The sequence below is a fragment of the Vigna unguiculata genome, chromosome 10 (genome assembly GCF_004118075.2).
Source record: "Vigna unguiculata cultivar IT97K-499-35 chromosome 10, ASM411807v1, whole genome shotgun sequence".
Lineage (NCBI taxonomy): Eukaryota > Viridiplantae > Streptophyta > Magnoliopsida > Fabales > Fabaceae > Vigna > Vigna unguiculata.
This window is the reverse complement of record NC_040288.1, coordinates 14,500,568-14,572,656: the sequence shown is the minus strand read 5'-3', so window position 1 is coordinate 14,572,656 and position 72,089 is coordinate 14,500,568. Positions and strand designations below refer to the sequence as shown.

General features: G+C 34.7%; 3 protein-coding genes and 1 non-coding gene across 4 annotated transcripts; 3 read left to right on the top strand and 1 right to left on the bottom strand.

The window, feature by feature from the left end:
* Positions 1–23,202: 23,202 nt before the first annotated feature.
* LOC114166243 (7-deoxyloganetic acid glucosyltransferase-like) lies at positions 23,203–33,394 on the top strand. The gene is made up of 2 exons (XM_028050951.1): positions 23,203–23,770; positions 32,344–33,394. The coding sequence occupies exons 1-2, from the start codon at positions 23,269–23,271 to the stop codon at positions 33,258–33,260; spliced, it is 1,419 nt and encodes a 472-aa protein (XP_027906752.1). The 5' UTR covers positions 23,203–23,268; the 3' UTR covers positions 33,261–33,394.
* Positions 33,395–36,204: 2,810 nt separating this feature from the next.
* LOC114167637 lies at positions 36,205–37,264 on the top strand. The gene is made up of 2 exons (XM_028052752.1): positions 36,205–36,669; positions 36,768–37,264. The coding sequence occupies exons 1-2, from the start codon at positions 36,508–36,510 to the stop codon at positions 37,245–37,247; spliced, it is 642 nt and encodes a 213-aa protein (XP_027908553.1). The 5' UTR covers positions 36,205–36,507; the 3' UTR covers positions 37,248–37,264.
* A 236-nt stretch (positions 37,265–37,500) lies between these two features.
* Positions 37,501–39,081, top strand: LOC114167638. Its single transcript, XM_028052753.1, has 2 exons — positions 37,501–37,598; positions 38,099–39,081. The coding sequence occupies exon 2, from the start codon at positions 38,105–38,107 to the stop codon at positions 38,597–38,599; it is 495 nt and encodes a 164-aa protein (XP_027908554.1). The 5' UTR covers positions 37,501–37,598; positions 38,099–38,104; the 3' UTR covers positions 38,600–39,081.
* A 23,292-nt stretch (positions 39,082–62,373) lies between these two features.
* On the bottom strand, positions 62,374–62,480 carry LOC114167987. The gene has a single exon (XR_003600586.1). It is a non-coding gene; the product is annotated as a small nucleolar RNA R71 (small nucleolar RNA).
* Positions 62,481–72,089: the final 9,609 nt, after the last annotated feature.

The following is a 72,089-nucleotide window of genomic DNA, read 5'->3' as shown; positions in this document are numbered from 1 at the left end:
CAACCACAACCAACTACAACCTCTGGTTACTCAAACATGGAAACAATGATGAAAATGATGGTTGACTTAATGAAGGGACAAATCAATGCGTTCAAACAGACAATGGAAGTAACTAATCAAAATTTGCAGAACCAGATTGGACATATGGCAAATTTGTTGAATCAGATGAAGTCTCAACAAAGCTCGAGCAATTTTCCTGCACAAAATATAATCAACCCACGAAATGTAAGTGTTATTACTCTAAGATCGGGTAAGCAAATATAAGGCCTTGGGGATGCCAAGAAGATGAAGATAAGGACAATGAAGTTGTACTTGATAATAAAAGTGGAGCATCAGATGAAGCAACACAAGCAACATCTGAAATGCCTAAACCCAATGATAACTCCAGTTTGTATCCTCTAATACTTCCTCTGAAAATTCTTCACCTTATTCTCCTCTTCCTCCCTATCCAAACCGTTTGAAACCAAAAACTAAAAAGATGGAGGAGTTAGACAAAGAGATCTTGAATACTTTCAAGAAAGTGGAGATAAACATCCTTTTGTTGGATGTTATAAGACAAATTCCTAAATACGCCAAGTTTCTTAAAGAATTATGCACACATAAAAGGCATGTTATGGACAAAGAGGTAGTGAACATCAGAAGAAACGTGTCTAGCTTAATTATCAAGCCTGCAGTCAAAATACCGCAAAAGTGTAAGGATCCATGTATGTTTTTTGTTCCTTGCATTATAGGAAGTACTAAGTTTGACAATGCTACGTTAGATTTAGGAGCTTCCATTAATGTAATGCCTTTGTCAGTTTTTACTTCACTTCATCTTGGACCTCTTAAGCCTACTGGTGTGGTCATTCAATTGGCCAACCGTAGCACAGTTAACCCTGCAGGTGTGCTAGAAAATGTGCTTTTTCGTGTGGACAAGTTAATTTTTCCTACAGATTTCTACATCCTGGACATGAAGGATGATGAAGGAATGAGTTCAACCACAATTATCTTGGGAAGACTGTTGATGATGACAACACGTACTAAGATAGATATGCATGTAGGATCTTTGACTATGGAGATAGGAGATGAGAAGGTGCAGTTCAATGTGCTAGAAGCCATGAATCACCCAACCGAAGACCATGCTTTGTTTTGTATTGATTTATTGAGTAATGTAGTAAACAATTTTGCTTTTGCCCTTTAGACATTTTTTATGGTTTTTCTTCTTCTTTGGATTTTTCTTTTTCGAATATTTAGTGCTCAATTTTAGACAAAAAAGAAAACTATAAAACAAGTGATATTAAGGACGCGATGTCACTATATGATACCTCTGTGGTGTCCGATTGTGATGTTGAGGTGGCTAAAATTACCTTAGGCAATAAAATGTTGCCATCTGTGGAACAACCACCCACTTTGAAGTTGAAACCTTTACCATCTCATTTGAAATATGCTTATCTTGAGACGGATGGGAAACTCCCTGTTATTATACCTGCCTTGCTTAATGGTGAGCAGGAACAAAATCTATTGTAGGTTATCGAAGATCACAAGAGAGCAATAGGCTGGACTTTGGCAAATATTCATGGTATTAGTCCTTCTTTCTGCATGCACAAAATACTCTTAAAGGAGGAGGCTAAACCAATAAGGCAGCCTCAGAGGAGACTGAATCCTGCGCTGATGGAGGTTGTGAAAAAGGAAGTCAATAAGTTGCTACAAGCAGGTATTATGTATCCTATTTCTGACAACACTTGGGCGAGTCCTGTACATGTGGTCCCCAAGAAATATGGGATCACCGTGGTCAAGAATGAGAAGAACAAGTTGATTCCTACTCGTATTCAGAATAGCTAGAGGGTCTGTATTAATTATAAAAGACTAAACCAGGCTACCAGGAAGAACCACTTTCTTTTACCTTTCATGGACTAGATGTTAGACCAATTGGCAGGTAAGTCTCATTATTTTTTCTTGATGGATTCTCTAGGTATTTTCATATTTGTGTTGTCCCTGAGGATCAACATAAGACTACCTTTACTTTTCCATTTGGCACATGTGCGTATAGGAAGATGCCATTTGGCCTATGCAATGCCCCTAGAACATTTCAATGATGTATGATGAGCATTTTTACAGATTTGTTGGAGCATTGTATTGAGGTTTTTATGGATGATTTTAGTGTATATGGTTCATTTTTTGATCATTTCTTGTCTAATCTTGCGAGAATCTTTGAGAGATGTGAAGAAACTAACCTTGTTTTAAATTTTGAAAAATGTCATTTTATGGTGGAAAAAGGTCACGTTGTTTCAGAGAATGGTATATCTGTAGATCTTGCGAAAATTGATGTTATTTCACAATTGCCTTACCCCTCTTCTATGAAAGAGGTTCGATCTTTATTTCTTGGACTTGCAAGATTTTACAAGAGGTTTATCAAGGACTTCAGCAAGATAGCCAACCCTCTCTCCAACTTGTTGCAAAAGGATGTACCATTTGACTTTGGAGAGAGATGCAAAGATGCTTTTGATACTTTGAAAAAGGCACTTACCACCACTCCTATCATCCAGCCACTTGACTGGACATTACCATTCAAGTTTATGTGTGATGCATCGAACTTTGCAGTGGGAGTGGTGCTTACACAAAGAGATGGGAAGCTACCACATGTGATATATTATGCTTTCAGAACATTGGACACAACACAGGCTAACTACACCACAAATGAGAAGGAATTATTAGCTATTGTGTTTGCCTTGGACAAATTCAGATCGTATATACTTGGTTCCAAGGTAATTGTTTACACTGATCATGCAACATTAAAATTCCTTTGAAGAAAGCAAATTCCAAGCCAAGGTTGATGAGATGGATGCTACTGCTCCAAGAGTTTGACATTGAGATTTGAGATAGAAGTGGAGCACATAACTTAGTAGTTGACCATCTTAGCAGGATTGAAAATAGAGAAGAGGACATTCCTATTCAAGATTACTTTCCTGATGAAGTCTTTTTAGCGTTAACTGTTGTGAAAGGTATGTTTCTTGAACCTAGGTTTGCTGATATTGTTAACTATTTGGTTATTTCTGCTATTCCTCCTTCCTTCTCCAAGTATGAAAGAACCAAGCTAAAAAGTGAGGCAAAGTATTATATATGGGAAGACCCAATCTTATGGCGCATTGGTAGTGACCAAGTCATAAGGAGGTGTGTTCCAGATATCGAGATACCTTATGTGCTTGAGGTTTATCATTTGTCTCCTTTTAGTGGACATTATGGGACACAAAGAACAGGTAGGAAAGTGTTGGATTGTGGATTATATTGGCCTACTATCTTTAAAGATGCACAGAGGGTGTATGAAAATAATGAGTAGTGTCAAAGGGTAGCCAGATCCATTACAAGAAGGAATGAAATGCCTCAACAACCCATGCTATATTGTGAGGTATTTGATATTTGGGGTTTTGATTTTATGGACCTTTTCCTCCTTCTTTTGGGTTTTCTTATATTTTGCTTGTTGTAGACTGTGTCTCCAAACGGGTGGAAGCCATAGCTACAAGGACTAATGATGCTCGAATTGTCATGAGTTTTTTTAGGTTTAACATTTTCTATAGGTTTGGGATACCACGGGCCATCATCAGTGACTAGGGGACTCATTTTTGTAATAAGCTGCTTGAGAACATGTTGAAGAAATATGGGGTGACACATCGCATTGCTAGACCATATCACCCCTAAACTAATGGGCAAGTAGAGATCTCTAACAGGGAGATTAAAAAGATATTAGAGCAAGTAGTGAAGTCTAGTCGAAAGGATTGGGCCACAAGATTTGATGATGCACTTTGGGCACATAGGACGACTTACAAAGCACCTATAGGTATGTCACCTTTTAGGGTGGTTTTCGGAAAGGCTTGTCACTTACCTGTGGAGATTGAACATCGGGCCTATTGGGTCATGAAAGCATGCAACTTGGATTAGGAAGAAGCAAGGAAAGAGCGAAAACTTTAGTTGCAAGAACTAGAAGAGATTGTGGCTAGAAAGGATTTCAAGGTAGGCCATAAGGTGTTACTATACAAATCCAAGCTTGGTCACATAAGTGGTAAGTTGCGTTCCACTTGGGAAGGACCATTCATTGTTATAGAAGTCTTCCCTTATGGAGAAGTGGACATCAAGGAAGAATCCTCAGAAAGAACTTTTAAAGTTAATGGGCATCGTCTTCGGATATTTAATGAAAATCAAGATATGGTGAATAAGACGATGGATGAGATGAACTTCACTTCTCCCGTATACCTTCCGCCCTGAGGAGGTAAGTACACTTCATACTTTTTCTTTGCATTATATAATGAATACATTGAAGACAATGCATGGATAAAGTGTGGGGGTGCGGGGAGAAAATTTATTTTCCCTCTTTTCTGATTTTGTTTTCTATTTGTATTGTTTTTTCTTTTCTAATTTTGTTTTCTGATTGTTTTTTTTAAAAAATCATGCTTTCAATAAAACATATTGACATTGAATTTTCAAATTTTTCACTAATCGGAACAGTCATAATTATGGGAAAATAAGAGTCATGTGCTATGAGTGGATTGTTTTTGTGATTTACTAATTGAGAGTTTTTGGAATAAATCTTTTGTCAAACAATTTTGACCCTGTGAGTTTTGAGCTTTATTGTAAAGGATGGACTACCATGTGTCATTCCTATTTTTCTTATGTGACTTGCTCATGTCTTGTTTATACTCAAATGTTTAACTTGATTCTTTTGTTTTGCATCTTAGGTGAATATGCATGATTTGATATGACTGAGGCATTTCTTGTTTTTAGCTACTTGGCCAAATAAGCTAACCATGACATTGGTACATTGGTAGCCCTTTGAGCTTTAAACATTTTTTCTTGTTTTGAGCATATTGTTAATCCTTAAAAAGAAAAAGACCATGTTTTTCCTTACCACAGGAAGAAAGAAGGAGCTTGTGGATTATGTTAAGATTGGTTGAGAAATAAAGTGTGGGGGTGAGTATTTCACCCACAAAATTATAAAAATGGCAAAAGAAAAAATTGTTGATGAGAGAGTGTTGAAATGAAAAATGATTGCTTTCTAAAAAAGAGCAACAAAGGATAAAAGTGAAAAAAAAAAGACAAAAGGGATTGTTTTTGAAACTATGCTCCATAATTCTTTCTACCTTCCTACCTTTGCCTTGGCCCTATTATAACCTATGAAAAGTCATCATGATCTTTGAATGCATGTTTTCTGAAAGCTATGAATATTAGAGTCTTGTTAAGCATTAAGAGTGTTTACTTGCATAGGTATTTTGAGTAGAAACACAGGCCAAAACACTTGAGCGAATTTCGGTGAGAAAATATACATTTAACTTGACTGTTTCTCTTTCATATTTTATTATCTTGTAAACTCAAAAGATTAACTCATGTGTGAAAAACATAATCTTTCCGTTTGTATGTGCATGACAACATGATTTCTAGAAGATTGATTTGTTTCCATTTGTATTCATTCTTTTAATCTAGTGAAGATATGGAATAAAATACCCTAGAATAAAGTATTGAAATTGTTCAATTTTACCCAAGATGGCAAAAGGATAAGTGTGGGTGTGTGATGAGTTCAAATTTTTGGCCTCATTTAATGTTTAAATTTGGGGATTTAATAGAATTTTTCTGCCTAAGGATTGATTTAATTAGGATTTGTTATTATTAGATTTATTGAGTAAGTAAGTTAAAAATGGCGTAAAAATTGATTTTAGTTGCATAAAATATTATTGGATATTCTAACGTTTGTTAATGCAACTGAAGTTTAATTTGGGTCATTAAAAGTGTGGATTTGAAATATTCAAAGTTAATAAATAAGTCCAAAATCAGGAAATTCTGGAAAAGAATAATTCAGGAGCTAAATGCACCCTGAATTTTATTTTACACACTCCTCCTGCAAGTGACCACCTAAAAACCTGTTATGCACCCCTGATTTCTAATAAGTTACACCCCTCCTACCACTTAAACTCCACTCAACCAGATCATGCCATGTGGCAATCCTTCACTAATTAATCTGTCCAACCACATGATGACATGTGTCATGATCCTTCACTCACTGAATTGGCCAACCATACACTGCCACATCACCATCTCCCAAAATGAAACCCTAACCCTAATCTTTCTCCTCTCCCACCATCACCATGCTTGCAGCCGTCACCCTCTAAGGCAGCCACCACCATCTTCGTTTACGGTGCAGCAACAGCCATTGAAGTTTGTGCACCCATCATTCGCAACACCACCATCGCACAATGCGCAACTTCATCTTTAGTGCAGTAAAGTCGCTGAAATAATGCAGCGGGACCTGCAGTTTCCGATGCCCATCTTCTCCCTCGCGAGCACACAAACCACGAAACATGGCGGCACCTAAAAAGCGAAACAGCAGCCATTGATTCCTTCACCTGCACAGGAAAACAACAGTCATTGCAGCAACCAGATCTACACCGCGCTGGAGTCCACCATGGAAGCGCGAACCATCACACTTGAAATAGTTGCAGCACCGAACCTTCAAACAGCCACATCGTGGAAGAAGAAGAAGCACCAACAATATACCAGTAGCAACACCTTCATCGTCTACATATCACTGCATTGCTAGCACCGTGACCAATTCAACTTCCATCATCTTCAACCAATACAGATCAGAAACCTACAACCACGATCGTGCTGGTTCAAATGCCATCGCGAGTAGCAACACATCTGCACCACGCTCATGTCGTCGAAGCAGCATTTCCACCACATTGGCAGCCACCGCAACACTCACATAGCTGCAGCAGCACCGTCGAGCCTACGAAGAAAACACAACCACCATGCATCTGCACCGTGCCGAAGTCCATCAATCGTCGGAAACTCGCAGCTATCATTGAACTCTCTAACCAATGAAAACCCTAATTATGGAAAGAGAAGGTGCACTCTGCCATGTGTCAGTCTGCTATTACACAGTCAAACTGGTCGAAGCAGTAGTCAACTCTGGTCAAATTCTGGTCAATATTGTAAAAATGGTTAAACAAGAGGGGCAAAATTGGAAATTGGATAGAAATTAAGTTGCTATTTAATTAAAAAAAGATAAAAGATTTTAGCAACTTCTTCAACACTAGAAGGATAAGAAATTAAGTTGCTTATCCTTTTCTTGTAATAGTTGATCAGTTACTTTTAGCTTTTGATCAGTTTCTTGTAGTCGTTGTTTGAGGTAGGTAACATCTTCAACACTAGAAGTGGATGTAGTAGATTAGGGCTTTAGGCTACTGCTTCCACCTACAAGTTGTTTTGTACCATATATTCTTCCTTTATTTTTTCCACTGAAAACCTCAACCCAATACTTTGTCTTAATCATATCATTTGCAGCCGGATCATCAATGGTATTCTGTTGTGATCCACCAACACATGAGCCTTGTTCAGATCTGACATGTGAAAGCCTATTTTCAAATTGTACCTATTAAAAATAATAATGAGAAATTAGTTAAATTAGTTAAATTAGTTAAATTAGTTAAATTAGTTAAATATGATACATATGTCCTCCTAGATCTTTCATCAACAATCTGGTTAGTTCCTTTGCACAAATGAGTTTGTTAAAATACATCATCAATATGAGCAGGTCGTCCCAGCTCCTTTGCTTGTAACAAAAGAAGGGGTTATATACATATACAGAAGAGGAGGGTCAACATCAGAAACTGCATCAGTAGTATTTGACGTGCCAAGAATATTAGGAGAATGGATTGATGATGGGGAAGGTATAACAATATTTTCTAAAGCATCACACAATGAGGGAGAAGGTTGTTGTAGATGAAAGGGGGTATTTGTAAGACCCACAAAATTTAATTAATTAATAAATGCGGGTAGGGAGAGCCTTTATGACATTAAATGTTAATTGTTGTGACGCGGAATAGTACAAGCTCAAGTGGTTGAGAGTACTAGATTGTGTTGAGAGAACTTGGGTTCAAGTCTTGTGAATGTCATTTGTATATTATTTAATTGATTATTATTTTAATAATAATATGCTTGATCATGATGAGTGATAATATAATTCTAGATTTATAAATATTATCACGAAACATGAATTGGTTGAAGTGGTTGTGCATGGACTTCATATATCACAACAACGTTTTTCATTCCATTGAAGCATTAAAATCACTCCTTTGCTCTTGATTTGCATTTTAACAATTCATAGGTTAGGATTTGATGCCTTTTTTTTTGAATTTTGTTTTGCAGGTCTTGTGTGCTCCATTTCCATGTCTAGCTAAGCTTTTTGCATTGATTCCTTGACGAAACTAAAATGAAACCATGACATTGTTGATCGTTTTTGGGTTTATTCGGAATTGCATTGATTTCAGGTTGCGTTTTGCTGATAAACACGTTTTTGATGCATTGTTAATCTCAAATTCGTGTGTGCACATTAAAGGGCTCGTATTCATGCTTAATGTTTATAGGTTCTATCACAACTTGCTTCATTTTGTGGGTGTCAACTGCCTGAAATCTGTTGTGCTTAATGACAATGATTCCATGGTAATTTTCGCTTAGTTGATTACTTAGGGTTCATGAGAGCAAATTCGAATAAAATAATTAATTTGGTAATCTGTGATTGGTGAACTTTCAATTGAATCAAGGAATCATTGCGTTTTCATATAATTGCTAAATTTCTCTGCATTGCGAATTTAATTTTATGTTGAACCTGAATCTGCCAACCCCCCCCCCTTGTGTTTAAATCTGGAAATTGAAGCTTTGAATAAGAACATTGGTCGTTGGGGGACGACTTGGTTCAACTTTCGCATACTGCATTTTATGTTATTTAATTTGGTGGGGTACGACCTCTATTAAGGTGCAATGGTTTAAATCCTAGTTGAGTTTCTACATAGGTCACACTAATAGAGGTTACCATTATTGTATGCTGTTGGGTTGAGTACAAGGTGAAATGAATTAATTATGCCGAATGGGTGAAGGGAAAAATGAAAGAGAGTGGTATGTGACAGTGGATTTCTAAATTTTCCATGTACCCAAAATGCATTGAATAAGCAATGAAATGGTTGTAGGGGGAAGGTGATCTATTGAACATGGATTGGAGCAATTGTGGTTAAACAAATTGCCCATGCTTTTATCTATATATCTTGTGGGAGAAGAACATAGATTCTGGATGAGGTCATGCTCCCACAACATTCAAATTTGGTGAGGCACTACCACTATTCAAATGTTTTTTTAGTTAAATCATGCTCCCACAACAATCAAATTTAGTCTAAAAGGAATATTATGCCAAGATATGTTGTTTTAGGTTGGTTAAGTGAAATATAGCCTAGTGGGTTCCTTAGTCATGTTTCCTGAGGTAGATTTGCTAGCATGAATAACATTAACTTAAGTTTTATGATTCTAATGCAGCCAAAAGATGCAAAGTCAACAGTGAAATATTGATTGAAAGAAACCAATGCATGGAAATCAGCCAAAGACTCATAAAATTATGGAGAGTTAACTTTTTCAATCAGAGTTGACTAGAGAGGGTAACTTCAAACAAATACACAAATTTAATTTTAATATTCCTTTATCTACTTGGTAGTTTGTTCTTAACTTTCACACAAAAAAACCTAACAGAAAAATGAAACTCAATGAAGTCCCATAAGATATAATGGGGCTTTCTTAGTTATAGATCACTTGAGTCACAATTCCCTTCAATCAATTCTAGTGGTAACAATTTTTCTATGACTAAAAAACAAGGATTAAGCTTGTGTAGCTACTTGCTTATGTGTGCCTATTAAATTCAAATCTTACAGATAATATACTCATAAAAATGATTTTTTTTTATATCATAGACTTGTGATTGAAGAAAATTATCATATATATATATATATATATATATATATATATATATATATATATATATATATATATATATATATATATATATATATATATATATATATATATATATATATATATATATATATATATTTTAAATTCGTCATCATTCTTTCTTAGTCATGTACATGCAAGCACAAATAGCTTAATAAATAAATAATTAACAAAATAAAAAACTTACTTGGCTAAGACTTTGCAAAAATTGATGTAGAGCAGGCTTTCACAACTACTTGCATCTTTCTCTTAGATTACCTATTCAAGAAAAGTTGAAGGTTTATAATCATCCATGGCAGATTGGCAGATTAAGAAACTCACAACAAAGTCAACAAAAGCAGTGAAATAGTAATTCTAAAGAACTTGTAAAAGATTAACAAGAAAGCAAGTAAGAAATCAAAAGTAATCACACGTATTATATAGTCTAGTGTTGGCTTGGTGAGTTGTTAAGTGCAAGAAAATATTTAGTGTATATTTGTTAAGTGCAAGACAATAGTTATAATTTTCTCAAAGGAGGTCAGCCATGGCTCTATTATATTAGTGTATATATGAGTGCATAAGTAAAATTTCAAATTAGAAATGTGAACCAAGTTCAATGTTCAGATAAATTTAGTGAAAGACTGTCACACCACTACTTAAAGTTAGTTATATCACAGATCAAACTTGCCAACAAACCATGAATGATATTTAGAACACAATTTTTGCAAAATCTCTTATGTATTTTAGTTACAATGGTGGAATAAAAAATCAGTAGCCCCAAAAGCCCCAACAGCAAAAACTCGTCACACCCCAAACACTACAAAACCATCACAAAAAACATACACCAAACACATAGTGCAAACCCAACCGATTCACAACGAATTCACAATCATTCCTAATTATTTATTTCCATGAGCTAAACTTGTAAAACTTCATCCAGTTAACAATGAATCAGCCTGCTTACCTCAACAGTTGTTGAAACAGATACCATGGTAGGGACACGCGATGGTCGTAGCACTAACAACTTCAAAATCTCCCTTGATAGTAAGCCACCCTCAACCAACGAAGACTCCACCAAGAGGAATTGAAAAAATGATTATGCAATTGGAACATGAATTGCGATAGAGGAAAAGATAAGAGAAGAAAAAACCCTTACCAAGATTCCCTTCATGACCGCAAAAGGAGACGCTTGACATTAGCAACTAGAGACGCTATGGTGGGTGCTGGACAAAAATAGTGGACAATGGTAGCACCCTATCGAGGAGGAGTATTGCAGAGCTACAGTGTGGTTAAACTTTTGGTGAGAATGAAAAGAAGAGGGGGAAGCTAAAAACGATTTTAGATATTATCGAGCAATTACCGACGGACCATATCCTTCGATAAATCAGATAGTAAATTACCGACACACAATGTCTGCTTCAGTTGATGACCTTATACGTTGGTAATTTAGATTGGGTAATCCATCGTTAATTTAGACTAAGGTAATTCGTCGGTAAGTGCGCCAAAAATTCAACTATTTTTTGTTTTACCCTTACTGACACTCCCTATCGTCGACTTATACCTCGATAAACCAAGTTTTTCGACAGAAAAATATCCATCAGCTTTTATCCGTTAGTAAACGTTATTTTTCTTGTAGTGCAAGAGAATTGGTATCTACCTAGTGAAAACCCAAAAAATGAACTAGATATTGGTCAAAATGAGCTAAGACTACCAAAATTAGCAACGACAATGGAAAGAAATGATGCAAACACAATCTACTTAAGATATTAAAGATGAAAACTAAGCTAAAAGTGAGGAATACCATAGAAAACAAAAATTGATATGTTGACACTTACTTGTGTAGCTTAGTTTATGCATAACTAGTTTATGTTTTTTTTTTCAGTGAACTAGAGTGACTAACTTTTGTGGCTGATTTTGATGCAGACGTAGTGAGGCAAGAGCAGAAAAAAATATAAAAACAATGGCAAAATATGCACTAAATTCGCTGAAAAGTTGTTAAGTTGACCATGGGTTGACTTTTTACTTGTTTGCTCTAAAATGCAATCTATGAAAACTGGTAAAAACAACACCAAGAACCTAATCAACAATCTTTAAATGACTAAAGGAACCTAAGAAAGAATTCAAAATTGAAATCCTACCTACAACTCAAAATTTAACTACCTAACACTTCTAAAAGCACCCTAAAACTAGGCAAAAACTAAGGTTGTGCTAAATCTCGGGTAGAACTGGAGAGAAACTACTTAAAAGAGGTTAAAATGACTTAGGAAAACTTAAACCTAACTCAAAAACTATCTCCTAGAAGATATACCAAAAATCAGTAACTAAAACCATGACTACTGTACCAAATTAACCTTTTTTCTATAAGAATGAACCAAAGTAACCTATCAAACTTTAATCTAACTATCCTAACTAGTTTCTAATGGAAAAATACGACATCAAAACAGCTCACACTACTAAAACTAACTACAACTCAAAATCTAGCTACCTAAGACCTAAACTACAAAAATTTAGAACTGGAGTAAACTACTACATATAACTCTTACAAAACTACATGGACAACTTCTATTGAGCGAAGAAAAGGTGGAGAACTGATTACAAATTATAATTAACAAGGGAATGGGAATGTGCCTAGTGAAAACCCAAAAAATGAACTAAAAATTGATCAAAATGAGCTAAGATTACAAATTAGTAAAGGAAATGGTAAACAGTGATGCAAACACAATGTAATTAGTATATGAAACATGAAAACAAAGCTAAAAGTGAGGAATAACATGGAAAACGAAAATTGATATGTGGAGACTAACTTGTGTGGCTTAGTTTACGCATAACTAGTGTAGTTAAATACCATGTTATTTTTCATTGAATTAGAGTGACTAACTTGTGTGGTTGATTTTGATACAGAAATAGTGAAGCAAAGCAGAAAACTTACAAAAACAATGGCAAAATATGCACTAAATTGACTAAAATGTTGCTTAGTTGACCATGATTTGAGTTTTTGCTTTTTTTCTCTAATATGTAATCTATGAAAACTGTAAAAACAACACTAAGAACCTACTAAAGAAACGTAAAATGACTAAAGCAACCTAAGTAAGAAATCAAAATTGAAATCCTGCCCAAAATTCAAAATTTCGATACCTAAAATGTCTAAAAGCAACCAAAAAGTAGGTAAAAACTAAGGTTATGCTAAAGCATGGTTGGAACTTCAGAGAAACTAGCTAAATAGGGTTAAAATGACTTAAGAAAAGCTAAACCTAAGTTAGAAACTATATGCTAAAAGATTTACAAAAAATCATTACCAAAAACCATGACTATTATACCAAATTAACCCTTTTCTCTATGCATGTACTAAGCTAACCTATGGAACTTTAATCTAACTATCCTAACAAGCTTCTAATGGAAAAATATAACTACAAAACAACTCACATTGCTAAAACTAGCTACAACTCAAAATCTAGCTACAACTCAAAATCTAGCTACCTAAGACCTAAAATACAACTAATTTGTGCTCAAACTGTAGAAATTTAGAACTAGAATAAACTACTGCATATAACTCTTATAAAATTATATGGAAAACTTCTAATTATCAAAAGAAAGGTGGAGAACAAATCACAAATCAGAATTAACAAGAGAATTTGTATATGCCTAGTGAAAACCTAAAAAATGAACTATAAATTGGTTAAAACGAGCTAAGACTACCAAATTAGCAAAGGCAACGGTAAACAATGATGCAAACACAATCTGATTAAGATATGAAAGATGAAAACTAAGCTAAAAGTGAGGAATAATATAGAAAATGAAAATTGATATGTTGAGAGTAACTTGTGTGGCTTAGTTTATGCATAACTAGTTTAGTTATATACCATGTTATTTTTCATTGAATTAGAGTGACTAACTTGTGTGTGATTTTGATACTGAAATAGTGAACCAAGAGCAGAAAAAAATATATAAACATTGGCAAAAGATGCACTAAATTGGCTGAAAAGTTGTTAAGGTGACCATGAGTTGACTTTTTACTTTTTTGCTCTGAAATGCAATCTATGAAAACTAGTAAAAACAACACCAAGAACCTAATTGACAATCTTAAAATGACTAAAGGAACCTAAGAAAGAATTCAAAATTGAAATCGTACCAACAACTCAAAATTTAACTACCTAACACTTCTAAAAGCACCCTAAAACTAGGCAAAAATTAAGGTTGGGCTAAATCATGGGTAGAACTAGAGAGAAACTACTTAAAAAAAGGTTAAAATGACTTAGGAAAACTTAATCCTAACTCAGAAACTATCTCCTAGAAGATATACCAAAAATCAATAACTAAAACCATGACTACTAAACCAAATTAACCATCTTTTGTAAGCATGTACTAAAGTAACCTATCGAACTTTAATCTAGCTATCCTAACAAGTTTCTAATGGCAAAATATGACATCAAAACATCTCACACCACTAAAACTAACTACAACTCAAAATCTAGCTACCTAAGACCTAAACTGCAGAAATTTAGAACTAGAGTAAACTACTACATATAACTCTTACAAAACAACATGGAAAACTTCTGTTGAGTGAAGAAAAGTTGGAGAACGGACTTCAAATCAAAATTAACAAGCAAATTGGAATCTGCCTAGTGAAGACCCAAAAAATGAACTAAAAATTGATCAAAATGAGCTAAGATTACAAATTAGCAAAGGAAATGGTAAACAGTGATGCAAACACAATGTAATTAGTATATGAAACATGAAAACAAAGCTAAAAGTGAGGAATAACATGGAAAACAAAAATTGATATGTGGAGACTAACTTGTGTGGCTTAGTTTATGCATAACTAGTGTAGTTAAATACCATGTTATTTTTCATTGAATTAGGTGACTAACTTGTGTGGTTATTTTGATACATAAATAGTGAAGCAAAGCAGAAAACTTACAAAAACAATGGCAAAATATGCACTAAATTGACTAAAATGTTGCTTAGTTGACCATGATTTGAGTTTTTGCTTTTTTTCTCTAATATGTAATCTATGAAAACTGTAAAAACAGCACTAAGAACCTACTAAAGAAACGTAAAATGACTAAAGCAACCTAAGTAAGAAATCAAAATTGAAATCCTGCCCAAAATTCAAAATTTCGATACCTAAAATGTCTAAAAGCAACCAAAAAGTAGGTAAAAACTAAGGTTATGTGTAAGACCCGTAGGATTTAATTAATTAAATAATTAATTAATTAATAAATACGGGAGGGGTAATAATTATGACATTAAATTATGGTTGGTATGACGTGGAAAAGTGCTAGCTCATATGGTTGAGAGCATTTTGATTGTGCGAGAGGACTTGGGTTCGAGTTCTATGTATGCTAACTTTTGATGTTATGGTTTTGTTATTTAAATTTATGAAAACATGTTCTTGTATGTTATGATACTTGAATTGTGATGGTTAGCATGAAACATGATTGGTTGAAATGGTTATGCACTTGAGTGGTAACAAAGGGGTCATGGGTTCAAACCTTGGAAAGGCTAAATGGAAATTATGCTTGTTTTTATTTTGCTAATGGTGACTTTAGAGGGAAATGGGAAAGGTTAACAGAGGCAATGGGAAGCAGTACGGCCAAGGGGGGGGCTGCATTCCCATTCATGATGAGAGATGGAGGGTTATTAAAAGGTAAATGAAATTAAATTCGTTTTAATATTTTTAAGTAACCTAAAGTACTAGTTTAAAAGGAAAAAGTTGGAGTTTAGGCAAGGTTTTGGCAAGGCTGAACCTAGACTTAGAAAAACAGAGGCAAGGGTGAGTGAGAGGGGCTGACGTGAGGGAGTTGAAGGCAGAATTGAGGGAAACCAAGGGTGGCCATTGGTGATCAAGGGAGAGCTTCATCAATTGTTCTAATTTAAGCTAAGGAACCAGGTTAGGGGAGCTTTTACGCGTTAACTTTATTTTTAATTTGAATGGCATGCTAAATAGGGTAATTCATGCGTTGATTAATTTAATTCTGATTGGTATGCTGAATTTGGTATGATTATGTAGGATTTGTATATTCCATTTTTAAAGATTGTGATTCTGGGAAATTTCCAGAATTAGTTTGGTTGGTGGTGAACTGCCGCCAGACTATCTTTTCCTTCCTAGGCCAATTTAGGGTTCCTATAGAGGAACCACCTGCCAGAAATAGGGTAAAATAGTCTGTTGGACCACTGTTGACCAAATCTTTGCCAGAGTTGACCAGTGTTGACTCGTTGACTGACCAGTGAGAGACTGCCACGTGTCTGGGTAGTCTCCCTCTCAAGCCAGAGTTCTCTTCCCGCAATTAGGGTTTGGCTGCCGTGAGGGTTGCCGCAAGGGGTGTTTCGCAGATTCTGTTTGGGGCCACTAGTTCTCTGATAGATGACACGTTCGACGTCTCGTTTATTCCTGTTGCGATGTATATCGACGATGGCACGGGAGGGAGCGTGGTCGACGCAGTGAATGGTGACGAGGCTGGTTCAAGAATGGTGGTTCAAGCAGCGGGATGCACGGAGAAGATGACGCTCGCGAACTCCGACGAGTTGCAGCGACGTCGTAATGGTGTTGTCGAGTGCGGGCTGTTCTCGTAGAAGAAGGAGGCGATGGAGGCGCGAGGAAGAAGAAGGTGTGGCAGCCATGGTTTCCGGCAGTTTTGCATAGTTCGTGACGACCATGGATTCGTGTTTGTGAACGCAAGGCTGTTCCGATAGTTCGTGCACGAAGGAAGTGCAGCCATGGATTCCGGCGTGGTGGTGGCAGCGAGATCGGCAAGTGCAGTCACGGTGGTGGTGGCTGCGGGATGCGCGAAGAAGACGGAGCAGTCGCGGACTCCGATTGCCGCAATGGTGATGATGTTTTCCGGTGATGGTGCGACAGGATGGCTGCATTCCGGCGTGAGTAGCGGTGGCCGGACGCAGTCATGGCGGCCATGGAAGATGCTGGCGGCGGAAGAGTGATGGAGAGGAAGAAGGAGATTAGGGTTAGGGTTTTGGTTGTTTGAAGGAGAGAGAGAGAGTGATGATGTGGCATGTTGCGATTGGTGATTTGAGTTAATGGAAGATTGATGATGTGGCAAACTGTGAATGGTGAATTTAGCAAGTGAAGGATTGCCACGTGGCGAAATCTGATGGATTAGATCTTAAGTGACATTAGGGGTGCAGCTTAGTAAAAAGGAGGGGTGCAAAGCAGAAATTTAAAGTTAAATTACAGAAGGGGGTGTAAACCTGAAAACAGGGGGTGCAGCTAGCTCTAGCAATATTTTATTTTAATAATAGATATTCCATTTGGAAAAAGGGGTGTAAACATGAGAATTGGGGGTGCATTTAGTACCTGAACTATTTCTCTCCAAAATTCCTATTTTGGGGACTTAATTTATGAATTAAAAGATTCATTATTTACACCCTTAAGGACCTAAATTAAATTACACTTGCATTATTAAACTCAAGAATATCTAATAATAAATTTGATGCAACTAATATCAAATTTGTAAGCGCAAAAATAATATTAAATTCCCCAAAAGTTAATTATTGAATGTGAGCCAAGGTTCGACTCATCATAACTTCCAAGCGGTCTGGAAGCTGTGGCGCCTAGCGGTACGTGTCCCCCGCTAGGCGATTTAGCTGCTGTAAGTCCTAGTTGTTGGACTTCATAGGGTGTTCTACAAGGCTTCTGGTAGTGCTTTAGAGGTGAGGTTGCTGGAGTTCCTTGAGTTGTGGCTCGGAACGTATCCCTTGAGTTGTGGCTCGGGATAGGGGTTAAGCACGTGGTATTCCTTGAGTTGTGGCTCGGAATAGCATCTCTTGAGTTGTGGCTCGGGATGGCGGATGAACACGAGAAACCCTTGAGTTGTGGCTCGGGTTGGCGAGTGTGGCCGGTATGAGTGTGCTGGTTGTGGCCAGTACGGATGGGTCCGGATAGATTGCCCTCCTCAGTTGTTGGCTGACGAGTTTGGTAGTCTTGGGACGATACGACTTTGCTCGTATATGGGAACTCTACCTGGCGTTGCGGTGTATGATCCGTAGCATGTTTTCCCGCACGTGCTCTGTCGGTTGTGGCCGATAGGTATGGCAGCAAGTCACCTTGAAGTAATCATCAGACGATGTAGAACACAAATAAACGTATTGGAGATTGAATTGAGGGAATATAAACATAGAGTAATATGGAAAGTTAAGTTAAGTGTTGTGATATGTAAGCAGGTTGAGATATGTACATGTAAATATATATATATGTTTATAGCTTTGTATATATATATGTGATTTTATCTGCTAAGCTCACCCTATCTGCGTGTGTGTGGCGATGATCGTGTACGCGGTACACGGGAGCAGATGTTGGTGATGCAGGTGGCTCTGGTGCAGCTTAGTTGCGGAGAGGGGATTGACCTGGGAAACTTTCATATGTATCTATTTGTTTTTTGAAAACAATTGTAAACCCTGAGGGGTGACTTGATGTTATTGAGGTTTTAGTTTTGTAATGAACGCTTTTAATTTATCCGCACAATTAATAAAGCTTTAAATTTTCCCGCGTTTTGGGAAAATGAGGTATTAATAAATGCGCTGTTTTTTATTTATTCCATATTTGATTTATAAATTAGTAATATCCTGACCGGATGTTACATTATGCTAAAGCATGGTTGGAACTTCAGAGAAACTAGCTAAATAGGGTTAAAATGACTTAAGAAAAGCTAAACCTAAGTTAGAAACTATATGCTAAAAGATTTACAAAAAATCATTACCAAAAACCATGACTATTATACCAAATTAACCCTTTTCTCTATGCATGTACTAAGCTAACCTATGGAACTTTAATCTAACTATCCTAACAAGCTTCTAATGGAAAAATATAACTACAAAACAACTCACATTGCTAAAACTAGCTACAACTCAAAATCTAGCTACCTAAGACCTAAAATACAACTAATTTGTGCTCAAACTGTAGAAATTTAGAACTAGAATAAACTACTTCATATAACTCTTATAAAATTACATGGAAAACTTCTAATTATCAAAAGAAAGGTGGAGAACAGATCACAAATCAGAATTAACAAGAGAATTTGTATATGCCTAGTGAAAACCTAAAAAATGAACTATAAATTGGTTAAAACGAGCTAAGACTACCAAATTAGCAAAGGCAACGGTAAACAATGATGCAAACACAATCTGATTAAGATATGAAAGATGAAAACTAAGCTAAAAGTGAGGAATAATATAGAAAATGAAAATTGATATGTTGAGAGTAACTTGTGTGGCTTAGTTTATGCATAACTAGTTTAGTTATATACCATGTTATTTTTCATTGAATTAGAGTGACTAACTTGTGTGGGATTTTGATACAGAAATAGTGAACCAAGAGTAGAAAAAAATATATAAACATCGGCAAAATATGCACTAAATTGGCTGAAAAGTTGTTAAGGTGACCATGAGTTGACTTTTTACTTTTTTGCTCTAAAATGCAATCTATGAAAACTAGTAAAAACAACACCAAGAACCTAATTGACAATCTTAAAATGACTAAAGGAACCTAAGAAAGAATTCAAAATTGAAATCGTACCAACAACTCAAAATTTAACTACCTAACACTTCTAAAAGCACCCTAAAACTAGGCAAAAATTAAGGTTGGGCTAAATCATGGGTAGAACTAGAGAGAAACTACTTAAAAAAAGGTTAAAATGACTTAGAAAAACTTAATCCTAATTCAGAAACTATCTCCTAGAAGATATACCAAAAATCAGTAACTAAAACCATGACTACTAAACCAAATTAACCATCTTTTGTAAGCATGTACTAAAGTAACCTATCGAACTTTAATCTAACTATCCTAACAAGTTTCTAATGGCAAAATATGACTTCAAAACATCTCACACCACTAAAACTAACTACAACTCAAAATCTAGCTACCTAACACCTAAACTGTAGAAATTTAGAACTAGAGTAAACTACTACATATAACTCTTACAAAACTACATGGAAAACTTCTATTGAGCGAAAGAAAGTTGGAGAAGGGAGTACAAATCAAAATTAACAAGCAAATTGGAATCTGCCTAGTGAAGACCCAAAAAATTTAGTACAAATTGGTCAAAATGAGCTAAGATTACAAATTAGTGAAGGAAATGGTAAACAATGATGCAAACACAATCTAATTAGTATATGAAACATGAAAACAAAGCTAAAAGTGAGGAATAACATGGAAAAAGAAAATTGATATGTGGAGACTAACTTGTGTGGCTCAGTTTATGCATAACCTGTAGCCTCAAATTGGAGACAATTCAAGACTAATTTGACTAGCTTTGACGTCTTTTGAAAATATAAAGACAAAAGCCCTTGTGAAATGTATGGCATAGATGAGGGGACATGACAATTGTTTGTTCAGACTCGATTTGGTCCTTCTGGGCAGGTATATTTTTTGTTGACATTACACTTTGATAAAGTCATGGTGCCATTCAATATTTATGAATATTGTTTCTTAATAGGAATAGAGAAATAAAGCTCAAGCTGTCCAACAAAATAATGTTACTCCTTACAGACTTTGTCGAAGAGGGTGTGATGACTTATTGGAAAAGAGAATGATGAAAGACATGTTAAAGAAACAAATGGACATAGTTGCTGCTGAAGAAGTTCCTTCTCCTCCTAACCGACATGACAAATGGAACATGGCTTGTACAAAAGCAGGTGAACAAATGACATCCGAGAAATCAATGATGATTTCTAAAAGAATTGTAAGTTACAATGGAGATGATGTAGTAATTAAATATTTATTGTAATTTGTATTATAAGTGACAATGTATTCTTTCTTACAAGATGAACTTATAGAACATAATTCACAAGGTAATTTTGTCTCTTAGGGTCGTCGTGACATATTGAACACTACTATTGGTCCTGAAGAACACCCTAGTCGTGTGTGTACTACTGGTTTTGGTGTGGGTGTGAGACAATATTTTGGATCATGTCCTTGACCCAACACTTTTGTAGTGCCTATGACTCAAGAGATGATGGAGCAATTTTCTCAGCAAATAAGGAGACAAGTTACTAAAGATTTAAGGCGTGAGTGGGAGCAACGATGGAAGTCCATGTCCACCCACCATAATGTGTTGAATCCAAATGAAATGAATCTTCATAGAACCAAAGGACATAGAGATTGATATCTCCTATTGTTGTAAGTTGTTTGTTGGAGGTGTTCCTCATTTTATGGCCATTGGGAGAGTCTATCCAGGTGGGTCCACCATGCACATTGTGCCAACGCTAGATTATTTGGTTAGAATGGTGGTTGAAGATATTAGAGATGCCACTTCTCTAGTACAAATGCCCATAGGGGAGGTGTAAGTAGTGGGAAACACAATTGGAACATTTATCTCATGGCCAAAAGAATTAATCAAAGCAATTTCAACAAAGAAGGTATTTTTTTTCTTAATTACATTTGTACATAACTTTTAACACACCTCGTATTTAAGTTTGTTGGTATGTTTTACAGGACCCTATGATTAGACAAAAATCCTCAATTGTATCTCATGCAAGCCTTGAGCCTGATTATGAGCCGAGGATGAGCCCGAGCTTGAGCCCCTATCTACCCAGAATGGTAATCCAATTCAGGGGTTGATTGTTGCTTTTTCTGATTTGTATCAAGAACCTTTTCCCATTCCTTGGGATGCAACAATATTATCTGAGTGCACTCTAAATTTAGATTTTGCATTTATCTTATGTTTTTGTGAAATCAACCTTAGCCTTCTGAATTTGTATGAATGTAGGTATCTAAATGAATTAATTGTCAATGCAGGGCATATTGATATTTATGATTTCTTTGAGCCTCAAATTATACAAAACTCTGGGAATAGATCAATGCACACTCAAGGATATATTCAACGATGGATTCATGAATCCAAGAAAAGAATTTACATCGACCCTTATAGTGAAGGGTAAGTTGGACTCTTACTTTAGTTATTATCTAACCAATTTCAGATCACTAACTAAAATTCTTATTTGCCAGGTGTCATTGGCAATTGATTATTATTTGCCCCATAGACCGTATTGTCGTATGGTTTTGTTCATTGCAAAAGAAGCCAAGCAAAGAAATGAAAATTTTAATATAAAGACATGTGTTAATAACAAATGTAATGTGTTTTATCATGATTATATTGTAAATTACTAATGACTTTTATTTTAGTGCTATTAATGTAAGTGGTGTCTTGGATGGTAAATCCACTTCATCTTCATCTCATCTTGATTTGATTTATGTTAAGGTATGTACTTTGCATTGAGTCTACATATTACCAACTAAAATTTCTTAGTTCTTTATATATTAATTACATAAATTTCATATATTAGTGCAATAGGAAATGTGGAAGCTTTGAGTGTGGATACTACGTTATGCATTGGATGTGGACCATAGCTCGTGCTACCATTGTTGATTCATGGGCCGATGTAAGAGTTAATTCAATTATTGATGTTTAACTTTGCTTCCTATGATACACCATAATTAATATATTCCATATTTCAGGTTTTTGAGGGATTCGAGCCATTGGACAAAGATAAAGTTGAAGAAATTCGCAAGGAATGGGCAAGATATTTTTTTAGGCTAAAACATAAGTTTTGATAGCCATTAGAAATGTTTTATTTTTGATATTTAAGGTATTTTGTAACCATTTAGCCTAATATAGTTTTGATAGGCTTTAGTAACTGATTGTATCTTAGGAAAAGAAAATTTGAATTGTCTGGAATCTGGATTGTTGTGATTTTTGTAGGACATTGGATAGTTCTAAAAACCAATCTGCTATATATAAAAACACCCATGTATTACAGCGGTTCAGACATTAACCGATGTAATAAAACCCATGTATTTCAGACTATACTTTCTTGATTTTAAAGCGCTAACAACGGTTATAGCTCCACCGAGGTTATATGTTAAAGCTATTACAACGGTTACTTTGACCGATGTAATATATCAAATACTTTTTACATTGAAGGATACGACATCTGTGAGTTGACCGATGTAATAAGCCAAAAATAACCTATATAATATGCAATTTCTACACTAGTGTATCTGTTGGTAATAACAGAAGGATATAAGATCCATCGATAAAATTTTACACACAAGTAGTTTATCGACAAAATTTTACCCGTTGAAAATCCATCATAAAATACTATTTATCGATGGATATTTCCTCGACTATACACAATTTTTTTTATAGTGACATAAAAGAGATGTTATTTTATATTTGAGTGACTGTGGTACTTTTATAAAATTTAGATACAATTACTATTGAAAGTCATTAAAGTAAATATCATTCAAGCCAGTGACTTGGGACATCTCCGTGTTAATGTTTAAATGCAAGAGAATTTAAACGAATTGTCGGTAGCAAGAAAAAAGAAAAGTGTTTTTCATTCGCTCCGAGTAACGTTAAGTCTAATAAAAAAATATCTTGGCCAAAACAAACTTTATTTATAGACATGTGGTATAGGATCAAAGGCCTCCATCATACTACTTCAAGTCACTGTCCCTCTTCTCACTAACCACCGAACATGGAACAACGCTCTCTCCACGTAGTGGCCTTGCCCTTTCCAGCTGAAGGCCACATCAAACCCATGTTCAATTTAGCAAAACTTCTTTGCCACAAAAAACACAAAATCACCTTCGTCAACACCCAACACACCCAAAATCGCCTCATCCAGTCCTCAGAATTACCGTCCTTCGACAACGGTTTTCGCTTCACATTCGTCGCCGACGGCATCCCGCACGACGTTCCTCCGAACGACTACAGCGTTATACTATCACCGACCAGCAGGACCAAGGTTGCCGAGGAGTTCCGAGAGATGTTGAGAAACCTTGTCGGGAATCCTTCGCTGTGGGGCCCGCCTTCTTGCATCGTTGTGGATGGGATTATGTCAACGATTGCCATGGACGCTGCTGAAGAGTTGGGGGTCCCGGTCATCGCTTTCCGAACCTACAGTGCCACTGCGACGTGGGTGACAATCAACCTAAGCAAAGTTATTCAAGAAGGAGTGATGAATACGCAGGATCCGGGTTAGTATAAATTTTTTTGTACCCATTTTTTGTATTGCTTTATAGGATAAATATTACAGAAAAATGATATATATAACAAACTTTTTTTTTCATAAAATTTAACCAATTATTAAATAAGATAAAAAAAGAGTATTTTTATTACTTATTTTTTATAAAAAAATAAAAATTAATCGATTTTTAATTTTATTTATTAAAAGTTTGTGAAATTTATTAAAAAAAGTTTGTCAAAACCTCACTTTTCAAAATTATAATAGAAATGAATTTAATTTTTATACCTATTCTAATTGAATATAGGATTGTATTTAATTTTTTTAGTTTAATTAAATATATAAGAACTTGAGATGATTTAATTTTGAGCTTAATTGAATAAGGTCCAAGGACCTAACTCCCCAACCAATTTCCATAGATTTAAACATCTCAAAAGAATCCCACTCTATTTTTGGGAAACTCTCCTTCGTTCTTCATGGCACAAAAGTATCTTCTGCACACCCCGTCCACATAATCGCAGCCCGTAATCCTCACTCTCTGTTGAAACACGAACTCGGGAAAGTTTGTCTTCCCAGGATAGTCATATCTGATAAGGTGGAAATTGCGATCGAGTTTGTCATCCCTGGCGCCACTCCCGGCCCAGCGGCATGTCAGGTCTGCAAACCAATACACCCCAATCCCTCACCTCGGGATTTCCTCATCGCAGGTGGGTTGTTGCCAGTGGGGATCGAACCCCAAACCTGACCTTTAGCACCCTGGTAACGCCAAAGATGTCACCAGTTGCGCTGCATCTCTTTTTTATAACACCTCCTGGCCCACCCCAGCAATGTCAGTGTCAGGTCTGCAGCCCAATACACCCCAACCCCTCGCCCCAAGTGTCCCCCCACTTTGCAAGTCAGGTTGTTGCCAGTCGGGGTCGAACCCCAGACCTGACCTTTAACACCCTGGCGAACCAGAAGATGTTACCAGCTGTGCTGCAGCAAGCCCCAACTCTCTTTTGGTCCAAAACAATTTCAAGACCCACAAGCCTTGCAAGGCCCAATACATGGCCCAAAGAAAACTCTATTCTACTGGGCCAGTAGTATAGAGCCCAAAATTAAATCTTAATCTAATATTTATAAACAAAAATTCCTAGGCTAGGTCTTCACATCCTCCTTGGCCCATGTAAACTTCATCTTGGGCCTTGCATGTTCAAAAGAGGCCTAGTCTTATTGTATCCTCTTACACATAACTCTAGTGGTTGGTCCCTTAGCTAGGGGTATCTCATTAAACACTAATACGTAGTAGTGTTCTGCCACATCCATGTGTCACCCTATAGACTTGACACATGGCAAAAAAAAATTAGCAAAAAATAAATTTTTAAAAATTGAAAACCTAAAAAAACCACAGATTGAGACATGACATGTCGTTAACATCGTTCATATTTTGTTTAAAGGATTGAGGCACTTTTTCAAAAGTTAGGACGCTATTGAAACTTTTTTAAATGTAGGATCAACTTGAAACGTTCTAACCAAACTGGGGAACAAATGAGTAATTAAGCCATATTTCTACTTTTATTATAGGAAGAGTTGTGCATTGAACTAGACTCAAAGATTTTGCACTGTGATATAGACTCTGAATAGATTTTGACTAACCTTTCAGACTCTATTCGACGTCACATCCTAGAATCGAAGTTCTCTTCATATGACAAGGTTAAATCCAAATAACCTACCTTAAATATTTCTCTTTCACACTAATCTAGGTTATAGAACCTCCATCAACTTTTACCACCTAAATAGCTTCCTCTATATGAGTCCAAATACTTAGTAGAGTTTGAATAATTTTGTCAAGAAATCCTTATTCAATAGACCTTATAAAGCCACACAACATAGAATCTGCTTGCTTTGGCTTTATTTAGCCTAGCACACTTTTCCACTTTTTAAATCTCAAACCTCCAATTTTCCTTCCAAAAATATCCCTCTCTTGCTCAGGCTCACCCAACAACCAGTCTCCCTGGCTTAGTAAGTTAGCACTGAAGGTACATTCACCTAGTAAGCCATGGGTTACTCAATATCTAGTTCCCTTTGAGTTTTTGGTTTTACAAATCATATTCGCTCAGCAGGGAATCGACTCACCTAGTAACCACCCACTCAAGCAAAAATCTATGATTTTCACCCAATAAAGCAAGTTAGTCCTCAACCTAACGACCTTGATCTCTCCGAATTTTCATAAAAATATTTTTTCTCAACAGATGTTGTGCTTGCTTAGTGACCAAATCCCTAGAAGTGAATTTCTTCAGGCTCGCTCAATGATTTTTGACTCCTCTAGCGAGTTAAATGTTTTGACCTCTATAGAATTTCAATTTTTTGTTTTCACCCTACTATTGGCTAACTTGCCTAGTGATTATTCATAAAATCATAAACATGACAAATATACTAACTTGATCAATTTTTTTCAAGCAACAATAGGTTCAAATTGGTTGAAAAATAGTTCACCAAGAGCGAATTGATCCACACTACTATATTTATCCTTTAATTATTTTCTAAACACAATTAAATTCCATTTACAATCATCAAAACAATAATTCAATAGAGCAACCAACATCATTATTCATCTCATCTTATAAAAAATATAACCGTATCAATATATATTGGGTTAAAAGATAAAAAAGAAAACCTCTGGAAAAACCTTTCCCCCAAACTATTATATCTATCCTCTAATTGTTTTCTAAACACAGTTAAATCATTCCACTCAAAACCTTCAAAAACTAATTCAATAGAGCAACCAACATCATTGCTCATCTCATCTTATCACAAATATAACCATATCAATATATTGGGTTAAGAGACAAAAAAGTCCTTTGAAAAAATTTAAAGGATCGCAAAGAGAAGTAAGGCATTATTCGGAATAGTAAAAAAAGATAATGATGCAAATAATTAATGCGGAAATATAAAAGAAGACCAGATTAATACAGCGGTAGTCCGCACAATACTAGTCAGAGGGAAAGGAGAAAAGAATATAAAATAAAACCAACAAGATTAACAAAAGTAAAAGAAAACCAGAACGACGGTAGTCCGCGCTGAACTGGCTAGAGGGAGAGAGAGAAAAATAGGAAAAACATTGAAAACCTTTATTGTTCTGAACGAGGAATACAAACAAATTTTGGAGAAAGGAAGAAAGAAAAAGGCTTACAAACTTAGAGGCATTCTCTCTAACTTCTCTCTCTAATGTTTTAGTAAATGAAAAAAGGGTGTCTCACAACATGGTCGAGCACTCCTTTTATAATCATAAATTTTAAAATTTGAATAGTACCGGTATTATGACTGGAACTCTAGCTACAATGTAGGTTATTAGTCTTCTGCTAGATTGATTTCGAAACAGTCATCTTCATTCTGAAACATGTCATCTGAAGAGGCTGTTGAGGCTGAAGAGCTTGATAATGATTTCTTCAAGGAGGTTCCTTCATCATCTTTTAATAGATTGAGAATATTCTGCAGATTTTTTGCAAAACTTTCTTTAGATTTTGAAGCTGTTAAGGCGGTAGTAATTTGTGCTTTATGGTTAAGGAACAAAGAAGATTTCGGATCTGCCAATTTCAGAAATTCTGAATTTGTCAGAAACCATTTACGAACTTCTTCTGGACTTGCCTTAGAAGCTTCAAATTGAATCCACCACTTTACATAGGAATTCCTTTGTAATATTAGTAGTATATTTGGATGTTCTTTCTTTCCGAACTTATATTGCCATGAGAATACCCATGCTAAGGAAAATTTGGAGTAGAACTGCAAATCTGTAGGAATTATTGAATCCTGGTCATATTTGATTTTAAACAATTTAAATCCTTCTTTTGCTGGGGATGGAAGGATTTCTTCGATTGGTCCACAAAAGTCCCACCATTTGAGGAACCAATTTGGAAAATTATACTTGTTATTTCTTTTGAAATAAATTAGGCATGAATGGCGATAGGTTTTATTTTGATACCAGAACACCCTAGTCCAAGCATCAATATAATCCCAATAATTATGCCCAATGTGGTCAAAACTTTCTGAAATTGGCTAGTAAAACCAGATACTATAATACTGGCTATGGCTTCTTCTGTGGAATCATGAGCTGTTTGGTAGGCCGTACAAACCATTGTCATCTGTTGTAACATTTGCATTATATTGTACTCAGATTCGCCATCAATGTTCCATTCATAAACATTGTTGGCGTTGAATCCATTTGTTTTTGTGCTTGTATCTTCCATAGTAAGATCCAAAGCTGTTGGTTTAGTTAAGCTTTTCCATTTCTTATTTGTAGTGACCAAGATTGGATTGATTTGTTAAGGATTATTGAGTTCAAATTCATTATCTGAGCTTTGTTCTAGGATGGCTCTGGTTTTTTTTGGTTGTCTAATTTTGAGTTTTGAAGAAATTTCTTCAGTGGGTTGAGGAGTATCGAGAACAACTGTTGTTAGTAAATCATTAATCTTATTTAATAATTCACCATGATTTTGATCAGAAGTGGCTTTAGCTTTTAATAGGTTTTGTTTAGCCTTCTAATTTATTTTGAAAGGTTTGAACAAAGGTTTCTCTAATTGTTTTGAGGTAGATGCTTGCCCTGAAGAACTACCTTTTTTCAGAAGTTTAGTTTTTAAAGAGATTAATTTTTCTCCTAAAACTTGAAGATATTTGGTTGTATAATTGGACTGTTCCATAAGGCTTTTGATATCTTTTGAAGAAAATTCTTCATTTAGGTCTTTGGTTTTGAAGGGTGCGGCTATTACTAGATTTCCCTTATCATCCCTAAGGTTAGGGAGTTGGCATTATGTTTTTGGAGGTAGTTCGGTTTGAACCTTTTCTCCATCTTTGAGATGCCACATCGTGATGACATTAGTGGTTTTGAAATCTATGATTTCTTCTTGGAAAGGATATTTTATATAATTTTTGATGGGATATTGAGTTTTACCTTTTCAAGAAAGTTGTAATAGATTTCTTGAATAATAACCTTTTTAGAATCTTGGTAATTTTTAGAAAACCAATTTCTTTGAGATTTTAATTCCTTCGAATAAAAATTATTTCGAAGTGTTTCTTTATCAATAACGAACTTAGATTGTATCATATGGTTCATTAAGAGAGGAATAGGTTGGATATTGAATAGATTTATGATCTTCATCTTCATTTTGTTGGTAAACGGGCCTAAGTATGGAATTAATTGTTTCTATACCTTGGAGATTGGTTTCTGGAGTAATTATTCTAGAAGAACTACCCCGATGAGTATGGTGTGAGTTGTATTCTGATCTAATAACCTCAAATCTGGAGGAAAAGGAATTTCTTCTGTGAAAGATAATTTCTACTTTTCCTGTCTCAGTTTGTCTTATTTCTTGAAGTTCAATAGTATGCCTTGGAGCACTAGGGGTAGTCTTATCTAACAGCCAAGAAGTGGGTAAATCAACTTCATCCCATTTGATGAGCCTAGGAATTGTGACCTAATTTCCCTCTGATATATATATACCAATGTGATTATCCTTCCAAACCTATCCATCTTCCTTGACCATATCCAAGACATAATCAGACAACTCTTGCCACAAAAAAATAGTAAGATGGGGTTTCTCCTAATGAAATCATTCCCTTCGCCATTGAAATTTCCATTCTAATACCTTATTATTCCACTTCCTATCTCCCTAATTTAGCCTTTTGTATAAGAGAGTTAGCATACATCCTTGGAAATATTTATATAAGGGAGACTCATCTAACCAATTATAAACCCAAAACTGAATCTTATTTCCCCTTCATCAAATCTAAGAACTTTTATTATCAAACCAATTCACTTTTTTTGTTGTTTACCATAAGCTTTCCTAAGGTCTCACCATCACCACGACTCATTTTTTTTGGTTATGTTATTCATTGACCTTCAAGATCCATGCTTTAATTCCAAAATTTCTTGTATATGCTATTTTCCTATAATCATGGTCCTAACCCGTAGGAAAAACCCTCGAGTTTCTTTTTATTTCGTTTGACACTTTTGTTGGCATCTTAAACATGGACAAATAGAATAAAGGTAATGTTGTAATGAATATTTTTATGAGCACAATTCTACTAGCAAATGAAAAAACGTTACCTTTTCACTTAGCTAGTTTCTTTAATCTTTTGTACCATATCTTCCCAAATATCGCTCTTTCTTTGATTAACCCTTACAGGCATGCCTAGCTAGGTAAAAGGAATACCCATTTTATTATTGTTTAGTTAGATTGAAAATTTGTCAATTGTATAGTTACTTATTCCAACTCCTCCACTTTGGATTTATGAAAGTTAACCTTCAACCTTGATGCCAATTCAAAAAATCGTAGGATACACTTGATAGTCAAGATATTTTGAATTTCAGTATTACAAATGATCAGTGTATCAACAACAAATTGTAGCATGTTTACACCTTTTAATAGGTTTTTACCCACAACTTGCCTAACTAGTCTTGATAACCTTCTACCACTATCGAAATAGAAACAATGATAAATAAAATTTATTTTACACCTAATTATGTTAATATGTTATTAAATTAAATTATTGAAGTATGACACTATATATTATAAAAAATTCAAGTAGGTATTTACTTGGTAGATGTCAAAGTTTTTTTTCGTATTTTTGCATGGTATTGACATATAAATCTAGGTCATATAAATCATCTAGGAATAAACACCATCATATGTAACTTCTTTTGAATGAAGGAATCCTGTAACTTCTTAAAAATCAGTTATCTATTTGTAAAAATAATTTTTCATTAATAGATATTTTTAAAGTTAAATATATTTTTTTGCTTTAACTTTTACAAAAAAAAAAAAATTGGAATTAGTCTATGTTTGAAACTTTGAACCAATTTAATTCCTAACTTAAGAAATAAGGGGATTTATTCCTTGAAATGAAACGCCATTAGAATTTTGTTGAATCGTCTAAAAACATTCTACCGTGGAATGTGATGTTTTAAAAGGTGAACCATAAAAGCTTTGTTTTCCTAATTCAAGACAACCTCAACCAATTCAAGACACTCCATATTCAATCATAGTGATACTCCATCTTCGATCACTATATTATTCAGCTTCCTCTTCTTATATAGGGGATGCCATTACCAATTTTTCATCTCAGTGGAACCGAACCCTCCACCATCAACCTAAACCACATTTATTTATTACTACATGTTAGTTCTCACTCAAACCCTAGCAGAGCACTGTTGATTGAAAGTGAACGTGAGCAACGTACTGTTTTTGCAAAGTGAGCTAAAATGAGAGGGTCAGAGCTGTTTAAGGTCTTGGACACCCTATGGGTCAGCCTTAGGCCCAACTCATTAGGGTAGGCCTTTAAAATTAGAGCAGAAAATAAAGTGGGCCTTACATATATATATATATATATATATATATATATATATATATATATATATATATATATATATATATATATATATATATATATATATATTCAAACATCTTTATCTTTTAAATATCTTTTAAATGATAAAGTAGGAACATTTTGTCTTAACACTCAGGTTTCATATTTTACATTAAAAAATTTGTTAGCGATGTTCATAATATTAAGAAAAACTCCCCACGTATTCCAGCATTACTTCTCACATACATAACCCATAATGAAATGAAAGTCAACGAAGGAAAGATTCCAAAATCAGCACCCAAAAAATTTGATTCTCCCAACCTTGCAATCACTCCTACTGCATCCCTTGCTTGCAAAGACTCCTATTTCCCAAAGATTTGACATTTTCCTTAAATAAACCCAAATTTTCAACTTTTGTGGTGAATGTCAAAAAAACTAAACATTTTGATGTTAAACTTGAAGGTTGTTTGTGCCAAAATAATGAACAAATCACGGTTGAGTTACAAAAATGATGAAGATGAATGTCTGGGAAAGGTGTGAGATACAATAAAAGGAAAATTATAAACCAACATCGGCGTGGGCGTTGATGACTGCAATGGAAATAAGTTTTCTCGTCGTTGTCTTCCCGTCGATATCTTCTCCCAGTCACCTTTGTCTTCTTTCACCCAAAGAAAATGCTTCTACCTTATCTTTCCGAAACACTTTTCCCATTTGCCTCCAAAACTTCCCACACGTGCAAGGGTTATTATCATTTAATAAAAATCAATTTTTAAAACTTAAAATGCGGTGACACGTTACTCATGTCAAAACTGTGTTAAAATGTTTTGTTCAAATATCATTTCCGTTTTATGTCCCAATGTTTTTAAACTTCATTTGATATTATCTTTTCACCGTCATTCATTCTTCTTTTTCTTTTTACTATTGTTATTCATTTTCTCTTTTTCTTTACAAATTAAAAAAATGGACACCGGTATTTTAACACTATTCTTTTTTTATTATCATTTGACACTTCCCCTCGTTACTATTTACTTTCTCTTTCTTCTAAAAATATAAAAGTTAACTTTTACTAATACTATTTTATCCTTATACAAATTGTCAAATAATCGTTTTCAAACAACATTTTTCCAAAAAAAAAAAAATTACAATCATTTTACTTCTACAATAAGTCGTCAAATGGTTATTTTTCATGTTAAACAATCTTCTTCGTCTTACACTCAGTTTCATGATTGACTGTGAATTAAAATGCAGAAGATGTACAAAAGGTGCTATCAAGCATTCCAGGGTTAGAGAATTTATTGAGAGATTGTGATCTTCCATCTTATTTCAAACCGAAACCTGGGAACTCTTTTCTCGATTTCTTCATTAAAGAAACCTTAACCATGACGCGAGCTTCTGCTTTGATACTCAATACATTCGATCACTTAGAAGCTCCCATTATCACAAAGCTCACTACTGTGTTTCCTAGAGTTTACTCAATAGGCCCTCTTCACACTCACGTCAAGAACCAAGTCACCAAAAACCCTTCATTATCCTATAATGTCGCAAAAGAAGATAAAAATTGCATAACTTGGCTCGACCATCAAAGGGCAAAGTCAGTTATTTATGTTAGCTTTGGCACCGTGGTGAAGCTCTCAGGTGAGCAGTTGTTGGAGTTTTGGCATGGTTTGGTGAACAGTTTGAAGCCTTTCTTGTGGGTTGTTAGGAAGGACTTGATGAATGGAGAAGGTGATTTTTTCCATAAGAATGTGGCTAAAGAACTTGAGTTGGGTACTAAAGAGAGGGGGTTGTTGGTGCCATGGGCACCTCAAGAGGAGGTTTTGGGGCACCCAGCTGTGGGTGGTTTCTTGACACATTGTGGTTGGAATTCTACACTGGAATGCATTGCTGAAGGTGTGCCTATGCTTTGTTTTCCTTTGCTGGTTGATCAGACAATAAACAGTAGGTGTGTGAGTGAGCAATGGAGGATTGGAGTTGGTGTAGATGGGACCTGTAATAGGTTCATTATTGAGAAGATGGTGAAGGATGTGTTGGAGAATCGGATAGAAGGGCTTAGAAACTCCGTGGATGAGATTGCAAAACAAGCTCGAGATAGTGTTAAAGAAACCGGTTCATCTTCTCATAATATAGAGAGTATGATCAAGGACATCATGTCAATTAAGGGATAACAAGCATGAGCAGTAGTTTGTCGAAGAACATTAATGAAGCATATTTCTCTTTGCAATCTAGCTAGTTTCGAAATCTATGTAAGAACTGAAGAAGATCCATTTTTCAATTCTCAAATCTATGTTATGAGTGTAAATTCATGTCTTCATTTAGTATTTGGATTTTTAATTGGTTTTATGCTTAATAGATTTATTTAATTAGAAACTCCTTGGATGACCAAATTTCGTGAAATCCTCCTTCTCGACCTTTCTCCCTCTCTTTTCCATGTTTTATTACCCTCTTTCTTCATTTATTTATATGCTTCTCATGGAATACTAAGCCTCTAAGATTTATTCTATGTTGTGATTTTTTAATAAATTTTGAGATTAGATGAATATAATTATTTATTCTTTAAATTATTTTTGTGATTTATGTTTGTCTCTGCCTTTAATTTCATAATAAAGTAAAAGTAACTAATTTTATATTGTAGCAAGTTAACACAAAGTTAATCTACATAACATAACAATCTTATGAGTCAAAGAGTTTTTAATTTTAATTGAGATTGTACTTTGATTAAATTTAAAGACTTTCATGTGATTGAATATGTTTTTGCCATTTGATATTGTACCTTGATTAAAGGTAAAAACTTTAACAATAATTAATCATGATTGTAAATTGCTTAATTAGCTTTTTACTTGATAAAGAGATAAAAAGAATAGACATTATTAAATATAGTATTATTGAAATATTTGATTCAGATTTTACTTCGGTTAAATTTATTGTGATTAATCTAAAAAAACTATTACTTTTAATTAAAATTATACTTTGGTTAATAGTATGAATGCCCAGATATTAATTGAGAATTTACATAAATTAATTTGAAATCTAAAATAATAATTGACTAAATAATAATCTTAGAAAATGAATAATGGATAATATTCGAAAAAGTAGTCGAATCAACCTATATACTTTATTATTTTTTTTTATCTCTTTCTTTTCTTTATTATTTTTATATTTAGGTCCTAAATATTTTAACTTCCATCTTTTTGTTATTTTACTTTTTTTAACCCTTGGTCAAAACACAATCTTGTGCGGGCAACTAAATATTTAATAAAATAAAATGAACTTTTAATAATAATAATCTTAATTTTTTTTATTTAGTTGTGTTTATTATTTCTAGACGACTAATTTAAATATATAGCACACACTAACTAAAAGATTTTTAAAATAGAAAAATAAACTAAAGATAAGAAAACTAAATTTTATAATGAAAATAAGTTTTTAAAAGATAAACACAAAAAACACAAAAATAATTTTGTGATTAACAATAAGGATAATCAAATGAGTTTTATAATTAAAAATAATAATAATAATTTGAAAATGGAAAAAACGGTTTTTAAATAATAAAAATAATTTTATAAAATAAATTTGAATTTATAAAAAATAATGAACACAAAATAACCAAATTTATCGATACTAAATCTATAATATATATATATATATATATATATATATATATATATATATATATATATTAATTTCATAATATAAGTAAAAGTAATTAATTTTGCATTGTAGTAAGTTAGCACAAAGTTAATTTACATAACATAACAATCATATGAGTCAAGATTTTTAATTTTAATTGAGATTGTACTTTAATTAAATTTATATATATATATATATATATATATATATATAACAAAAGCTAATTTGAAAGAAAAATAGTGTTTTTACTAAAGAAAGAAATAATTTGATAATTAAAAAAATGAGAAATTTTTTAATAATTTATTATATGTTAACGTTACTCAGCTATGACCTACTTTTACTCCCACAATCCAGATTATCTCCACATTTCTCTATACATCCACACCCACTTAATATCTGAGACGATGCTAAAGAAAAAGTTTCTTGATCTCGGGAACTCTAATTCTCATCCTCTCTCATGCTTGTTCCTTGAGTTCCATTTTTCTTTCCTTAGCGTCATATAAAGAAGAAGAATCACACACCACAATAAAAAAGGAAAAGAAAGTTCCCAAAAAACACTTTCTTGAAGAGTGAAAGGTACCCAAGCATAGAGCTTAGGGAAGATAAGAGAGAACCCGCAACTAAGAAACATCTGAAGAGGAGTGTTTTCCTATGTTTAGTTCTTTTGAAGATAAGATTCCAATGTTGATATATGTATATATTTTTCTGTTATGCATTTTGCTTTCGTACTGGTTTTCGTTTCGTTTCTCTATTTCTTCCGTACAACAAATCGCAAATAAGAAAAAAGAAAAAAAAAAAAAATATATATATATATATATATATATATATATGTATATATGTATATGTATATATGTATATGTATATATATATATATATACATATATATATATATATATATGTATATATATATATATATATATACATATATACATATACATATATACATATATATATATATATATATATATATATAAAAAGAGAGAGAGAGAAATGATATTTTAACAACCTCTTTCTTACAACTTCTCTCACTACCTGAAGTGGCAGTGAGAGATTTTTTTTTTTAAATCCACGTAAGGCACGTTTTTGAATGAAGCGCGAGAGAATGAAGGTTTTACTTTTCGTGTGCGGAGTGTACAGCGGTTACCTTGTGTTGAAGAAACAATCAAGTGGCATTGCAGTTATAGGTGGTTCTTCTTCCTCTTTCTCTGAATTTCTTCCTCTTCCACTGAAGGTCGTTCCTTTCACCTCTACTGAAACCCCATTTTGTGGTTTGATTTATTTCATTTCATTCTTGACCACAATTTAGCTGGTGGAGGAGGTGTGGGTTGACGGAGTCACTAATGCTGGGGGTGGGTAAATCCCGTTCTGAATCTTGTTCGCCTTGTGATTTTTGCTCAAAAGCTGCAATTTTTGCACTGCTTTTGTAACTGGTGTGAATATTGGAGGAGGTGCACTTGGTTTTTGTTTTTAAGAAGTTTTTGCACAGTAAGTAAATGATACATTCCACATTTCTATCTTTGGTTGCCATGGTGGGTTGTGATGTAGTTGGAATTTTATTTCTGAAAGGGGATTTTTGATTTCGTTTAGGGTTGATTTATATCCATGTTGGAGCTTTTTGGTAATTGTTGTGGAAGAAAGAAATGAGGTTACTTGTTGGGTTTAATTTACGTTGGTTACTACATTTTGGTTTTGGGTGTTTGTTATGTGTTACTCAATTGGTTTTTTTTGAAAGCGAAATGGCTAAGAAACGAAAAAGAAATTCGTCATCAGAGAAATTGAAGAAGGATGTCAATAGAGGAAAGACATCTGGTAGCACAAAGAAAAATGATGTCAATAGAGGAAAGCCATCTATTAGCACAGAGAAAAAAGGATGTGAATAGAGGAAAGGCATCGGGTAGCACAAAGAAAGCATTTGTGAGTGATGCGAAAGCTTGTGATAACAAAGAGGTAACTTAAATGATAAATGTATATATGCATTAAATTTGGTATATTTGTTACAATTCTGACGTTTGTGTTAATTGTAAGTCGAAATATATTTTTTTTAGGTCCACATTGAGCACCGATGCCAAACCAAATACATTGTTGAAGCAAATTCCTTACTTAGTTGTAGTCACTACAACAGACTTGAATTGACCCCATTTTCTTCTTGCATACGAATAAAGAAAGAGTTGAACATCAACTGTGGCTTGCTAAGAGAGGTTCTGAGTCTGTGGGTTCCGAACAGGGAATTCATCCAAGTTAGGCAACAATTGGTTAAGTTAAGTACTTTAGATGTGAGTATATGTTTGGGCTTAAGTGCAGTTGGCAATGACATTGTTTTTCATAGTGATTTGAGTGGGGAAGTGGGTTTGCTTTTCCCTTCAAAGGAAATAAAGGTCAATGACATAATTGAAAAGATTCGTGACTTGGTTAGTGAGGCAGATCATGTGGAGAATGTTTGCCGACTTTATGGGCTTGAATGTCTTGCTGTTTTATTTTTTCCTAGGACTTCTAGGACTCTAACGAACCTACCTTTTGGTTATTAGATAACCTAGATTCACTAAGGACGTATCAGTGGGCCAGTTATGTTCACAATTTTATGATTTCTTGATTGAATAGATCATTGATAGTGTATAGAGAGAAATTAAATTACCACACTATATTTGTGTCTGGCTCAGTGGTTGTGGTTTAGGTATAATTTTTTTTAATTGTAATAATAAGTTGATGTATTTCTTTTTTGAGCTGTTATAATAATGGCAACTTTGTTAAAGGTGTGGGCGTGTCAGAGGCTTTGTTTGGGAGATATTAGTGGTACACTTGCCTTCCCACGATTTTTGTCTTGGTCGTTCTTAAGAATGAGGGGAGAAAGAATCAAGAAGTTATTTGAACGCAACTAGGTGCGTTATGTTCTTTATAGTTGTGTTAAGTCTAGAACTGGTAACCTATATGTATTCATTTGCTCAGTACCTGTGTATTTGAACTTTTTATGCTAAGTATGAAGTGTATAACTGCGAACCCAATGGAATTGATTTTTACATCAAGTTATCCAGAAAACTGTGATATTGGTTGTGGAAAAAAATTGAATTTTTTGTTTGTTTCTATGATTTCGTAATTTAGCACTAAGCAAAGTGTGGAATTGCATAAGTGCAATATATTGAGTGCTTGTACAGAATCAATGATGTGGTTGTTTAGCAGTACGTATTTGGTAAGCCATGCAATATTATTTGCATAATTGACTTGAATTTAATTTCACAACCTCAATTGAATATATTTAACTGCAAACATGTGTTTTTGTAACTGCAAATCCATGACATGTCATATGAACAAGTGTTTGTTATGTTTTTGTTTGCTGAGAAATATGACTTGTCATTTAGATCCAAGCTCAATGTTCGTGCAGGTTCGAATGGATTGGGCATTAACCCAAGATGAAATGAACCTTCCAATCTTGGCTGATGAGGCACCTCCAATGAAACAAAAGAAGAAAAGTGAATTGTTGGAGAAGCTTAAAGCGCACTCCAAATTGTTGCTGGAGATGAAAGAAGATTTGGAGAGGATGAAGAAAGATTTTTACAATAGGGCTGCAACACAAGGATTTGATGAGGACCACCCTGCTAGTTCAGATGCAGTTGGGGTGAGTTGTGGTAGAGATGATGGTCTACATGTTAATGTTGAAGATGGCCACATTGAGGCTGACAACACAACTGTTGCAGACGTCCAAAGAAATGCAATTGACAATGAACAAATATTGGCTGATGCAAAAAATGAAATTGATGAAGCTGTTGAAGTTGTTGTAGCATCAGAATTGGAATCTGCTGACATTGGCGCAACATCTCCATCTAAGAGTGGTACAGGTCATGGAAGTCCTGAAGCACCAATTTTTGGCATTGACAAAAGCTAATAATACTACTGAAGGTGCCCCAACTGCTGAAGAAGAGAAAACTGGTGAAGAGCAAAGGGATGTTTTTGATTCCAGTTCAAATGACAATGCATTGATAATTGTTGAGGCATTGGGCTTTGTTTCTCAGGAGCTAGACGATGTAGAAGCTGACAGCACACCTAATAGAGAGGTATGTTAATTTAGGAATTAATATTTTTAGTAGAAAGCTTGTAACATGTCTGAAATTTGGTGCAAATGTGTGATGAACAAGCCCAAGCGTCCCTTCATGAGGTGGCAAAGGCTATGTTGAAGGAAGAAAATGTGATGAAACCCAATAGTCCTCTTGGTCAACAAAGTACTCATGTAGGTGAACCAATTACTCCTCTTTCTCAAGTACCTGCTCCGTTTGTGGAGAAGGTAATGGGAATCAATTTTATTTTTTGTTATTGTTTATGTTATTTTAGTGAGTTTAATATGAACTTGTTCAAATGACAGATGTTTATTTGTCGAGATTGATGACCAGATTCCCATCCCCCACATACAAGTACTTGTGCTTAAGTTTTAATAATTTAACACGTTTTCTTGGTGGATGAGTTTGGTTGGTATAACATGAACCCATTGGAGTAGGTGCTGGTGTCAGAAGTATTACGGATATTTGTGCGAACCAATGTGTCCTGTTATGCTAACCTAGGTTATATGATTTTAAAAAGATTATTTAACACTTATTGGCTTCCATGATAAGTATTCCCCGCTAGGTGGCGTAACTAAATTATAGGCTTCATTAAAAAGGTTAACTCACATCAATTGATAAGGTATAATTTTTTCGAGATTGTTTTAAAGTTATTGCATATTAAAAACTTGCAGTTTAAGTGCAAAGCTATTTTGGCGTAAATGCCAACTTGAACTTTTTTGCATAATATTGTTTTGTCTCACACATATAAAAGTAGTACCCCTTAAGTTTTGGGAATTTAAATTTTTTTTTGGTGGATGAGGTGGGTTGGTAAAAAATGCACCCATTTCAGTAGGTGGAGCTATAAAAAATGATCCACAACGTAAGTGCCAACCACTAGTGCAGAATTCCCATTTTACCTCGCCTTATATGCCTCGGTTGACCAGAAACCGAAGCATATAATGGCGCGGTGACATTTTTGTTATTAGAGTCAAGTTTTAGGCCTCGGTTCTCCAAATACCTGAAGCCAAAGAGGGGTATAGGCCCCGGTTCGCTCAAAACCGGTGCCAAAGAGGGGTATAGGCCTCGGTCCAATAGGACCCGAAGCCAAAAAGTTGCTGGAAGTCAGGGGTATAGGCCTCAGTCCAAGGAGACCCGGTGCCAAAAGGGGGTCAATGGCTTCGGTTCCTCTAACAACCGAAGCCAAACTCTTTATTTAGGGTTCAAAATTCGCGAACCCTTCTTCCGCCCCGCACCACCAGCGCCTCTCTCTCTCTCCGCGAGCACGAGCCTTCCCCAAAATCTTCCACACGCTGTCACTGGCGCCCGAGCCCCGCCGCCGCGTCGAATCCTCCCTCGTCGACGCCTCCGATCGCCCCAACTATGGCCTCGTGGTCCTCCGCCTAGTCGTGGAGACCTCCGTGGACGAGCAGATCAAAGCGACTTCCGCGTTGGCGACTTCCAACGCGATGGCGCGCACGCCGAGGCCGTGCTTGGCGGCGAATGAGAGGCAGGCGGCAGCATCGCAAGTTGGAATGGCGGCACCGGCGGAGATGGAGGGAGAGAAAGTCGCGGAGACCTCCAACGGGAACGTTTCTGAGAGGCAGGCGACAACATCGCAGGTTGGAATGGCGGCACCGGCGGAGATGGAGGGAGAGAAAGTCGCGGAGATGGAGTGATCTTGGGTTGTTCTACTCTCCTGCAATTTGTGTTTTGGTTTGAATGCAGGGTGATCAAGCACGCGGGGTTGGACTTGAAGCAGTTCGTGGAGGGTATCAAAGAGGGTGCTGCGAGTACCAGGTGGGTTTGCAGAGTACCAGGTGGCCAATGGACAAGGGAAGCTTGGCACGCAAGGGGTTATCTCTGTCATTCAGAACATCAATGGGATGAATCAATGAATCAATGGATCAAAATCCTTGTTCTATGTAACCAGATAAAATGCTGATGTTGTAGAATGCTTAAGGTGGAACAAGTGTGCTGTGTTTTGTTTAAGGTTTTTGCTTCTTTGGTTATGTGCTGTGATAACTCTGCAGCAGCCATGAGCGAGCAAAAGGGTGAGGTTCAGTCTGGCATGGTGGCCTGCGAAAATTTGAATTAAAAAAAAATATTTATTACCTATGGCCTCGGTCCTAACTGACCCGAGGCAGAAAGCTGTGTATATGGCACCAGTTTCAAAACAACCGAGGCATAAAACTGGGTCTATGGCTTCGGGTGATAACCGAGGCCAGAAGGTTTACCTTTTGGCCTCGCCCCAATATGCCTCGGTTCCAGACCCGAGGCAAAATGCGGAAAATAACCGAGGCAGAAAGCCCTTACTGCACTGGTGAACCTAGTACTCCATATCAACTAACCTACCTTATATGATTTGAACAAAATTGTTTAACAATTCTTGGCTTCCGTGATAAGTATCCCGTTTGGAGGCGTGACTAAATTATAGACTTCATTAAAATGGTAGACTCACAACAATTCATAAGAATAATATTTATATGTTTTGGAGTTTGTTTTAAACTTATTGCATATGAAAAATAAGTGCAAAGCTGTGTTATCGTACTTGCGAACCTGAAGTTTCCTTCGAAGCAAAATTTAGGTCCACACTCCATTCACAACCTAACTGCCAAGGAACATGAAATGTCTACCCCAACCACAATATAAGCAATCACAAAACTAAATAACGGGTCCTTACATGCCATACATTGTAGTCAAATTAAAAATCAAAATACCCATAATGTTTTTGAAATAGTTAACGTTTGACCGAATAAAACTAAACTTAACATTGAGTTCAACTTGACATCCAAAACCATAATATATATGGGGTAATATTTGCCCCTATGGTTATGACTTTGATGATTGCCCTACCTAAGTGTTCTTGAATTTCTTGAAAGGATCAACTAGGCTTTTAATTCTGTCATCAATGCTGATGTAGGTCATTTCCTCTTCTTCAATGCTATCGTCTACTGTCTCCATAAGGATTTGGTCCAGATGCTCCATATTTGGATCGACATTCATTTCCACATTTTGCTGAACAATTGGTTCAACACAAGAGTTTAGAGGAAGTGGTTCAGTATGGTTAATCTGTAGCTAAACAAATTGTTGGACTGGTTCCTTTTGTACATCAACTTTATGTGAAGCTGCTACCTTTTCCATTGTTGGATCACAAATGTCATGGTTTGATGAAGACGTGACCAACCATGACACCTCCATAGAAGTTCCCTCAAGAAGGATCACTAGAAGCATGTGTAGAGGGGAGTCTTCTATTCCATCACCTTTATCTTTGGTTTGCATTACTTTAGTTTGAATTCCCTAAGTTGGTTTTTAGTTGACTTATTTTGGTTGACTTGTTGACTTTGACCCAAAGTTGACCTTTGACCAAGATTAGCTTAACTTAAACCAACATGCTAATCTTTGTTTGTCTTGTTTTGTAGGTAATTAAGAGAAAGTAGAGCATGCTAGGTGGCACATGGTGATTGGAGCATAAGGATGATGTGGAAGAGAGAGGAAAGCAAAAAGCATAAAATAAAAGCAAAAGTAGACATGTACCTTGTCTCCCTTTGCCTTTTTAGTTTATTCCTTGGAAGGCTACTTGGTCTCCTTCCTCTTTTGGCCTAGAATCCTCATGGAAATGCATCCACCAACCACATGCTCTCTTCTTGGCCATGTGGTGCTATAGCTTAGGATATTAGGGTTTGCTAGTTAATCCTTTTCATGTTTATGCATTTGCTAAAGGACCCTTATGAACTTCTATTTAAAGGGAGCTCCTTGTCTTGTAAAAGGTTTGACCATTTTGAAATTATAAGCATTGTGTTTCAACCATCCAAAACCGTGAGCTCTCCTTTCATGAAGTGAACTCACCTTTGCCTTATCTTGCTTGCAAGTGGCGGCACCATCACTCATCTCTAGGGTTTGCTTGGCTTAGATCCCCCCCTATGAGTGGCGTGCTTCATCCATTGCACCATCTTCTATGCTTTCCATTTTACTTGTTTCTTCTTTCATTTTTGTTCTTTAAATATTTTTAATCCGTGTGTTATTGAACTTGAATCCAACTCTCTTCTTCCTTTCATGAGCTTGAGAAATGAACCTTCACATCTAGATAGCTTGTTATCTAAATGTCCAGTGGAAATTTTCAAAAGGCTTTCTTATACAACTTCACCATATTCATGAATCTAAAAGGAAACAAGATAATCCTTCATGATTTGGTATCTAGAGCCTAGGTTATCTTGAATATGGTGTTTTTCTTGTGCTAACCTTTTTCTTGGTGGATTTGTTTGGCTTGGAGACCTCTCGGCCTTGTGGTGTTCAAGATGGTGTGCACATAATTTTTACACTTCACTTGAGGTTAAAGTATCCAAAAACTCCATCTCTTGATATATGTTGCTTGGTGAAGTGAAAACATGAATTTTTGGTGATTATTTTTCCTTTGCCCGAGAGCTTACTAAGTTGTTACCATGCCAAAATTTTTCTTCACATGTTGAAAGTCTTCTTAAAATGTTCCTAGCTACTTTTGAGTCTCTTGTCATATGCTTATTTGAGTTTTCTTGTTCATGTTTCTAAGTATTTGAGCTATTGCATCAGATTTATGCCTTGTGTTGTTATATGCTCCTTGAAATTGATTTTGACCTAATTTTTAAGGTACTAAGTGTTTAAGACACCATAAAATATCCTTCTCATCATCTTAAGTATCTAGTTTTGAAAAGAAAATGTATTTTCATGACAAAAACCCATTTGGCCGAGAACTATTATGATGTTTGGTGAATCCATTTGGCCATTTTTACTAGGTGTTATGCTACCAAATTTTATACTTGGATTTTGGGTGATATTGGCAAATTAGTTCCATGCTTTAACTTGGTTATGATCTTTCTTGGTGTATGCATAATTTAAGGTATAATTTTGGCTTGTTCAAATGCTTTCCAATGAGTCTTTAAAAGTGCTTTTCATTGCTTTAGTCTTGTTCAAGTTTTGTCTTTAAACCAAATTTCCTTAGAAGTTAAACTTTCTTGTTTTTGAGCTTTGTTTGCTTGACTTTAGGTAATCTTTGTTTTGTCTTAGTTGTTTTCATTTCCTTGCTTTCCTAGAATGTTGTGGTCGAGCCACTTGTCTTGCTTTTGAAAGGTTTTCATCAATTTTAAAGTGTTTTCACTTGTTTGGAAGGATTTTGAGTGTTAGCCTTGCTTGTGTGCTTTGGGAGTGTGACCAAAAACACTTGGGTGCTTGTGAAGACCACACTTGGTCTCGGGTTTGGCTTGCTTTATTCCCTAACATCTTTTTTGTCTCGGTTTTTAGTGAGTTTTGGTGTAGGATCATGAATATGGATCCAATCTTGGAAGTAGAAGAGGAGGAGGAATCAACTTCACCTTACTCCCCTCCCATGGTGACTCTTATGGCCCAAGAAAGTGAACAAATCACCCTTTCCAACATCCTACGTGAGATGGAAGTTAGTAGAAGGGAAATTTTTGACCAATTGAGGGCGGATAGAAGACAAAGTGAGATCTTCCTTCAAAAGCACATTCAAAGGCTTGAACTTAGAGAAGATGACAGGAGAAAGAGGAGATTTTCTTCCGAAGATTCAAGCCATGATGGAAGAAGAAGGAGGCACGACCATGATGGTGGGGGAAGGCGCAATTAACTCCTACAAAGACAACCTCCACCAATCAAAATTCCAAAGTTCAAAGGGGAGAATGATCCAAACATCTACATTGAATGGGAGCAAAAAGTGGACAAAATCTTTAACATTCATTTAGTTAGTGATCAAGAGCAAGTAGACTTAGTAGTTTTAGAATTTGAGGATTATGCCATGACATGGTGGCATCAATTGTGTATGGACAATATTAACCAAGAGCCATTCGTGGCCTCTTGGATGGACTTTAAAAATCTGATGCGCACTAGATTTGGTCCTTCCTACTATAGGAGGGAGACTCTATTGAAGCTCCAAAGGCTTCAACAAGGGTCCATGTGTGTGAATGAGTATTTTAAAATGATGGAATCCATGCTTCTCAAAGTAGGACTCCAATTTGAAAGTGAAGAAGAAAAGGTAGCTAGATTTTTGAGTGGTCTTAGAAGAGAAGTTCAAGATGTAGTTGAGTTGTATGAGTACTCTACTCTTTACAAAGTTTTACACTTGGCCCTAAAATTTGAAAGTCAATTGAAAAAGAAACAAAGAGGACACGAAGAGTACTCCTTACAATGACTACTACTCTAGGACTTGGAAAGGAAAAGAAAGAAAAGATGAGAAGCCTTCTTCCAAAGACCACCCACCTAGGTCAAATGTGTCTAGAATCGCCCATGAAAATGCAAACTTTTCCCAAGGTTCAAGAACTAGTTCCATAAAATGTTTTAAGTGTTTGGGATATGGTCATATTGCTTCAAATTGCCCAACAAAAAGGAACATGATCTTGAAACCAAAGGGAGAGGTTGAAAGTGAACATTTTTCTCCCCCCTCCCCAAAAAGTTCTTCCTCCCACATTTCTTCCTAATCTTCAAGTGAGGATGAAATCAAGCCCAATGAAGGAGGTTTCTTGGTGGTTAGGCGCATGCTAGGCTAAGTGCCTAAGGATTTTGAAAACCAAAGAGAAAACATTTTTCACTCAAGGTGCCAAATCAACAACAAAACTTGCTCCCTAATAATTGATAGTGGAAGTTGTGTCAATGCGGCTAGCACAAGGGTTGTGGACAAGCTTGGCTTGAAAACCATCCCTCATGCCAAGCCCTATAAGCTATCTTGGCTTAGTGAGGAAGGTGAGATCAAAGTTGACAAGCAAGTTCTTATCAACTTCTCCATTGGAAATTACAAAGATGAGGTATTATGTGACTTAGTGCCCATGGAAGCAACTCATATTTTACTAGGAAGGCCATGGCAATTTGATAAAAAAGCTTTTCATGATGATCATGCCAACAAGTTTTCCTTTAACTTCCAAGGCAAAAAGATTACATTATTACCTCTCTCACCAAGAGAAGTCAATGTGGACCAAATTCAAATGTTAAAGAAAAGAAAAGAAGAGAAGGCGTAAGGGCATGACAAAGAGGCCAAGTAAGAGCATGATCTCCCTCAAAGGGGTGAAAAAGGTAATGCTTGCCCAAAAACCTCTTTTCTTAGTCTATTCTAGTGAATCTTCCCCCTCATTCCAAAGCCCTCCCTTTAGATGTCCCAAAGACTTGTCATTAGTCTTAGATGAGTTCCAAGATGTTTTTCAAGAACCTCCAAAGGGTCTCCCACCCCTAAGAGGTATAGAACACCAAATTGATTTTATACAAGACTCATCTTTGCCTAATAGGCTAGCCTATAGGACTAGTCCCGAGGAGGCTAAGGAAATCCAAAAACAAGTGAATGAGTTGTTAGAAAATGGATGGGTGCAACATAGCTTGAGTCCTTGTGCAATGCTCGTGATTCTTATCCCCAAAAAGGATGGAACATGGAGAATGTGCATAGATTGTAGGGCTATCAACAACATAACCATCAAGTATATGCATCCCATTCCTAGGTTAGATGATTTAATTGATGAGTTACATGGTGCAACCATATTTTCTAAAATAGACTTGAAGAGTGGGTACAATCAAATTAGAATTAAAGAAGGTGATAAATGGAAAACCACTTTCAAGACTAAGTTTGGATTATATGAGTGGTTAGTCATGCCTTTTGGCTTGACCAATGCACCTAATACATTCATGAGACTCATGCATCATGTTCTTAGAGAATTCTTAAGGAAGTTTGTTATGGTGTACTTTGATGACATTCTCATTTATAGTTTGTCTCAAGATGACTACTTGCATCATTTGAGGAGTGTGTTAGACACCTTAAGGAAGACATCCTTGTATGCTAACATGGAAAAATGTGTGTTTGGGATGGATCATGTGATCTTCCTAGGTTTCAAAATAAATTAACATGGGGTCCATGTGGACCAAGAAAAGGTGATGGCCATCAAGGATTGGCCTCGCCCAAAGAATATGAGTGAGGTTAGGCCCTTCCATGGGTTGGCTAGTTTTTATAGGAGATTTGTGCCAAACTTTAGCACCATAATCGCCCCTCTAAATGAATTGGTCAAGAAGGGTGTGGTCTATAAGTGAGGCAAAGATCAAGAAAAAGCTTTTGAAACTTTAAAACAAAAATTGATCAATGCACCACTCTTAGCCCTTCCTAACTTCTCCAAAACTTTTGAGATTGAGTGTGATGCCTCCAATGTAGGTATTGGGGCCATGCTTCTCCAAGAAGGACACCCCACAGCCTATTTTAGTGAGAAACTCAGAGGGAGTCACATCAACTACTTCACCTTTGACAAAGAGCTTTATGCTCTTGTGAGGATTTTGCAAACTTGGTAACACTATCTTCTTTCAAAGGAGTTTGTGATACATAGCGACCATGAGTCACTCAAATTTTTGAAAAGCCAAGGCAAGTTAAACAAGAGACATGCTAGGTGGATATAGTTCTTAGAGCAATTCCCAAATGTGATCAAACATAAGCAAGGAAAGGCTAATATTGTGGCGGATGCGCTTTCAAGAAGGCATTCCCTCCTTACCATTCTTGAAACTAAATTTCTTAGTTTTGATCATATTAAGGAGTTGTATCCAAAAGATGTTGATTTCTCCCCCATTCTTAGTTATGTGCTATTGAACTTGAATCCAACTCTCTTCTTCCTTTCATGAGCTTGAGAAATGAACCTTCACATATAGATAGCTTGCTATCTTAATGTCCAGTGGGAATTTTCAAAAGGCTTTCTTAAAAAACTTCACCATATTCATGAATCTAAAAGGAAACAAGATAATCCTTCATCATGGTTGAACACCTATGCATTTCATGACAACATAATCAATAATGTGTTTGAACACCTATGCATTAAAAACTTATAGGTTAGCACTTACGAACTAAGAGGTTAGCACTTATATAATAACAACTTACCATAAATGCAATCCATATGACCTATGAATAAATGCAACCACAATGGACATCATATGTGCAAAAATGAAAGCATGCTTTAGAACTGCAAACATAATAGCACACCAAATATTTATTTGCCACTTAACATAAAATCCAACCAATCAACTCAATAACAATATGTGCGAATCCTATAAATATACCATGAATATTCATTAACAATATGTGCAACTAAAATGAACATCATATCTACAAAAAAAAAAAAAATAACCCCACTTACAACTTCACATGTAACAGGTTACCATCATATTTTGGTTTCCAAACCTACCTAAACTCATTCAAATCAAAGTCATTTATGGTCAAGTGTTAAAGCAAAAAGCATGTCTATTGTGCAAACAATTTCAATATTCATTTCCAACTCATTACTGCAAAGTGGACAACGTGTGTGCAAAAGTAATACCTTAGTTTACCACTTATATATTAACAAGTTACAATAAATTTCCTAAAATAACAATGCTGCTCACCAATCTGCTCTTCAACAACACTGTTTAAAAAAAATCTAAACTTTATCATATATTAACCAAAAACAGAAACAAAAATCACTCCTTTCCATAATCATCAACGAACACAAATAATTTCTTGCAGTAGGTTAACCCAAAACTTTTTCCACCAAAAGGGAAAGGAAAAAGGGAAATGACGAACCCACTAACAAAATATCTTCCTAACCGGACCAACAACAAACTTCGACAATGAAGGAACAACAGCAGATACACTCCGGAGAGGAGATGGAGGACGAAAAAACAGTGGGCAAGGACGAAAACCAAACCTGTAGATTGTTTAACCACAAACTGCTCACCACCACTTCTCGAACCACTTCCACTTTGTTCTCTGTAACTCCTCTCTCGCTTCTCTCACCCTTCTCTCACTTTTGAAACTCCTTCTACCATTGTTTCTCTCTCTCACTTGCTTCTCTTTCAGTTTTGTAACTCTCGCTTCTCTCAATTAAACCACTACTTTTAGTTCTGTAACTCTCACTTCTCTCACTTCAACCACTACTTCTTTCTCTCTCTCACTTGCTTCTATTTCAGTTTTGTAACTCCTTCAAGCACCAATCTCTCTCTCATAAAAAACGTGCCATACGTGGATTTAAAAAAAAATTATTCTCTCACTACCACGTCAGGTAGTGAGAGAAGTTGTCAAAATTGGTTGTTAAATAATGGTGTTTTATGTTTCGTTTTAGTATTTGCTTGGACGCTTATACCTCTTTGTGTATGTGGCAATTAACGCTTGCTGAGTTTGACCTAAAGAATATGTGTGTTGTTCTTTATTGATGTAACCGTAGAAGGGTTATTTTGGCATATTATTAATGCATGGATCGTGTGTTTATGAATTATATGAAATAATGATCCAATTTTTCATAGATAATTATATGACCTGTGTGAGTTTTTTATTTTTTACATTGCAATAATGCAATTAGGAACATGACATGCACTCCTGATATAAATCCAATTTTACAACATAATTGAATTGTTTCATTTAGATAGATGCAATGGAAAAAGTACAATTTCCTAGCATTAATGCATGACAAGAATTTTTTTAAGCTATATAATGTTTGATAAGTGAATAGAAGGCGCTGGGCCTATTTGGTAATCTTTATGTTCACTTAAATTATCCTAGTAGTAATTGTAGGTATTATATGAATCAGTAGTTAAATACGTATATGTATAAACTATTTTTCTAAATTATTTTCAAAGTATTTTCATAATAATTGTTATACTTATCAATATCTCAAGCTTTCTTGATAATTAAAATCTTTCAAAATAAATCCCCTTACTATCATGTTGAGTTTCATACATGGTTGATAATAAAAATTTTCACAGGATTAATTATCATGTCTTGTTCTGAATTCGCTTGATAATTATTATTTTCATAGCTTTAATTATCATATTGGGTCCCAGACTTACTTGATAATCATTATTTTCATAACATTAATTATAATGTCGAGTCTCAGACTCAGTTGATAATCATAATTTTCATGACATGAATTATCATGTCGACTCTCATTGAATCTTCTATGATGATTTTTGTTCTTTGTTTTATATTGTGACTCTCAGACTTGATAATTAAAATCTTTCAAACTATCTTTTAAAAATCATTTCAATGATTGTCATATTGACTCTCAGACTTGCTTGATAGTTAAATTTTCATAACATTAATGATCATGTCGAGTCTCAGACTTGGTAGATAATCAAGATTTTTAATAACATTAATTATCATGTCTAGTCTCGGACTTGCCTGATAATCGTTATTTCATAACAATAATTATCATATCGAGTCTCAAAATTGCTTGATAATCAATATTTCCATAACTTTAATAATCATGTTTAGTCCTAGACTTGCTTGATAATCATTATTTTCATCACTTTAATTATCATGTCTAGTCTCAGACTTGCTTGATAATCATTATTCCCACAACTTTAATTATCTTGTCGAGTCTGGACCTCACTTGATAATCATTATTTTTCATAACTTTAATTATCCTGTTGAGTCCCACACTTATTTGATAATCATTATTTTCATAACATTAATTATCATGTCGGGTTCCATACTCGCTTGATAATGCTCTTTTTTTACACTTTATAATTATCATGTTAGGTCTCAGACTTCCTTGATAATTAATTTACAACATACAAAATTTCTCAAAAAATTTGCATGTTTACAAACCCTACATGCTTAACAACCCTTCCATATTTTCTAAATAATTTTTCATTTAGAACTACGTGATCCTTGACTCCATTCCGATTGAAGATACATAGGAAAAAGGTCAATCCTTTTCTGGTCCACCTTCCAAAGGTCACATCTTTTTCAAATAGTTTTTTCATTTAGAAATACGTGATCCTTGATTTTTCATTTTGAATGGAAATACGTAGGAGCAAGACCAAGTTCTTGTCGGATTCACTTCCCAAAAGTTTAAAATGTTTTCAAAGATCATTTTCCAAATAGTTTTTACAGAATTACGTAACATTGATTTTCCATTGCGAATGGAGAAACCTAGGAGCAAGGTCAATCCTTGGTGGCCCAACTAATAGTTTCAACAATATTCTCTTTACTATTTTGTATTTGTTTGCGTGTTTGATTTTTGGTGGAAAACCAATATTTTAAAAATGACATCAATTTTGCACACTTTTAAGGTTTTTATATAGTTTAACTTATTGATCTATGAAGGTGACTCCTTTGTATTTTAAAATAATTTTTTCTACCCCGTCATCACCGCATATGCGACAGATGGCGACTCTACTGGTATAGTTTTAGAGAGTCAATCCTAATTAATTAAGCGTGTAAAATATATGTTTATATATATATATATATATATATATATATATATATATATATGTTTTCCACGTTTATCTTATTCTCCTTTATGTACTTTTATCTTAATTTTATTGATGTGATTTATATCTGCTTTAATGTTGGGATTTATTATGTTGTGAAATTATTGAACCCTATGGTAGACGAAAATCGTTATATCTGTGTATATCTCCTTTATATCAGTTTACAAAACAACCAATAACTCATCCTCCAAGAGTCAAATCTCAGCAGATGGACTTGGACAAGTGCAATAAAAGTAAGGGAGGAGAAAGAAAACTCCCTGAATCATGGTGAAATAGAAATGGCAGCAAGTCAGGAAGTCTTATCTACAACACTATCCACCAAAGTAGGGTTTGCTTTGAAGCCTTTATCAGTGGATTGGATTTTGATCTCAACTGCACCATACGAAGAAACATTAATTACCAGAAAAGGTCCAATCCACTTTGACTACAACTTACAACCCATGAGACCAAGCCTAGAGTTATTCAATAACACTTGCAAACCAACAACAAACTCCTTTCTAGCTATGGAGCTATCATGGAATCTCTTGGTATTCTCTTTGTAGAACATCGATTTCTAATATGCTTCTAGATGGATCTCATCTAACTCACTCAACTGTAGCTTCTTTTCCTCCCCAACTTGATCAAATGAGAAGTTGCATGTTTTGACAACCTAGTAGGCTCAGTGCTCTATGTCCACTAGAAGGGGGCATGGCTTACAAAAAATGACTTGATAGGAAGACATCCCAATAGGTGCCTTGTAAGAAGTCTTGTGAGCCCAAAGAGCGTCCTCAAGTCTGTTGCTCCAATCCTTTCGGTTGGGTTGTACAATCTTCTCCAAGATGGATTTAATTTCTCTATCTGGGATGATACAGTGTAGAAAGCTTGTGCACAACCCCATACTTTTGAAGCAAAACCCTCATGGATCTATTGCAGAAATGGGCTCCCTGATCACTAACAATAGTTGTAGGAACTCCAAACCCGCAAAATATGTGAGACCTAACAAAGTCTACAACAACCCGAGCATCATTAGTTCTAGTGACTTTGGCTTCCACATATTTTCAAATATAATCAACAACAAGCAGGATGTGAATGAAACCAAAAGAGACGGATAAAAGGCCCATGAAATTTGTACCCTAGACGGGTAAAGCATAACATTCTTAAGCATGGGTGGATTTTGGATTTCTTTTTAAATAAATTTAACATTATTATTATTCTATAGTAGCTTATTTATGAAAATCTAAGATTATTGTTTTCTTGAATGAGTATGAAAGTGTCTATTTTTCTCGTCTGTATAATTTTGCTAAAATTTAGTTTTCTAGTTTGTTCATCGTCGATTGAGTTGAAATCTTGACAGTTGATTAGTAAGATGTTGTTCTTCATTTTGACCTTTCTGATCTTCATTCGGTGATTTGTAGTTTAAGAAATGTGCCACGAAATATTTGATGAAACCGTTTTTCATATTTTGGCAAGTGTGTAATTTTCTAGTCTACACAATTTTGGTAAAATTAAGTTTCCTAGTTTGTTAATCATTGGATTGAGTTGAAATTTTGATAGTCGATCGATAACATGTTTTTCTTTAGTTTGAGAGTTGTGATCTTTGTTTGGAGGTCTGTAGCTGGAGATATATTTTTTATTGAATTATGTTGATACTTCTATTGTGATAATTTTTATAGGTCCCTATTTACAGTATCCTAGATGTTTGGACATAATGAGATTATGTTATTTTCTATGTATCTATGTACGTGATGGTGGTGTATGCATCTACTAATATACCCTCCCCATCCCCATTTGTTGCATCGACACCTTCCCCATTAGGACCTATGATTCCTTTAACATCATCAATACCCTCACTATTGCCATAAGTACCAACACCTACAAGGACAGGTCAACAAATATCTATCGATGTACATGATGCACAATCACACATTGAAGATGATTCCCAAAGTCGTGCTCGTCTTCCAATGATTTCACCATATGGTCTTGGATAACGATTACTATAACAAGTTGGTTGCATTATTTGATTTCACCTTATTCTATACTCATATTTCCATTTAATTTCTTATTGTAAGATTTTATCCATGTAGGATTGCATTGCAAGCCATCACATTGAGGATTAAGCAACAATATTTGGACTCATTCTTCAATCGTTTTAAAGTAAGTTTTATCATATTTCATACCCTAATATAATTTTTTTAATTGATGTAGTATTCTCAATTATCTTTACAATTATGTTTACATAGAGTAAGGTCAACTATATCCTTGAACATGAGGACAAATTAAAAAAGAATTTTAACTCAAAAGCCTTACATAGGGTTTATGAGATGTTAATGAATACTCGCAAGCATGGAAAGAAGTCACATTGGATGTTTGATGAGGTCCAGAATGCACTACTATCAAATTTGAATTGTCCTTTTTATCGTTCAAATTGCTCCCACGCTAAAAAAAATCACCATCTAAAAGAGGTGGCAATTTACGTACAGGTGGCTCTGTTACTATACATGAGTATGCAATTCGCATGGTAAGTATGCCAAAATATAAACACTTTATTAGTTGAATTTTTTTTTCTATTTTTATGTTCAAAATGAAATTGTAAGAATAATATTCATAAGTATTGAAATGATGACTACAACTATTCTTTGCTTAAAATATGAAGAATAAGAAGCCTAACAATTCATCTTCTCTTCTCTTTCATCAACTCTGCATGACTCAACTTTAATTTTTAAAAGTTGATATGGCTAGATCTGGTTATTGGAAAAAGCATAACATTCTTAGGCATGCGTGGTAAAAAGAGAAGAATGATTTAGATTTTGGATTTCTGTTTCTTTTTAAATAAATTTAACATTATTATTATTTGATAGTAAATTATTTATGAAGATCTGAGATTATTGTTTTCTTCATGAGTATGAATTTGTTCATATGCTGATCTCGGAACATTAAATTCTAAAGTCCCATTTCTTCTTGTTTTATCTCTCTACCATGGCTGTCTTTGTTGCAACTCCCATCACTTTGATTGCAGCTTGTTTCACTTCCAAACACCATAAGGATCTCTTTGTAGTGGGGTATATTGTACAGGAATAAGACTAACCAAACATTCTTGGTTTTGATAAAAAGGAAGAGAGAAGTTTCCTTTTTGACTTGGTGTTCTAATAGTTCTTGATTTCATTGCTAGTCTTTCTTTTATGTTATTTATATTATTATAATATGTATTGTATAATATATATATATATATATATATATAATATATATATATATATATATATATATATAATTTATATTTTTTAATAATAGGAGCAATTTGAGAAGAGATTTTATCAAGCAAGATCAGATGCTATATATATCTTTTGTTAGACAATCTAAAGAGGAAGAGAAAATAAGGATTAACACTTGGATTCTTGCTGTTGGTGGAAAGAAAAAAGGTTGGATCTACAAGATTGGACAACAAGTTCAAAATTATAGGAAGGATAATGAAAGGTTAAGTCATCAATTTTCATCATTTTTCAATGTTGTTGTTCCTTACTTCCTCCTGATGTGCAAACATTACTTCAAGAACAGTAGTAGTAAGAACACCAACAAGAACAACCACAACAAAACCATCAAGACCAATGTTAAGATAGATGTGATCACAATAATTCTTAGGCATTTAGTTTTAATGTTGACCTTTTTGATCATCTTAGCACACCATTTAGGTTACATTGCGATCAAACTAGATTTGGATTCTATCTTCTTAGACCATTACTTTGTAATGAGTTGTTGGTCCGTGATTTTGGATACATGTTCTTAGGTATTCATTTGGATTATATGTTGCTATGAGTAGATTTTGGATATGCTATATTAGAACTTTATTAGAATGTCATGTGCACCATCTTCAATTGATTTAGTGATGATAAAATTTAATTTAATTTATAATTTTATTACAATTGAGACACAAAAATATAAAAGAAATATATATATATATATATATATATATATATATATATGGATGTATTAGTATAAAAATAGTGATATACGAAACAAATTTGTAGGTAAAATCTACATCAGTTACATATGGATATATTTCATATGGATATATTTCGTAGGTAATGTCTTCGACATTACAAATGGAAATATTCCGTAAGAAATGTCTTCAAACTTTACATGACAATTATATTTATGTATGTAAAGATTAGTAATTTTCTACGTACCGTTACCAATGGATATTTTGTATGTAAAATTACATATGGAAATTCTGCTCATGTAAACTACTTATGCTATCTTTACATATGGGATTTTTTTTCTGTATGTAGTCCATTGGTATCAATATTTCCTTATATGAATAAATTTAACATAGTTATTAAACTTATTCATATGTGGAAACTTAATCAATTATGAAAATTAGATATAAACACCTTTTTCTGAATACAAATACACATGAGATATATATCTAAATATAATTTCAACACATTTCTATAAACCAAATATTTTCATTTAACAAATTATAACAACAGTTGAATATGATTTTCAAATATTCATATGTAATAAGTAAAATGTATATTTTTACTTTAAAACTACCATTAATCAAGGTGTCCGTGATAATGGTCATTTCGTTAGTTCATTTATAATGAATTTGAAGAGACTATAGAACAATCAACATCAAAGAAATTAGATTCAACTTATTTTTAAATGAGATCAACATAACCTTTAAATGGCTTAAATCAAATCTCGTATACATTGGACTTACTTATAAAAAAACGTTTAACAATATTATTATTTTAGTCCTTTATTACAAAATTTCAAAGTTAATTTATAATGATATTCTTATTCTCGATTTAGCATCACATGATTCTTATAAGAACTCGTGCATTCCGTTTTTATTATTGAAAAATTATATCTTTGCAGTAGGGATGGCAAATAAACCCATCCCTATGGGTATTGTCCAAACTTGTACCCGTTTTAATGGAGAAATCTCTGCAATAATTGGGTATGGGTATGAGTATGGGGAATACCCAACTATATATATATATATATATATATATATATATATATATATATATATATATATATATATATATATATATATATATGGGTCGTCCATATCTCGTCTTGTTGCATTGCTATTTGCAGCCAACATACGATTGTTAGGTCTATTTCTACATCTAAATCCATGTTCTCAATGAAAAAAAAATTCTTTCAGCTCATGTATATATTGTCAACTTTTTTTTAACAAAATAAATTTCAAGTGTAATCATTAAGAGATTCCACATGTCTTCACAGAAAAATGTTACGAGTTTAAAATATTTTGAACATGACAACAGTCATGTTAAGTTTTATACAAAATACTAAATATTTATGGCACTAAATAGTTTAAGGATTAAGATTTATTAGCGTTAAATAATTCAATATAATAATAGAAATACATTATCACTATAATAAATACATTCTTTTGAAAGACTAGTAAATAGTACATTAAAAATTATATAAAATAATTCAACATAAAATTAATGTTTTATTGTAAAACGATAATATTGATCTATAAGATAGGAGAAGAAAGATAAATTTATTAAAGAACATGGCTTGGTTGTACACTTTAACAGGAAATATTTGAGGAAATGGGATTTAGTGGGAATTGAGTGTCCCAAGCATAATTGAATACGATAGCCCCGTTAAAGAGAGGTTGACCTGAACTAACAAGACAAGCATCACCGGAAACTTTCAAAAGTGATAGGTTAACTACTTCAACCGTTTGAAATCCTTTGCAATTCAATTGCACATTGGTTTGAACACATGCACACCTATTTGTGATACTCACAGTCCATTCTGGTTTTCCGTTTACCTAATGTCCTATTGCAGATTGGGTTACATGGAGGTCGCTCAAAGAACATTGACTATAACCTGAAAGCGTCACTTATAACATAAATCATTAACACTATTTCATAGACAAAACTTAAGTTTCTTTCATGATAGAAGATTTCACCTTGAGAGACTAAGGCAAGTAAGAGAGTTGCGATAAAAATCTTCACCATTTTTGATAACTCAAATACAAGTTTAAATTCTTCAATTTGTTTAGATAAAGAATAATCTTGTATGTGATATTATTTATAGTCCTATTTGAGTTGAATCCCATTAATTCTTTTTCATTTGAAAACATATACGATAAAAAATGAAATTAAAACTTAATAGTCATAAACTAGGAAAATAATACTAATTAGCAAAAGAGAAAATATACCTTTAATTATATACCTGATTATGCTAATATATCAAAAAATCAATGAATACAATAGGAATAAAAGAATATTAGTGACTAATTTAGTGACAAAAGATATTAGTGACTATCAATGACAAAAGACCAAATTTGTTTTGCTAAATTAGTAACAAATATGGTGATTTAATTCTCAATTAAAAAAATTGATAACAATCAAACACTATTATTAGAAAAATGATAAATGATGACTAAATTTAATGACTAAAAAATATAGTCGCTATTGGTGAATGAATGAGAAAATATTTTTCTTTTTCAATTAATGACGATTTAATAACCAAATTTTAGTTACTCAAATCGATTACTAATTTAGTCACTAAAATTATTTACTATATTGATCTCTAACTCTTTTATATTTTTACATATTTTTAGTAAGTAGTGATCATAAAAATTATTTATTTATTTAGAGGCAAGTCTCTGACTAACATATAATTAAAAATTACTTTTAGGCACTTATAAATATAAAAATAATAATAACAACAATAATTTAATAAAAATATTACAAGAAAGTCACACATTTGTGAGAGAATAATCCCTAGCTAATTCCTCCATGATCCTTGCAAAACGATTTAGTAAAGGATTAGCAAGGAAACAACGAAGGCATTATGTCGTAGCTAAATATTAGTAGCTAAGTAGCGAGGGAACTACTGCATCGCTAACTTTTTTGACTTTTGTAGCAAATATCTCTCTAAACCCTCGCTAATGAAAATATGTTAATCGTTTTAGTTAATCCCTAGTTGATCCATAACAAATAGGTTGTATCAAATGCTTTGCTGATCTGTAATAAAATAGATGTAGTAAATCCGTAGTTGATCTGTAACAAGCTTGTTGTAATGATTCCCTAGCTGAAGCATAGGAAATTGGGTATAGAAAATCGCTAACTGATTTGTAAGACACTGGTTGTAGCAAATCCCTAGCTAATCCATGATAAGCTATTTGTAGCAAATCCCTCACAGATCCATAGCAAGTCGGTTTTAGCAAATCCCTAATTGATCCATAACAAACAATTTATAGCTAACCCCTAGCTAATCTGTAGAAAAATATAAGAATTGGTTCCTAGTTCATCTATCGTTAATCCGTAAGAAATTGAATCAATTAATCCCTAGCAAAAGCTTAGAAAATTCTAACATCCTATCCCGAGCTAATCCCTAGGAAAATTGTAGCAAATTCCATTAGGCCAAAATATGACATTCTTTTGTGCTTTATAAAATGCATTTAAGATAAAAGTAAGATTAAGATAAAATATAAATAATCATGGCAAACAATTTGTAGGAGACATGTCAAATTCTACTACATTGAAAATAATTATAGCCAAGAACATAATGAAAGTGGACTTTTAGCATCATAACTGTCAACATACGTAATTAAACAAAATAAAACAATATCATCATCTTCATATTTGGTTCTTCTCATGTTTCTTGACTGATAGTGGTATTGATATCTTTATTGTAGAGAATATTTGTGTCTTGACGAACTACAATTGTATTTGCTTTTGTGTATGCATTTGTTGTTGTAAAAGTGTTTGCATTTCTACTTGTGCTTGCATTTGTGCATGCAATTGTACTTGGAATTGTGCTTCAAATTGTGCATGCATATCTGATAGTGCTTTCAGCTGAACTTGCACCTGTTGTGCATGTGCCTCTATTTGTGCTTATAATTCTATTGTAGTGATTTCTTCTCCATATTTTTCTACCATAGCACTTTCACATGATTCTTATATAATAAATTAATCATTTTGTAAGATAAGAATAAATAACTGAGGTTAATTGTATGTTTAAAACACGTATACTTAAAATGAATTGTTTTTTTCTTTATTGGAGACATGTTTACCATATTTTCTTTTATGAACTTTCTTGTATAGTTCACCATAAGAAACAAACTCATCTGTCTCTTGTAAAATAATATTTAATTCTGCAGAATGAATAGTATCAAAATCCAAATGCATATCAAAATTTATCATAAGTATATTTATGTATATTGATGCCTTAATGGTTACAATATTTTTTGCATTGTTAGGTTCATTGGATAACCTCAACATACTCTTCCATATGCATTTCTTTGGACAAATATGTACCTCCCTACTAAAAAGCCATGATATACAAATGTATATACAACATATAAGTATTACTAGAAAGTCAGAGATATTACTAGAAAATGAGAAAATGATATATTCTTTTTCAAGTGTTGTCTAAAGCTTATTAAACTCCAATGTGCACCATAGCTTATGGCTTGGAAATCCTATTGTTTTAACCAACAATTAAAGCATCCCACTTCTCAATCTTTATTCCTCTTCCCCCAAAACATTTTACGTCTTCTATATTATCTAAGCTTGCCATTTCTCTTGCCTTTTTCCTTGCCTTAGCTAAAGAGTCAAAATAGTGATCCATGCATGTTAAATTCCAAACCTTTCATGCCATGCTACGATAAAATCTAATGTAAAATGGTACTTATTCTACACTAATACAAATTTATAAAAATTAATGATAATTAATGATAAGTACATATAATATAAAGATAAAAGATTATAATAACTTGCCTTAAAATCATTGAATAGGACCTAAACCCCTATAAAATCAAATTCAACAATAAAACTCAATGATTACTCAATATCATAGCCAAATAATCTTGAATTACCTTTCAAACGATGAAACCAAATCGTAGAGTAATCAAAACAAGGATAGATAAATAATGAAGGGGAATATGAACCTATCATTCCATCGATACTATGAAGGCAGGGAAACATACCTCGTTGATCTCGTAGCAAGGGAATAAAAAGCCTAAGAACAAACAGGAAGCCCATATGGAGGTGATTCCGGTGGCAAAAGTGGAGGTTCAGCCTTGCAACATTTAGCGTGGACGTAGGCCGAGAAAGGGAAGGAATCTCATATCTGCTTCACATTAGGTAAAGAGAACTAAATGACTCACATAAGAGTGAGAAAATGAGAGTGCCATTTGCATAGTCCGTGTGTTTCCTAGAAGAAGAAGAAAAGACCCGGAAATCTCCGTGTAGTGGTGATCCAAAAAGGTTGCTCTCGTCACGCGTTAGGGTTGAGAGAAGAACATTGAATTTGAAAGAAAAAATTAATTAGGCAAAAAAGAAGAATGAAAGTTGTGCAAGTAGCAAGGATGAAAGTCGACAGTTAGAATGGAGGTTGAAATAGTCTTTTAATGGAAACGAGGTGCGAAAATTATGCTAAAATAGATAGCTCTTTTTTATTTAAACGTTGCCTATTAACATCGTATAGATAGAGTTGAACTCTAATTGGAAACTATGCAAAGGACGACGTTGCCTATTGGTTTATATGAAAATATAATTTTTTAAAAGGCTAAAAAACAAATAAGAGAGTGTCTTTTACATACTTGAGGTTGTCTTTTGATCATAAGCGATATTTGCATGGCGTTGTTTATTACTTATGATGGTGTAGTGCCATGTTCTTATTTTTACGATTTTCCAAAGTTTTCCAAGGACTCCCAAAATCTCTGTTTTTAAAATAAGTCTTACTTTCAGTTCATTGTCCCTCGCAATTTCGGTTGCGACGATCATCATCCATCAAGATAATGGACGAATGTTGAGTCATTATTTTGCCTTATTTCATTGCCTTTTTGTGCCATTCTTGAGGGTTGTTTAGTTCTTAATTGTCTTTTCTTTGTGCATTTTCCTCAATTGGGCTTCATTGGGCCATTATTCCAAATTTTGATTAATTTGGCATTAATTGGTCTAATTGTTGTTTCTAATTGTTTTTAGATATTTTGTGGAGCAAATTTTGGAGCTTGGACATTTATCATAAGGTCAAGAGAGAGTTGCCACGTGATTTCCACATCATTGTCACGTTTGTACCATCTCAGTCAGCTTGTCCATGTCACTAGGCCACAATTTTCAACCCATACTGCCATATTTGTAATTTTGAGTGATAGAATGACATTTTTGTAAATATGTAGGTCTGTAGTGATGTAACCACAAAAATTTTAGGTCTTCTTGGGTGGCAACCGCACATCATCTTCTCTAACCTCCATTTTACGTTTTGAGAGTTTTGTATGGTTACCCCTAGAGGTGCCACATGAATTTTGATATTTTAGCACAATTTTCTTTTGTTTTTATGCATTATTACAACACCCATATTGGATTTTATGTTTTCTGCACGTTTGGAAGCTTGGGCAGTTTCATTTTAACATTGAGACCTTGGCGAATCCATGTTTCATCTTCTATTCACGATTTTATAACTTGTTTTGTAATTGTTCCATGTTTTCCGCACCATTTTACATTTTCTGCACCGTTTTCTTATCATTCAATGGTTGTATTCCGTTTAGGGTTGAGGTTTGGTTCGCAATCCATGGAGCACTAATTCAATGTATTAATTCCTTGTAGAGAATGAATTGAAACCTTGAGGTTATTGTTTCATATGGTAGAGTTTATCTTACTCTTCATTCGAATTCTGTTTTCGTGCTTAATGGATGAAGATTTATGCTCAAGCTTATTTTGCAGAATGGGTCATTTAATTTTTGGGGTTGTTATCATGCTTAATGATGCCATTATAGATGAATGAATGTGTTTTGCTTAATTACGTGTTGAATTTTGGTTCTAAGCTTCACTTAGTTAATTATTTCAGCAATTCAATAGAGTAATGATAGCTATTTAATTTTGTGAACTATGATTGGAAGATTTTTATTTAAATCAAGGAATCAACACTATTTTCATTATTGTTTTATCAAATTTTCAATTATGATTTATTCTTGTGGTGAATTTCTAGAATCTGCCAAACCTCTCCCCTTTTGTGTTGAATTGCAATTTGGAATCTTTGAGTGAAAACAATGAGTTTACCTCACGAGAGGACAATGAGTGAGCTGACTACACCTGAGTTCACTTATGACTCATTGTGTATTCAGTATCTTGAGGAGGAAGTTCTTTATGTTTTAAAAACTGAATTAATACATTTGTTGCGAAAGTTTCATGTGTGCAAGGTAATACAGTCAATCTTTTGCACTACCCTCCAAGAAATGTGGAAAAGCCTTCAAGTACACATGATCTTCATGGACATCCGTGGGCTTCATGGTAGAACACACAACATGGAACTACTTCAGGTGCTTACACGAGTCCTCACAAGTTAGGATGACTTGAAGAGATTATTCTTGGCCAAATTCTTCCCTGCGTCCAGAACCACAACCATAAGAAAGGAGATTGCTGACATCAAGGAACAATCTGGGGAAAGTCTCTACGAATATTGGGAGAGATTCAAGAATTTGTGTTCTAGTTGCCCACACCACCAGATATCTGAGCATCTGCTTCTTTAGTATTTTTATGAAGGCTTGCACCATTTGGATAGAAGCATGATTGATGCTGCGAGTGGTGGTGCTCTTGGTAATTCGATCCCAACAACAGCGAGCCATTTGATTGAGAACATGGCTTCTAGCTCTCAGCAATTTGGTGCAAGGAATCATGATATTGTTTTTAGGGTAGTTCATGATGTAGGAGTTGTAGAGAACACTAAGAAGTTGGAGACCAAGATTGATGCTCTTCCCACCTTAGTCAACCAACTTGCTGCGAACCAAATAGTTGCACCTTCTATTGCAAGAGTTTGTGGCATTTGCAGTCAGTTGATCATTTAAGAGATTCTTGCCCCGCCTTGCAACAGACCATGACTTCTTCACCTTCGATACTCCTCAAGCCTATGCTACAAACATTTTCAACAATAGGTAGCCCTAGCAACACCAACAAAACAATTATTTTTCCACTAACAGATATAATCCAGGTTGGAGAAATCAACCCAATTTGAGATGGGGCAACCAAAAATAGCAGCCAAACTAAGAAGTAGAAAACTTACAACCTCCTCCTCACCAACAACAAAGAGTTGCACCTACACAACCTGCCCAATTCCACTTGTCCCTACTACCACCCCAGCTTCTGTTGCACCTTCATCTTGTACTTCATTGGAGGAGTTAGTCAGGATGATGATCCTTTGAAATATGCAATTCTAGTAGGAGACTAGAGCTTCAATTAAGAGTTTGATAAATCAAACAGGGCAAATGGCCACTCAGCTAAACCAAGCACAGTCTCAGAATTCTGACAAGCTCACATCACAAACAATGGCCAATTCAAGAAATGTGAGTGTTATCACATTGAGATCTGGGAAGAAGATTGAAGTTCCCACTCTTTAACCTACAAATGAGACAAAAGTTGACCCTGCCACACTTCAGAGAAAGAGTGATGCTCATGTAGTTGGTCCTTCCACATCTAGGGTGCCTTCTACACCTTCCACCTCTACTATTGCGCCTCCCATCCCTTTTCCTTTCCCCCGAAAGCCATTCCAAGAAAAAAGATGGAAGAGGTTGATAGGGAGATCTTAGAAACATTCAGAAAGGTGGAGGTGAACATACCTCTAGTTGATACCATTAAACAGATTCCCAAATATGCAAAGTTCTTGAAGGAGTTGTGCACGCATAAGAGGATGATAAAGGAAAACGAGAAGATCAACATAGGGAGAACATACCTTTGTTCCTCATATTCTTGAGAAGTGTAAAGACCCAGGTACATTTTGTGTACCTTGCATCATAGGTAACAATAAATTTGAAAATGTAATGCTTGATCTTGGTGCTTCAATAAATGTAATGTCTTTGTCTATTTTTAAATCTCTTTCTCTTGAACCCCTACAACCTACGGGTGTGGTGATTCAGTTGGTAAATAGAAGTGTTGCCCACCCTGCAGGTTTAGTTGATGATGTTTTAGTTCATGTTGGTGAATTGATTTTCCCTACTAATTTTTACATTCTTGATATGGAAGAGGAATTTTCACATGGTTCTGCACCAATCATTTTCGGCAGACCATTTTTGAAAACTGCACGAACCAAGATTGTTGTCCATGTAATTACTTTGTCCATGGAGTTTGATGATATTGTCGTGCATTTTAATATTTTGGGTGCCATGAAACATCCTTCTGAGGATCACTCTATTTTTCACATTGATACATTGATGATGCTGTTGATGGACATATTTCTAATTTCCACCCTTTGCATTGCATGCAATATGCATTTATGTCTGAATTGTCTGAATTTGCATGCATTGGTGTTGACTCTAATTCATATTATGAGTCTTATTCTAATTTTGATGTTGATGTTGATTCTGAATTTGACTCTCTAGGTGTTATATCATATGATTTTGATGTTACACGGTCAGAATGCACTAACCATGTTGTAGGAAGTACATATGCATATGATTGTTATGTTGAGGTATAGGCTGTGGAACCTATTTCTCCCCCCCTTCTAGTTCCCCATATTGATCAAGCATCTAGCACTCTAGAGTTGAAACTCCTACCAGACAACCTCAAGTATGTCTATTTAGAGGATGAGCAAAGATTGTTTGTGATCATCACTACCTCCCTCACTACTTAGCAAGAGTAGAGGTTGTTGTAAGTGTTTAAGAAGCACAAGAAAGCCATTGGGTGCACATTGGCTGACATTCCTGGAATTAGCCCATCCATGTGCATGCCTAAGATATTGTTGGAGGATGGAGAAAAACCAGTGAGACAACCGTAGAGGTGACTGAACCCTGTTATTCTAGAGGTTGTCAAGAAGGAGGTGACGAAGCTTCTACAAGTTGGGATCATCTATCCCATTTTAGACAGTTAGTGGGTTAGTCCCATCCATCTGGTTTGTAGGAAGACATGCCTCACAATTGTTAAAAATGAAAGGGACGAGTTGATCCCAACCACTGTGCAAAACAACTTGAGAGTTTGCATCAATTATAGGAGGCTCAATCAAGCGACTAGGAAAAACCACTTCTCCTTTCCATTCATTGACCAGATGCTTAAAAGTTTGGCAAGTAAATCTCATTACTATTTTCTTGATGGTTTTTCTGGCTATTTTCAAATTCATATTGTTCTTGAGGATCAAGAAAAGACCATGATCATTGCACATACAACAAACACACAAACAAACAAATAGGGGTAAGCTAACCATAAACAATGATATTCATAAAAGAAATTTATAAATAAAATATGTCCAATAATACTCAACGTCGCATTCAAGTAACACGAAAAAATTATGATTACAATCCAGCCTTGGTTTGAACACACAAACCCCAAATCCAAACAATCATACTAAACCAAACATAGTATCACATTCATCTAAGATCTTCAAACATAGTGATCATAATCAAGCTTTGGTTTTTCGCGGCCTCTCACCCCACAACAACATCTAGTTTCCTAGAACAGATGGTTCGATGTGTCCCACTATCGCAGCCAGACTGTCTCCCTCATTCCTCAAGGAATTATGAGTAAAAACATTGATGCATCGCACACCGGGCACTATACTCGCAATGAGCTGATATTAGCTGAAACATCTTTTCCCTCCCGACTGCTTCACACAGGTGAGAAGGTACAACACTCGAACCAATCCTCTACCACTGCTTCACACAGGTGAAAGAGTCTCCACTGGGTTCCTGGGTACGAAAAACCTCACACAACACTTAATTCCACCAAGAGCTCTCAAGCAAGGCAAAACACTCCCAACATGAAACGCATGAGAATTACATATTGCCAACAAAAATACACACCATCACATCATGCATGGGAAATAAAGTTCCATAACAAAACCCATCAACTTACCAATCAATACATTCAAGCAACGAACTCAACGAATGACATTCATTCTAACACAGGCATAACATCACACACAAGTAACTGTCCTCAAGCGACCACTTTAACTCCATAACCATGCAACTCATGAAAACATATGTAATTCCAATCAAACAAGGTCACACTAATAAGTATAGATCACCAAATAATATCATAACATTATTTAATATTATCATGCCAAACAATAACTTTCAAAAAAAAACCAAAAAAAAATAATAAAACAACTCTATGCACATAATCTCATAACAATAGGTTGTATGAAACATGTTTTGAAAACCAAAGAGCTACCCACACCACCAACCTTAAAATATTTACATATCTATGTGACAAAAGAAACCATGAATTGTAAGAAATGTATGAATGAAAAGCATGTGGGCCCCATGGTATTCTACCAACCAATTAACATGAAACTTGCAAAAAGAAAGAAAGAAGAAAAAATAAAGTGGCTGCACCGCGTGAAACAAAGTGAGAGAGAATGAATGTAATTTATATTAGAATGTGAAAAGAGAGAGAAAAAGGAAACATATTTTTAGATGGCCCCACACATGGTCCCATGTTCCATCAAACTAAAAGTATACTACATCATAACTTTACCCTAAGTTTTTAAGCCCTTACGTGAAAACCAAGTCTTTTAAGTGTGGTCTGCACCATGAATTGTAAGGAATAAAACTAAAAGTCCCACGTGTCCCACCAAGTAACAAAACATCATAAGTCTACCTTAAGTTTTTAAGCCCTTACGTGAAAGAGAAAGAAAAATGAAGAAAGAGAAAAAGAAAAGAAAAAATCCATGAACCCATGAAACCCACCCCTCCAACGTGAAAGAGAGTTGAAAATGAAGAAAAAGAAAAGCTATTCCCATGCAGAAAACTACTAGAACGTGAAAAAAAGAAGAAGAAGAAGAAACCAAGGTGAGAGAAAACTAATATATATGGTTTTCATTCAAGCATACAAGGTGAGAGAAAATACATGGCTCATCACGAAAACTTTGATTGGACCATACACATGCACCTCCACGGTTCCTTGTGTATCTATAAAAACCAAAAGCTTTTGAAACAAAAGGTTTGTGACCCCATGTCTTTTTTCTAGAACGTAAAATGAGAAAAAGAAGAAATTAGAAGTTGCCATATGATATCATGTCATTACCTAGAGTCTGCACCATAAGAGTTTTAAGAAAAGAATGCTCATAAGAATGAAAGTTGCTTTGGCATGTTGCACCGTGAACTAAAGAATCAACTAAATGGTATGGGTGCTCCAATAAGCCACCCCTAAATATACACTACTGCCACTCGTTTAGATTATGACCATGAATGTTTCTCCACAGCATTTGGTAGCACCCACTAAAGTCGACTCACAACAACCCCATGAATCATGCACACACCCAAACCTACACCCCAACTATCAAAGCTTCAAAGAAACGAAACACATGGCCATGCGCTTTGCATCCAAAGATCATGTATTGACATAATAAAAAATGAATAAAACTAATGCAACGTCATATATAGGAAACAATATGCATTTGCACGTCTACACCAAGAAGACCAACTACGGATCTCAAACACCAACAAACTGCATTCAGAAACCCATCACAGAGCGCATGCAGCACATACGTTGCAAGTAACACACCAACCAGCCAAGCACGAAATATCAATAGTATAGGTTCATGGATCAGAAAATAAAACGCCACATCACCATATACGAATGACTCACAAGATACCAGGAGCACAATGTGCAATATCGGACCATGAAACCATGCACCAATCAACACAGAATAAAAAGAACAAATAAGGTAAAGCTTCCCCTACTTGGATTTGGTTTTTCACTACGCGTTTCTCCTGCAGCCTCTTCTTTCACTCTCCATGTTTCTCCAACTCTCATCTCCCTCTCATCTTTTAATATTAAATCTTTTCAATTCAGATTTTAAAAAAACTAAAAAAAAAATGAAAAAAAAATCAAAATCTTAACTAGTGATGATTGCACCAACGTGAATAAGGAGAAAGAAGCTTAATGTGGAAAAGTTTCATGGACCCCACAACTTAAATGAGGAAGAAAAAGAAACACAATTTAACTGTTTTAATGCTACCTGGAATTGAACCTTTGTACCTCTGCACAAGAACCCCCAAATCAACGAATAAGCCAAATGCTTTCTCATAACATAATATGCACCACATGATTATATACACATGTCTCCAACATTAAATATAATATTAAAATAAATAAAACGATAACTTATATCACCTAAATAATTATTATAAATACAACAATAACCTAAATCACTCAAATAATAATTATTTCATAATTTAATAACTTAATTAAATTAAATAAATCAACAATATATTAATCATGCCATTAATTTTTTTCATGTTTTTCCCTTTAGTCTAATTTTTCCCAGGTCTTACACTATGCATTGCCCTTGACATATTCCAGCGGTGCATGTTTAGCATTTTCAATGATTTTCTTGAAAACTGCATAGAGGTGTTTATAGATGATTTTATTGTTTATGGATCCTCCTTTGATGCATGCTTAGACAGACTGGCCAGAGTTTTGAATAGGTGCATCCAATCTAACCTTGTTCTCAACTTTGAGAAGTGTCATTTCATGGTAGAACAAAGTATAGTTTTGGGGCATATCATTTTGATGTGTCACTATTTTTCCTTATTCCATTGCCTTTTTGTGCCATTCTTGAGTGTTGTTTAGTGCTTAATGGTTTTTAGGTATTTCGTAGAGCAAATTTTGGAGCTTGGACATTTATCATAAGGTCAAGAGAGAGTTTCCATGTCACATCATTGCCATGTTAACACCATGTCAATTAGCCTATCCATGTCATTGGGCCACAATTTTTAGCCCATAATGGTATTTTTGTAATTTTTAGTGATAGAATGACATTTTTGTAAATATGTGGGTCTATAGTGATTTGACCAAGAAAATTTTTGGTCTTCTTGGGTGGCAGCCGCACATCATCTTCTCTAACCTCCATTTTTACATTGTGAGAGCTTTGTATAGTTACCCATGGAGGTGCCACCCGAATTTTGACGTTTTAGAACAATTTTCTTCCATTTTTATGCATTATTGACAATACCCATTATGGATTTTATGTTTTTTGCACACTTGGAACCTTGTTGAATCCATGTTTCATCTTCTATTCACGATTAGATAACTTGCTTTGTTATTGTTTCACGTTTTTATTGCAACATTTTATGTTTTCTACACCATTTTCTTATCATTCAATGGTTGTATCCGTTTAGGGTTGAGCTTTGGTTTGCAATCCATGGAGCACTAATTTAATGTGTTGATTCCTTGCAGAGAATGAATTGAAACTTTGAGGTTACTGCTTCATCTGGTAAAGTCTATCTTACTCTTCATCCAGATTCTATTTTTGTGCTTAATGGATGAAGCATTATGTTTAACCTTATTTTGCAGAATGGGTCATTTCGTTTTGGGGCTGTTATCATGCTTAATAATAACATTACAAATAAATGGAGGTGTGTTTTGCTTAATTACATGTTGAATTTCGGTTCTAATATTCGATTAGTTGATTATTTCAGGAGTTCAATAGAGTAATGATAGCTAATTAATTTTGTGACCTGTGATTGGAAGATTTTCATTCGAATCAAGGAATTGACACTGTTTTCATTACTATTTTATCAAGTTTTCACTTATAATTTATTCTTGTGTTGAATTTCTGAAATCTGTCAAACCCATCTCCTTTTGTGTTGAACTACAATCTGGAACCTTTAAGTGAAAACAATAGATGGTATTGACGACAACCCAAATCTATCGGTAACAAACAATATCTGTCGGTACTCATGTTTCTTCAATGAATTATCGATGGCAAATATCCGTCAATAAAAGTGGAATAGTTAATATTTATCGATGAATAATGCCCGTCGGTAATTACCGATATGCATTATCTGTCAATATTCACACAAGCATAATTTGTAGGTAATTATCGATTGACACTATCCGTTAGTAATTACCGAAGGATATATTCATCGATAATTACCAACGAGCATAATCCATCAGTAATGTAATGCATCAATCGTTGCATTTTCCGACGGATGTGGCGATGATATATCCGTCGGTATTATCAGTCCCATTTTCTAGTACATTCTACAGTTCCAGCTTCTCAAACTCAAATAATTTATCAGACCTACCAATCTCATAATTAATCATAACCATCCAAGCATGTATCTTATGATATATGTCTGCATACACCACACAAACATGAATATTCTAAATGTCTGCATATAAAAGTGAAACAAATGTAAACATCCACAGTGTCATAGTTTGTTTATTCTTTAACTAATATAAAAGTAGACATAAGTAATAAACTCAATATAGAAAGAAGTCCTAATAATCTACATAATCATTTGAATGATTTTCTTCTTCTTCGTTGGTCTCTTTACTATTGAGTTTATGGTTGGACTACAATGTACTAGACTCGAATGGGCTGGACTAGAGTGGGCTAGACTAGAGTGGGCTGAACTAGAGTGGGATAGATTAATGTGGGCTGTTGTTGAGGCGGTGTTGGGCTGGACTAGTGTTGTTGAACATAGGTGTGAGCATCAGGACGCAGAATTTTCATGACTAGATTTTGGAGGCTTTGAAACTCTTGCCTCAAATTTTCATAAGGCTGATAACGTTCTTCTAGTCATTGCGTGAGTACGTTCACGATCTCCTCAACACTACTAGAAGAAGATGGTTATTATTGTCGATACCTTTTCTATCTAATCCCATAAAGTGTTCCTCTATTTTTTTCTGCTGACAACGTCAACCGAGATTTATGTCCTAATGGCGTCTTCCTGATCAACATCATCATTATGCTTTGACACGATCAACATATGACCCTTACTTAGATCTAACCTGTGAGAGTCTAGTTGAAAAAAATTCTTCTTGCTAAAGAAAACAATGAAAAATTAGTTAAATAAGGTAGGATATTTAAATTTAAAGGAAATAATAGTAAAAGTAATTGCTTACATGTTTTCTCCAAGACCTTTCATCAATAAACTGGCCAGATCCATTGCAAAGATGAGTTTGGTAAAATACCTCATCAATATATGCCTCCCACCCCAGCTCTTTTGCCTTTAACAAAATAAAGGTTTATATATATACATCAGTTTTAAAAGACGTAAATTATATCATAATATGAAAATAAAAGGAATTAAGGTTTATACGATATGAAGGGCATGATCATGAGTGGTATTCGAACCATTTATGTGTAGGGTCTCACAATTTTGTGAAGCTTTATCCCTCTAGGTTGTATCATATTTATTGCAATAATAAGGAGAATTCCAATGTTCTCGCAATCGATTCCATATGTGGTCCCTAATTGAATAAAGGCGCTCTCCTACAATCCTGGCTTCTCTAAACATCTTAGATAGCCTATGAGATGCTCTACTGTGGATTTTTCTTTTAATTTGACCTTTGTGCTAAAGTCTCAACTGAACATTCATTTGTAAAAATAAATCAAGTACAGATCATCTTGACAACATAATATGCATGGTATTTAAATTCTAATAGAAGTGAACATCTATTTTGCATTTAAAATAAATACATAAATAGGGAATGAAAATAAGTTTCATGACGTTTTACCTTGAATCGTTGCTAGAAAGGTTCTTTCTCTTCTAGAGATATTGCTCACCATATAGCTAAGGCGAAATGAATTGTTGCTTAATACATCTTGTAGTGGCCTGAGAAGCAACTTTAGAAGGAATAAACCTAAATATAAATGCATAAAAGTCATCAAAAGAAGCCAAGGGAAATAACTAGTCATCTAATACATATAGTATTTAAGATAATCGCCTATTACCCTCGATTAAAAGGCTCAATCATCGGTCGCTCATGGAGAGGATGGTCAACATCATCAATAGTTGAATCAAAAACATCTAGTGTAGGAGCAAGATCATGAGAGGGATTAGAGGATGAGGAAGGTCTATAAGTAGTGTTAACCACGAAAGGGGATGGTCCTAAATAGGAAGATTATGGTGCGGATGTAGATGGTGTGGGAAACACAATAGTGTGTGGTATGGGCACCACAATAGTGTGTGGTGTGGGTACCACAGTAGGGTGTGGTATAGGTATCATAGGAGGGTGTGGTGTAGGAACCACAAAAGGGAATGGTGACCGAATGGACGTAGATGTTGTGGTAGCCACAATAGTGTGTGGTGTGGGTACCCTAGCAGGTGATGATGCCTTAATGGGTGCACTTTGTGTTATTTGTCAAGGTACCTTATGATATACCATGTGATCGACA

Bases quoted from the DNA above. Each gene is read 5' to 3' on its own strand.
- LOC114167638 (XM_028052753.1), top strand. From the start codon at position 38,105: ATGGATTGGGCATTAACCCAAGATGAAATGAACCTTCCAATCTTGGCT.
- LOC114167637 (XM_028052752.1), top strand. From the start codon at position 36,508: ATGTCAATAGAGGAAAGACATCTGGTAGCACAAAGAAAAATGATGTCA. The intron at 36,670-36,767 runs GTAACTTAAATG...TATTTTTTTTAG, and splicing joins AAGCTTGTGATAACAAAGAG to GTCCACATTGAGCACCGATG.
- LOC114166243 (XM_028050951.1), top strand. From the start codon at position 23,269: ATGGAACAACGCTCTCTCCACGTAGTGGCCTTGCCCTTTCCAGCTGAA. The intron at 23,771-32,343 runs GTTAGTATAAAT...ATTAAAATGCAG, and splicing joins GATGAATACGCAGGATCCGG to AAGATGTACAAAAGGTGCTA.